General features: G+C 29.8%; 5 protein-coding genes across 7 annotated transcripts in view; 1 reads left to right on the top strand and 4 right to left on the bottom strand.

The window, feature by feature from the left end:
- Positions 1-23,752: 23,752 nt before the first annotated feature.
- On the top strand, positions 23,753-29,709 carry LOC111293068 (uncharacterized). The gene is made up of 6 exons (XM_089766930.1): positions 23,753-23,834; positions 23,976-24,122; positions 24,669-24,745; positions 27,001-27,131; positions 28,934-29,051; positions 29,187-29,709. Exons 1-6 carry the CDS (start codon positions 23,768-23,770, stop codon positions 29,436-29,438), a joined length of 792 nt encoding a protein of 263 aa, XP_089623056.1. The 5' UTR covers positions 23,753-23,767; the 3' UTR covers positions 29,439-29,709.
- Positions 29,710-30,967: 1,258 nt separating this feature from the next.
- LOC111292462 (uncharacterized) lies at positions 30,968-36,248 on the bottom strand. Of its 2 annotated transcripts, none has more exons than XM_022884864.2 (9): positions 36,108-36,232; positions 34,828-34,947; positions 34,473-34,561; positions 34,249-34,387; positions 32,406-32,480; positions 32,158-32,279; positions 31,983-32,058; positions 31,801-31,860; positions 30,968-31,348 (listed from the first exon to the last, which is right to left on the bottom strand). In XM_022884864.2, exons 2-9 carry the CDS (start codon positions 34,939-34,941, stop codon positions 31,220-31,222), a joined length of 804 nt encoding a protein of 267 aa, XP_022740599.1. In that variant the 5' UTR covers positions 34,942-34,947; positions 36,108-36,232; the 3' UTR covers positions 30,968-31,219. The 2 variants fall into 2 exon arrangements, 1 of the variants encoding a protein (XP_022740599.1); XR_016345826.1 differs by having other exon boundaries at positions 31,260-31,348; positions 31,801-31,894; positions 36,108-36,248.
- Positions 36,249-38,555: 2,307 nt separating this feature from the next.
- Positions 38,556-52,676, bottom strand: LOC111293008 (BTB/POZ domain and ankyrin repeat-containing protein NPR1-like). Its single transcript, XM_022885688.2, has 4 exons — positions 51,608-52,676; positions 39,612-40,362; positions 39,249-39,401; positions 38,556-38,982 (listed from the first exon to the last, which is right to left on the bottom strand). The coding sequence occupies exons 1-4, from the start codon at positions 52,169-52,171 to the stop codon at positions 38,687-38,689; spliced, it is 1,764 nt and encodes a 587-aa protein (XP_022741423.2). The 5' UTR covers positions 52,172-52,676; the 3' UTR covers positions 38,556-38,686.
- Positions 52,677-54,176: 1,500 nt separating this feature from the next.
- LOC111292764 (uncharacterized) lies at positions 54,177-54,981 on the bottom strand. The gene has a single exon (XM_022885320.2). It carries the CDS (start codon positions 54,917-54,919, stop codon positions 54,308-54,310), a length of 612 nt encoding a protein of 203 aa, XP_022741055.1. The 5' UTR covers positions 54,920-54,981; the 3' UTR covers positions 54,177-54,307.
- Positions 54,982-63,136: 8,155 nt separating this feature from the next.
- Positions 63,137-72,089, bottom strand: part of LOC111291646 (DExH-box ATP-dependent RNA helicase DExH6-like) — a 12,847-nt gene continuing 3,894 nt past the window's right edge. For both annotated transcript variants that reach the window (XM_022883464.2, XM_022883465.2), the window contains 9 exons: positions 69,764-69,854; positions 69,576-69,634; positions 68,995-69,126; positions 67,284-67,336; positions 66,875-66,908; positions 66,653-66,742; positions 65,575-66,576; positions 64,122-65,249; positions 63,137-63,969 (listed from right to left, as the gene is read on the bottom strand). In XM_022883464.2, coding sequence (XP_022739199.1) covers positions 63,493-63,969; positions 64,122-65,249; positions 65,575-66,576; positions 66,653-66,742; positions 66,875-66,908; positions 67,284-67,336; positions 68,995-69,126; positions 69,576-69,634; positions 69,764-69,854 — 3,066 coding nt within the window. In that variant the 3' untranslated portion in view covers positions 63,137-63,492. The remainder of the gene's footprint in view (positions 63,970-64,121; positions 65,250-65,574; positions 66,577-66,652; positions 66,743-66,874; positions 66,909-67,283; positions 67,337-68,994; positions 69,127-69,575; positions 69,635-69,763; positions 69,855-72,089) is intronic.

The following is a 72,089-nucleotide window of genomic DNA, read 5'->3' as shown; positions in this document are numbered from 1 at the left end:
TTTCTTCTAATCTTAGGAACATGAAAAACATTAAGTAAAGTTAGTTTTTGTCTTGAGGTGAATTTCAATTCAATTGTTCCTTTCCCAATCACTTTGGCAAGAACATGATTTCCCATAAAGATATTTTTGGTTTGTTGCATTCTTTATAAGTCTTAAAGTGCTCTTTGTTGTTGCAGACATGAATTGTTGCACTAGATTCTAGCCACCAATTAGATGATTTATTTGCAGTAGCCATATGAACTTTGATGATCATTCCAGTTTGCATGTCAGTCATCATTGCAACAAGTTCATTAATTTCTTGCTCAACTAGATTTTCCTTGTTTTCAAAACTAGAACTAATCTTAATTTTAGCACTTTTAAATCTGCAATCTTTAATCAAATGTCCTTTCATTCCATAATACATTACAAGAAAATGATCATTTAATGATAGTTTTTTAGTGGCATTTTACTAATAAACATCACAAACTTGCATGTTTTTATAAAGTTAGTGGCGTTTTTTATACAAATACCACTAAATTCTTATATAGCGGCATTTGTAATTAAAAACTTCATTAAAAGTATATTTTAGCGGTGTTTGTATTTAAAAATGCCACTAAAAACATAATTTTGCAATGTTTGTTATCTTAAACGCTGCAATAAAATTATCAAAATTTATTAAATATAATATATATATTTTTAAAAAAATATTTTAGTGGCATTTTCATAAAAAAAAATGCATCTGATGTCTTATTTTATACATTTTGTGGCATTTTTAAGATAAACGCCACTAAATAAATTTTTTATTCTTGTATAGTGGCGTTTTACTTTAAAACACCACAAATGGCAACAATGATAATATCCTAAATTTCAATCCTAGATCCCATTTCTGTTAGTTCAACTTTTCCTTCCTTTTGCTTCTTTCTTCCATTTTTGCTCATTTTGGTCATTTTTTTCTTCCATCTTTGCACATTTCTTTGCAAATTTTTCGGTCAAGTTTCCTCTCCTTTTCTTTTGTTTCTGCAAAGGTAAGTAAGCTTTTCTGCATTTCTACCGAATCCTTAAAGTTCCCAGTCATTCAAGCTCATTTGTTGCTGTGATTAAGTTAGCTTTTATTTCTTCCCAGCTGGTCTAGTAAGCTTTTATTTCTTCCTAAAGTTTTTTTGAACCCTATTTCTTTACACTTTCCTTTTTTGTTAGCCCACTGTTGGTGAAGCTTTTAAAACTCAAAATTTCAAGAAGCAAGGTCTTAGTTGAAGCTTCTAGTTGTTTAAATTTTGTTGGTACAGGTAAACAGGTTTTACTTTGTCTGTAGCTCTGCTTTTGTGTTTTTAAATTTGTTAGCTCGTCAATTTTGTAAGAGACTTCAACAACCTATACGATTTTTCATTTACATTACCATTTTGCCTTTGTTTTTTATTCTTTCATTATTTTCAACTGGATTTGGATGAATATCCTCCATCTTGGCTCTTGGGTTTGGATTTGGATTCTTTCATTATTTTCTACTGGATTTCATTTACATTACGATTTTTTCAAGGCATGAATGAATTATTATGAACAATTTAACATGATCTAAGAATTTCTTGCACATGACCAAAGACATGTCCAAAATTTGGGGTTGATCTTTTTATAATCCATGGTTCTGTTTTTAGACATTTTGCTCTCTCTTTGTCTCCTACTTTAATTGTTTTATTTGATGATAAACTTGAAACTGCTCGATGGCCTGTGATTAATATCTATATTATAGTAGATAAAAAGGCATTTGACTGACATATAGAAGAGATAGATAACAACAAATTCCACTTAAAGAGTCATCTCACACTAAATTGTAATAAGTAATAGTAAATTTAATTTTTAAATGAGGGGTTCCTGGAAAGTTGGATTTTACTGCCATGAGAAGTTCCTGGAAAGTTAGGTTTTACTCCCACATGAAAACATGATCTAAGAAAAAATGGAAGCCGATATTTCTTTTGCAAATATTGGTATATTGTTTAGAAACAAGAATAATCTGTGGTAGACGTGGTTGTATAAATTAATTTTAAAGTGTCGGATTGATTCTGTGTTTTTAGTCAAGTTTTTCTTTTTACATTTAGTTTTACATGTTTTTTTTATTTGTTTAAACTTTTTCCAATAAAGCTTGCCATGTTTGTCCATGCATGTTGAGAATATTTTACTTTCATTTCCACACAGTATGAAAGAAAGAATCAAAGAATCCCTTTCTTTATTTTTTATGAATTTTAAAAGACCCCAGACAAGAATCAATTCCAAAACGTTGGATTACTCGTCAGGATCAAACTGAAAATAAAAATAAAACATCCTTCTTACAAAATCTAATGGATAATATCTTTAATTATTCTCAATTGCAATGATATTTGAACATATAATCAATGTATCTAAAAAAAATTATTTTTAATTCCAAATTACAATGTCAATCATTCAATTGAATCCCAAGATCACAAAATTTGATTCAAATTCAAACACATATTGAATCTGACATAAGAATTGACCTAGCAATTAGTAATTTTTTTTACTTGTCAAGGTAAAAAAAAAATTAACTAGATAAATGATTAATATGGATTCATATGTTTAGATTCACATTTTAATATTTTAATATTTTAAATTTTTTAAACTGACATTTCTTTTAAAAATAATAATTTTAAGAGTGAAGTGCAATTATCGAATATTTGCATGCATAAAAAAGACTAGTTGATTATTTCTTTGCTTTTAGGCATTGAGCTACAAACCCTGCATGCATGATGCATGTGAGAAATTCTCGGGATTGAATCCCTGTACACAAGCTTTGCATTATTGTAGTAGAAAAAATAATTGCATCAAATCAAAAGCAAAGTCCAACGTGTCCATCACTTGATTATTTCATACCAAACAAGGCTTTAGAATTTGGTAAAAAATGATTATTAATACATGGCATTCCTTTGTGTGCCTGTATATCTTCTTAGAATAATAAAAATCGTTAATTCAAGGAAAAACATTTAATTTTTTATATTTTTAATAAAAGATGATTAAAGATATTTTTAAATTTTATTTGAGTTTAATTCATTTTATAGATAATTTTAAAAATACATTTTATCACATCAATTCGATACTTTCAAAATTTTACATTTCGTCCTATAACTCGACCATCCCACAAGCACAGGTTCTATAGTTGCAAAATGAAAATAAAATTTTTCATAAACTATAATTGAGGGAAAAAAAACAATACTAACTATGTTTTTTGTTTTTTTTGTCAGTTTTCAGTTTGAGATTTGGGTTAGCTCGTGATTTATAGTAGCAAATTTTACTGGAGCAAAAATATTACTTGGTAATTATTATTACTTATATGGTTATATTTCTATATTTTGTTTAAGCAAGCTTTATAGATGGATTTAATAATATACAATATATTGCTAAAATAATGATTTGAGTTCAATTGATGTGTAATCAGAATTGTGATGTTTTGAATCTATTTTGATCCTTTAAATTTTTTATACATGTAATTGAATTGTGATACTTTAAATTTAATTTCTATATATGCATGTAATTTTACATATGTTAATTATATATAATTATAACATCAATAGTCTAATTAAGTATGTTAGAGTTCATTTTCATATAATTAATGACATGTCCTTGGTCTTATAATATAGCAAGTACTAAATGGATAAGAGTTGGATGCAAAAGTCAAGATTAAGTCAAGAGTACAGAAATAGAGTAAAACATTTTCTTAATTTTGCATTTGAGAATGCAAGTGAAGATAGTATGATATTATGTCCATGTTTGAGATATGCTAATATCGATTGGCAAATGCGTGAAGTTGTTTTAGAACATTTAGTTTGTTTTGACTTTCTCTTGGGATATGTTAATTGGTATTTTCATGGAAAATCTGTATCATCAAGGTCATGGGCTAGAGTTCCTTTAATTTCAAGGGTTCCCTAAGAGCAACATGATCTTATTAGACAAGATGACATGGAAGGCATGCTACGAGATGCTTTCAACAGTCATAACCAATTTCATATTTCGTCTCCCGAAAATGATGGATTTAATGAGTCAAATGTTGAAATGAATATTTTGGTGAACATGGGATAGGTGTAGGTGACCAACAACCTAGTAGAGAAGCATAAAAGTTTTATAAGTTGCTTGAGGATATAAATGAAGAATTTTATGAGGGATCTAAGTATTCGAGGTTATCTTTTTATATGCGTCTATGTCACTCAAAATGCTTACGTGGATGGATGAAAATCTTTTTAACTTTATTATTAGAGTTTATAAAAGAAATGTTTTTTTTTGCAAAAATTCTTAAATCTTGTAAAGATTCAAAGAAGATGATCAATGAGTTAGATATTGGATATGAAAAAATTCATAGTTATCCAAATGATTGCATGTTGTATTAGGGTGATAGAAAAAATCAACAATCTTATCGTGTGTGGTAATTCTCATTGGTTGGACACAAATCTTGAAGAACACTTGAATGAGGATGATGATAAAATCCATGTTAAAAAGAAGCATGTAAAGGTTTTATGAAATTTTCGATTAATACCGAGACTTCAGTGACTCTTCATGTGTTCCAAAACTGCAGATTCTATGAGATGACATCATGATAAACAGACGGATGATGGATGCATGAAAATCATTTTATTCTAGGTTTCTAAACTTTGCTTCTAATCCTCAAAATATTATGCTTCGATAGCATCCAACGGATTCAATCTATTTAAAGTGATGAGTACTTCTTATAGTACTTGGCAATTATATTGGTTCCGTACAATTTGCCACCATGGATTGTCATGAAACAATAATCATTTATCTTATCTATGATAATTCAAAGGAAGAGGTTTGAAAAATGAGATAGATATCTACTTGCAACCTTTGATTGAAGAGTTAATGCAATTATAGGAAAGAGTTGAGACTTATGATGTTTCAAAGAAAAAGAATTTCAATATACGTGCTACCTTATTATGGACTATTAATGATTTTCTTGCTTATGAAAATTTATCTAGTTGGAGCACCAAAGATCATTATGCTTGTCCATGTTGTGCTATGCAAACATGTTCAAAGCAGTTACATAATGCTAGGAAGTTTAGTAATATGGCACATCATCGATGGTTAAATGATAATCATCGATTTAGATTTCAAAAATATATTTTTAATGTAATTGAATAGCTGAGAAGAGTGCCTTTACCAATTATTAGGTTTGATATCTTATCAAAGTTAAAAAATATCAATTCCACTTATAAAAAAATGACTCAATCAAGAAAAAAAGTGAAAGATATCTTTGAAAGTGTCTGACTTTCTATTCCCGAAGTTAGTGATGCTGATACATAAGTTGTTAATATTGATATTCAAAGTGATTAAGAGGAAAATGAAGAAGATAACCCCAATCAGTCTAAGTTATGGAAAAAAAGAAGTATATTTTTTGAGTTGCCTTATTGGGAATATAATTTATTACATCATAACCTTGATGTGATGCACATAAAGAAAAATATTCATGAAAATTTTATCGAGACAATTCTCAATTTGAATAAAGATCAAACGATGACTTAAAGAGTTGACTTGACCTAGTTGAAATAAGGATTCACCTTGGCCTTCATCTGAAGTTGCTTCCTAACAGAAAATCTTGATTGCCTCTTGCTTGTTTTGGGATATTCTAAAGGTGAGAAAGATTTGTTTTGCAAGGTGTTGAAAAATGTGAAAGTCTCATATGACTATGTGTCAAATATATTAAGATGTGTGAATTTGAAAAAGCAAAAACTTTCTTCATTGAAGTTACATGATTACCACATCATGATGCAAGATTTACTGTCATTTGCTTTAGGTTCATCAATTTCAAAAGAAGTCACTTCAATTGTAATTGAATTGAGTAACATATTTAAAGTTCTCTATAGGAAAGTTATGAATGTGAAAAAGCTTGAAAACTTCAAGATTGAGCTGCTATTATTTTATGCCATTTAGAGAAGATTTTTACTCTAAACGTCTTCACTATTATGATACATTTGGTTATCTACCTTCCACATGAAGCAAAAATTGGTGGACCGATTTATTATTGATGAATGTATCTTATCGAAAGGTATTATTTGTTAATAAATTTTTAGTGTTAATTATACCATTCTAATTAAAAATGTATATGACAAATGTTTTATGCCTTAGGTTATTAGGGAGGTTAAAGTCTTATTGTCATAACAAACGCTATCCAGAAGGTTCTATTGCTAAAGGATATTTAGTAGAGGAGTGTATGACATTTTATTCTAGATATTTGAAAGATGTTGAAATGAGATTTAATAAACCATCAAGAAATCTTGGTATGCAGCATACTGACTTTGCTTGCAGTTATCTTTTTGAAAGTTTTAGACAACCAATAGGCAAAGCCAAAGTGGTGGAGTTAAATGATAAATTTTAGGCACAAGCACATCAATATGTTCTTTTTCATCATGACTCAATTGAATCATTTCGCACATAAGTTATTCGTACTAGGAAATCATTTATTCTATTAAGCATAATTTATAAACTTTTTCTTTTTATTGTTAATAATTTATTTTGATGCATGTAGTGAAACAATTTGAGAGCTCATACACACTATCGATGATCAAACCCTTGAGAGTTTAATAAGTTTTTCACCCAATATTTTCTTGAATGTTTAGGACAAACTGTAAGTAATGCCTTACTTCTCATTTTGAGAATTGTACATAAAATGCTTAGGGTATAAATAAAATTAATAACATATATCTTATTCCATCTTTATAGGTTTGGAGTGGAAGGCTTATTAGTGAAGAAGAGAAGTATATTTCAAAATGTCCGAACAAGATTGTGAAACAATATAAAGGTTTCATCATCAATGGATTTAGATTTCACACTAAATCTCATGAGAGATTTAGAAGAACACAAAATTCAAGAGTTGTTACTTCATCAACTATTAGCTATGCTAGTGCTAGAGACACAAACCCTTTAAAGGGAAATGTTGAGTAATATAGCATGATTAATGACATTATTGAGTTAGATTATTATGGCAAGTGGAAGGTTGTCTTATTTTGGTGTGATTGAGTTGATGTGAATAGAACAAAGGGTATTAAGAAATATTAGTTTGGATTTACAATCGTGAATTTTTTTTTTATTAATTCACACCGGACAATAATTCATCGATTAACCTTATGTGTTTTCCTCTCAAGTCAAGCAAGTTTTTTATTCTAAAGACTCCAAAGAATCAGGTTGGTTTATTGTTCTTCATAGCACACCTAGGGACTTATTTGATATAGGGTTAGATACCAAAGATGATGTTGAACATAAAATTGAATGTTTTCCTTTTCTTAAACAAAACTTGGATGGAAATATCTCCAGTACTTTTACTCAGTGGGTTCACAGAGACATTTATGAACCATAATGGATTATCTATATTTTTTAATTAGAATGTTCAAAACATAATTTAATAAATGTTTTTATGTAATTTATGTTGCATTCATTTTTTGTATATTTATTGTGTTGGGTATCGTATATTTTCTTTTAATTTAATTGAATCAATATGTTCTATATCTATCATTGGTTATGATATCTTAACTTTTGAATGTCTTTATATATGTTCTTTAGATAATTTCTTTATATATAGTTACTTATATTTACAATGTCTTAACTGTTCAACTTTTAACTAATTCTCTTTTATGATGCAGGTAAGTTACAATATTGAGGAATAGACTGAGAGGAGTACATATAAGAGATATTAGTTTAGAACCGTCTATCGCACCTATGGATCTTGGCCATGGATTGAATCTTTCAAAGGGAAATGTGCCTACTATCAATTCTAACTCAATCGCTTCTAACCCTTCAATTGATACCGGATCTGACAATACAGAAGGTCCAACTTTAGTTACTATATCGCCAATTGATTCTACTTCTAATTTGAATGCAAGAATTGTAAACCCTATTTTAAATTTCAATTATAATCATTAAAGTATTAATAATTTACTAATTGACTTTTTATTTTTTGCAGTTGATAACAATGGTTAACATAGGACCATAGGCTGAACAACTTTGAAAGAATTATGGACATTACCTCTAAACGAGTGTATTGTAGTGTCTATAAACTCTGATAGGCAACCAATTAGTGAAGAGTGTCAAATGTTAGCTAGATTTGTAGGAATGGTTGCTCATAATGGAATGAAATTGCCTATTCATTATGAAACAAGGCATAATGTTCCGATGAAAGTTAAAAATGATGCTTTAAACTTTATTGAGGTATTAGTATAATTAATTACATATCATAAATATTAATTATTTTAAAATTGGTTTATCGATTATAACTTTTTTTGCTTATATTTTTACATCAAGATTTTTACTTAAAATACCTACTTCATTTGTGATTAAGTCACTAGGAAAAAAAATAGAAAGACTATAACCATAATTTGAAAAAAAAAGTATTTCGATCGAAATATTGCTATAAAGGCCACGATCGAAAAGCTATTTCATAGTGTAATTAGGTGGCAATATGAACAGTTAGTTAAATTTTGGTTCTCAAAGAAATGAGAGGTATTAATTTATAAGTTTTAATATTATTTTTAATAATAAAGATGTTTTCTATTTTTAGTTGGTTTAATTTGTATTTTTGCTTATATGCTTATTTTTTATGACAGGAAAAAGAAAAAATTGGAATTGCTAGTAGAAAGCAACATAAATATAGCCACACAAGTGGATCAAAAAGCTTTACAAGAAAGCAAAAAGAAAAAGTATGTTAAGCATTAAATGAGAAACTTGCACTTTGTGTTTGTTTAGAAATTTTTTTTGAAATTTTAAGGAAAAAATGCAAAATTGCAGTTATTGTTATGTTTCAACAATTTATATAGCTTTAATATATGATATTAAATTTGTCCTGATGATTGAACTTGGTTTCCACAGTTGATATGTGTGAAAAGTTACGGTTTATTTTTGTTTAAGACTTTTTGTGCCGTTAAAAAGTAAAAATGCAAATTTGTAGTTATTATTCTGTTTTAGTAGTTTAGATAGTTTCAATACATGATATTAAATTTATCCAAATGATTAAACTTGGTTTCCACGATTGATATGTGTGAAAAAGTTTATGGTTTGTATCTATATAGGACTTTTTGTGCCATTAAAAAGAAAAAATGCAAGTTTGTAGTTGTTGTTCTATTTTAACAATTTAGATAGCTTCAATGCATGATATTAAACTTGTTTGAATAATTTAACTTTTTTTCCACGATTGATATGTGTGAAAAAGTTACAATTTATATCTATTTAAGATTTTTTATGCTGTTAAATAACAAAAATGCAAATTTGCAATCATTGTTCTGTTTTAACAGTTTAGATAGCTTAAATACATGATATTAAACTTGTTTGAATGATTGAACTTTGTTTCCATGGTTAATATATGATAAAAAGTTAGGGTTTATGTATGTTTAGGACTTTTTGTGTTGTTAAAAGGCAAAATTGTAAATTTGTAGTTATTATACTATTTTAACAATTTAGATAGCTTCAACACATGATATTAAATTTGTCTATATGATTGAACTTGGTTTTCATGGTTAATATGTGTGAAAAAGTTACGGTTTATATCTGTTTAAAACTTTTGTACAATTAAAAAGCAAAAATATAAGTTTGCAGTTATTGTTCTATTTTAATAGTATAGATAGCTTAAATACATGATATTAAACTTGTATAAATAATTGAACTTTGTTTTCACAGTTGATATGTGTGAAAAAGTTACAATTTATGTCTATGATTTTTTATGCTGTTAAAAGATAAAAATATAAATTTACAATTATTGTACTATTTTAATAGTTTAAATAGCTTCAATACATGATATTAATCTTGTCCAAATAATTGAACTTGGTTTTCACAGTTGATATGCATGAAAAAGTTATGGTTTATATTTGTTTAGGATTTTTTTATGCTGTTAAAACATAACAAATGTAAGTTTACAGTTATTGTTCTATTTTAACAATTTAGATAACCGCAATACATTATACTAAACTTGTTTGAATGATTGAACTTTATTTCCATAATTGATATGTGTGAAAAAAGTTATCATTTATGTTTGTTTATGACTTTTGTGTCATTAAAGGGCAAAAAGGTTTTGTTTTAGTTATATTTCAGTTTTAACAATTTATATAGCTTAAATACATTATACTAAAATTGTTCGAATGATTGAACTTGGTTTCCATGATTGATGTGTGAAAAAGTTATCGTTTATGTTTATTTAAGACCTTTTATGTTGTTAAAAGGCAAAAATGTAAATTTGCTGTTATTGTTTTATTTTAACAGTTTGGATAGTTTCAATACATGATATTAAACTTATCTGAATGATTGAACTTGATTTTCACGGTTGATATGTGTGAAAAAGTTACTATTTATATCTATTTAGGACTTTTTATGCTGTTAAAAGGTAAAAATGCAAATTTGCAATTATTGTTCCATCTTAATTGGTTGGATAGCTTCAATACATGATATTAAACTTGACCAAATGATTGATGTTCTTTTCCACAATTGATATGTGTGAAAAAGTTATTGTTTATGTTTGGTTAGGATATTTTATGCTATTAAAAGATAAAAATGTAAATTTTCGGTTATATTTCATTTTTAACAATTTAGATAGCTTAAATATATAATATAGCTTAAATATATGATATTAAACTTGTCCAAATAATTGAATTTGGTTTTCATGATTGAAATGTGTGAAAAAGTTACTGTTTTTATATGTTTAGCACTTTTTATGTCGTTAAAAGGTCAAAATGAAAATTTGCAATTATATTTATGTTTTAACAGTTTAGATAGCTTAAATACATGATATTAAATTTGTTCGAATGACTGAACTTAGCTTCCATGATTTGATATGTAAATAAGTTGCGATTTATGTCTGTTTAGGATTTTTTGTGCTGTTAAAAGGCAAACATACAAATTTGTAATTATTGTTCTATTTTATCAAATTAGATAACTCCAAAACATGATATTAAACTTGTAGAATGTTTGAACTTCATTATTGGCATGCTTGATAAGCATGAATACATTACGATTGATATGTGTTTAACACCAACAGTGTTTTTTATGTAGGAAATTGAGTTGGGTGAAAAAATTAGACGTGTGAAGCTTTTTCGATTAACCCACATGAAAAATGACAGATCTTACCTAAATGTTAAAACACAAGAAATTACAGTAATTTTTTAGATTCATTTTATACAAAAAGTAAAAATTTACTATTTCAAATATACTATGAATTAATTATTAAACTTGATAGCTTTATTTAATTAATTTATATGAGAAAGCAAAAAAGAAAATAATTGTTGAGATTGAAACAGCATTCAATTCTTCTATCAACATGCAAGAATTGAAAGATCGAATTTCCATAGAATTTGTTAGAAAAGAAAGACATGGAAGGGTTGGAGGCCTTGGATTGGGTCCAACACCATCTAGCTATTATGGGCATAGCTCTCAGCAATTTACATCCTCAACAAGTTAGCCTCGCAAGAAATCTCAATGTTGAGAAAGGGGTTACAAACTATGTAATAACGTGTCCAGCAAATGGAAGTTGAAAAAGTTGAAAAGCGTGCTAGAATGGATCAGGAGCGTAAGCAATTGCATAATCGATTCAACTCTTTTATAAATTTTGTGCAACAATAATTTCCAAGAACCAATCTAGGTGGTCCACCAACTCAGGTATCATATTTAGTATAATATTTAACTTTTTTTAATATTAGAAATAACTTATTATAAATGATAAAAAACTATTTTACTTTATTCAATAGGTTCTTGAGTAAGCTAGCAATCGTGGTGGAAAAAATCCTTTTATCAAATAGCAGTGCTCTAAATCTAAGTGCTCATTAATTTCATACAGTTTAAATTTTTAGTTAATGCATTAGTACAATTTGAATGTATAGTATTAAACTTTGTGTTTCATGCAAATTGAAACAAATTATGTATTTAAATATTTTAATATTTATAATATTTAGTTCATAAATTCATAAATTCATTTTTTTAATATAAAAATATTTATTTATTTTTTATTTAATTATAGTAGTAAATATTAAAAACAAGTAAAATTCCTAACTTAGCAGTGTTTTCATACACAAACGCCACTAAATTTAATAGTGTTTTTTAGTGGAAACATTGCTAAATGTTGAAATTTAGTAGCATTTATCTCAAAAACACTGCTAAATTTAGCAACATTTCTGCGCAAAAACACCACTAAATTTCAGCATTTAGTGGCATTTATTTAACGGTGTTTTTGCACACAAACGCCACTAAATTTAATGGCATTTACGCACAAAAACACCTTAAAATTAGTGATGTTTCTCCCTAAAATGCCACTATTTTTCCTAACATAGGTATAGCTGGCATTTTTAGTAGCATTTTTTACAAACGCCATAAATTGTATAGTAGCATTTATAAATGCCACTAAATATTAAAAAAAACATTACTAAAATCCTATTTCCCTATAGTGATAGAAACACATTTTATTCTTGTTAAATTTAGATTTTTTAATTCCATTCTTCTTAACTTTAAAATTGTTTTGAAATTTGCTAGAAGACTTGTGAGTTTTTCTAGAATTTTGTCCACTCACATAGTTCACATTGAACCTCCAAGAAAGAGTGCATTTTTTGTATGATTTTTCACTTCAATCTGTATGTGAGTCTGAAATTCTTCAATAGTAAAAGTATATGTTGAATGCAAACTTTTTTTCCTATATCCATTCCAAGAAGGAGGAAGTTTTAATGAAATAGCTCTAACTTGAAGTGAATCAAGAACTTTAATTTCTAGCTCACTTAACCTAGAAACCAAAATTTGTAACTCGTGCAGTTGGTCCATAATTGGTTTGTCATAAGTTATTGCAAATTCAAAGTATTTCAAGGCCAAAAACTTATCAATACCTTTCTTTTCGTTCATGTATTTGTGTTTAAAAGCAATCTATATCTCTTTTGTTTTTCATATTTCTATATAGATTATATAGACGATCAAATAATGAATTCAAAATATAACCGTAATAGACTAGTTCATCTTCTTCACATTTGCTTTTTGTTGCCTTAATAGCAATAGAATCTTCAGGAGTTGATTTTGGAATTGGTTTCAAATTTAGATCATGTACATAAAACATCTTTAATGCAGTCAATAGAAAAACCATTTTGTCTTTCCACCTAGTGTAGATTGATCAATTAAAACGATCAAGTTTGATTACATCTTGATTTTGAAAATGAACCTTCATGCTTGATTCCAAATCCATAGCAGCTTTGGGGACAACAGTAGATGTATCCATAATTGCCTTTAAATTATTGAAACATTTAAGAAAATAGAAATAATAAGTGTCATAATGTATAGATTCGTGGACCTACTACTAGACATGGGTTAAAGGAATCGCCACCAATCTTTTTTGTTTAGGTATAATTGGCTACTTGAAACAATTTTTGATATGCGAAACTAGATTTTAAGTTTGGGAGTACGGTTATATGTGAGGAAGATTATAGCACCCTCACAGTGACCACCCAAAGGATGGTACTAGTTTGATATCAAATTATCCAAGCCTTAAACATGTTTATATTTTACCAAAATATTTAATATTGAAAATTAATCCTAAAATTATCCCAACAGTTTGGTAACAATTTAAGATAATTCTCTCACCTCATGAGTATTCATGGAGACTAGTGTCCTATCCTGAAGAGGCTCCGTCATCGAATTTATTATAATATTTTATTAAAAAAACTAGTAAAGTCTCCCAATAGTTTGGTGGGACTTAGTTTGAAGCAGATCTCCAAATAGTTTGATGAGATTTTTATTCAAAAATATTTATAAAAATTTTATTCTTTTGAGAAAAATTCATTAAGTCTCCCAATAGTTTGGTAGGACTTAATTTAGAAAGCAATTCTCCAATCGTTGGAAGGATAAAAAAAATATTTTTATTATGTTTTATTATTATTAGTTTTTTCAAAATTGATTTATGAAATTTTTCAATAGTTTGGTGGATTCCATAAATTTACTTGAAAAAGATTTATTTTTATTTTTTTATTTTATTTTTTTAACTTATTTGAAAAGTTTTTTTTCTTTTTTAAATAAAAATAGAATTTTGGAAAATATTCAATAAAAATAATTAATAAAAATAAAAAAATTAAAATAAATTAAATTAAAAATATAAAATAAATAAAATCAAAAAATAAAAAGAAAATGGAAAAGGAAAAGGAAAACCTGCAAGTTGGGTTGGGTCAGTATGCGGTTTGACGTATGAGTCAACAAGTCAAAGCACCAATTTCAGTATACAGAAACTGCATTGTATTGGGTCCTTATAAAGGCCAAGCTCAATGTTTTAACCTCATAATTCCCTTGGTCATCTCTCTCTGCCTGAATTCTCTTTGCCCTCTCTCTAAAATTCCTAACACCCACCAAAACTAAAAATTCTTGCCAGTTTTTGGAATATCTCATTGAAAAATTCAACCTTGTAGGAAAATTCAACAAAAAAATTCATCTTAAACCTAGATTTTTCAGAAAAAACCCAAAATTCTCCCAGATTTCCCATATTGCTTCAAAAACCTCCCAGAAACTTAATTCTAACCCTAGAAACTTAAAATCGAATCTAGAACTTTAAATTAATCCCCAAAATCAAAATTCCTGAAACCTAAAACCAAAAGTCACAGCAACTAAAAATTTCAAAAATTTAAACATTAGGCCTTTTCACCTAATCCACCATTCCTCTTTAAAATCCATTTTCTCTATTTCTCTAATCTTTAGTTTAATTTATAGGCATCTTTAAGGCAATCTTTAAGAAACAAACAAAACCAATCCCAAGCTTGAATCATAGGATTGGATTCTGCCCAAACACACTTTAGGATTTTGATTCAATCCTAATTGAATTTATAGTTACCCTGACTTGATTTTGCATTAAAAACCTTTAACTATGATAGGATTTTGATCTACTAATTTAGTTTTCATTTCCATAATTCTCGTCAGAAATCAACAAAGAAAAGAAAGAAAAAAGAAACAATAATAATAATAGAAATAGTATAATATACTATACTAATAATAATATAACAAAATAATAGTAACAAAAATAATGGCAATAATAAAAATTGATTCAATAGACCCCGACATAGATGGGTGTCTACAGCTGCCCTTATTTGTATATCTCTATTAGATAGAGATGGTGCAAAGATGTAGACATCGACTCTGTTCCAATCCAAGAATCAAATCAGTAAGTAGAAATGATTGGGATGAAATCGAGAGTCCCAAAAATGATCTGACTGAGCCAAGATCAAGTGATCAAGATAGAACTATGAATTTGAAAAATGATTTGGACTGAGCCGAGATCGAATGATTGGAATGAAACCACGAGTCTGAAAGTGACCAAGACCCAGTTGAGTTCGAAGATGAATGACCAAGATGAAACTGTGAGTCAAGAAAATGTTTTGAACTAAGCCAAAATCAAATGACTAAGACAAAACCGCAAGTTTGAAAGTGACCAAGATTGAGTCAAGGTCGAAGATGAATGATTAAGATGAAATTACGAGTCAAGAAAATGATCTAGACTGAACCAAGATTAGATGACTAGGATAAACCACGAGTCTAAAAGAATAAAGTGATCAGGATTGAGTCAATATCAAAGATAAATCACTGAGACAAAATCACGAGTCAGAAAAATGATCTAGATTGAGTCGAGATCGGATGATCGAGATAAAATCGTGAGTCTAAAAGATAAGCAATCAGAACTGAGTTGAGGTCAAAGATGAATCACCAGGATGAAATTACGAGTCAAAAAAATGATCTAGATTGAGTCGAGATCAGATAACCAGAACAAAATCATAAGTCTAAAAAATGAAATGACTAAGACTGAGTTGAAGTTAAAATAAATGATCAGGATGAAATCGTAATTCAAAAAAATAATATGGACTAAGTTGAGATTAGATGACCAAGACGAAACCATCAATCGAAAAGAACAAAGTGACCAAGACTAAGTTGAGGTTGAAGATAAATGACTGAGATGAAATCATGAGTAAAAAAAATGATCTGAACTGAATCGATATCGAATGGGTGATAAATGATAATGCAACAATGTAAATGCATGTCCTATCTGGGATATAATATGTGTAATGCAAATATTACTAAATCAATGCCATGAAGTCTCAATTGTGGTAACAAGGTTCTCAAGATTCTACCATCTTATATATTTCTTTTTAGTTTTCAGCATCTCAAAACAAATTCTTTCAACCAATCCATACCATTCTTTTTGCCTGATCATAACTCATAGGTCATGTCAACCATTTTATTATTGAATTCATCACTGGGTCATCTTATTTGCCTCATGGTAAACCATATTTTCATGTTTCTTTCATTTATCTCGTCTTAGATTTCTTTCAAAAGAATGGAAAACATTTTATGAAAAATGTCATTCATTTATTTGCCATCATTCAAATTAGTGATAGATATGATGCATTTACTTGATTTGTTCAGGGAAAGTTCAATTGGTGAAGAATGGGTCTCTAGTATTAAAAAAATAAAAGGTATGGTCAAGAACAACTCAAAGGATACAAAGGCAAAATGCTACGATTATTCAAATAAGACATCAACACCCAAAATAACAATTGTTCAAACAATTTTGAACTCAAACTTAAAATCATCTTTCCAAAAACATATTCCATTAATATCTTTAATCTTTAAGCCAATCATCCTCATTTTGGGACCTTCACATGAAGTTTTTTTTTAAGTTTTCATTTTTACTTAAACTACCCTTTCGAATTTTTAGTTTAAGTCTTTTTTTTTTCTTTTTTTCTTTTTTTTTGTACATCTTTTGCTCGTCTTTTCTTCTCATTTCTTTTTCCTTTGATCTATTAGTGACAATTTGATCAAGGTTTCAAATTATCCAATACCAAATTTGCCTTAATTCAACTCATGATTCTTCAAATCGAGTATTCACATTTGATTAAAATAGACTTTTAAGGGATGAAATGTAGGCTAAATGAGGGGTTTTCAAGGAAATGGATAAAATAGGCCCAAATTGTATTTAGAGGATTATCAATCTAAGAATCATTTTCTCATGTGGAGCACACTAGCATTTTGCCCTATCAGTTTTTTCATTTTTTCTCTTTTTTTTTTGTTTTTTAAGAAACTTGAGCATAAAAAGGTTTTGTCTCTAAAATTACTAAGCGTAAACAAACTTCTTGACCTTTTCCCCCCATTGTTAAAGTGATCTTTAGTTAGGGTTTTTTGCAAGAAATTTTCAATAGGCTCAAATAGGGTAGCAAAGGATAATTTTACTCTTTTTTTTAAGAAGGATAAAAGAAAGATGGTCATTTCTCATTTCAAACATGAATACTCTTAATGAAGAATATTTATTGACCAATAGCAACTTTGTGAATGAACAATTGCACAGATTATATGTTGCATCACTCCTAAAATTTTTCACCAAATTTATCCTTTTTATTTAGGAATCCAAATGAACCAATAATCTCAAATTTATCTATCAAAACACCATGAATGGTGTTTTCAAAGTCGAATCTTGAATTATCATCATGAATGTCTAAACATTTATTATTCAAAATTAAATAATGGATATGGAAGAAGGTATAAGAAGGTAAAAATAAATAATAATGTTTCACAGAAAAGAGGAATGTCATGACAATGCATCAAATGTGTCATTTTATTAAAATAATGAAGAATAAGGTGAACTCCAAATATATAAAAGAAATCTCTATTCTCAAGAAATCTTAAAAGAATAAGCAATCCCAATCAACCTCTCCAAAATCATGCCCTTAGATGATTGGGTAATGGGCTACTACTGACATTAAATGCTATGTTTCCATTGGTGTCAAAGTTTATTAGCCTTCTTTAATCAACATTTGTACCATATGTTTTAAAGTGATATAATTTTTTATAGAATGGCCAGTTGCCCTATAATGATAGTCACAATGAGTAGTGGAATCATACAACTTGGGATAGGGAGGTTCAAATTGTTTTGTAGGAATAAGAGCAATCAAATGGTTTTTGTAAAGCTCTTAGTACAAATCTATGTAACTCATAGGAATAAGGTCAAATGTAGGTTTTTCTCAATTTTGTGATTCTTGTACACCACTTGTTAGGGTAGTTGGATAAACAAAGGGCCTAAATGTAGATGGACAAGAAAGTCATAGAGTTGATTGGTAAATTGCAATAGAAGCATGACTCACAACAAGATGATATATGGGATAAATCGATTGACGGTGGTTTATGACTTGCTGACTATCAAAACTCACAACTTGAGTCTCATTTTTCTTTTTTTTAGGTATCTTTTTGTAGCAAAAGACTATCTTTCTTCCAATTTATCGCTCTTGATTGCATTTGCAATGATCTCCCCTCAAATCATTATGTCAACAAAATTTTTAGTCACGTCCCCTATCATCTTTTTATAATATGGCAACTTTAAAGTGCTTACAAACAACACTATCATTTATTTCTCTGTTAGAGGAGATTGTACTTGAGCAGTGACATCATACCACCTTTAGGCATATTCCTTAAAAGATTTAGATGTTTTCTTTTCCATACTTTCTAATGAAAGGTGATTATGAGCCATATCTATGATGTGATGATATTGGTTGATGAATGACCATGTCAAATCTTTTTACAATTTAATGCAAGCCCTATCCAACTGAACATACCATCTTGCAGAAGACCTAGTTAAGCTATCTTGAAACACATGCATGAGTTACTTTTCGTTGCTAACGTGTGCTACTATTTTGTGATAATACATTATGATATGTGTAATAAGGCACTTAGTACTGTAGTACTTCTTAAATTTTAATGCTTTGAATTTTGAAGGAATAGTCACATCTAGCACCAAACAAAGGTTGATAGCATCCATGGATCCATAAAAATCAATGCCTTTTATAGCCTATAATCTTTCTTCAATCATACTCATAGCTTGATTGATTTTAGAATCTTCTAAGGGCGTAACCGTACACAACTTCACTTCTTCTTTTATCTTATCCATTTTGGGAATTTGGATAGGCTCATATGCCTTTTCAGTGAAAACATGATTGGTATAACTCTAAACATTCCTTTGATCGAGTACATAAGACATTCTATAATTTAAGAATATGGTCTGTTGTGGCTGAAAACTTGGAGTGATTTGGGTTTAATGTAGACCAAAACCCGATGGATATGGTGATTCAGTAACTTCATGCAAACTATTTTCTTCTACCTCTTTTCCTTTGTTTATCTTTTCCAGAATGTCCAAAATCTTGCTTAATTTTCCTTCAAGTATCTCATGGGCTTTTTTTATCCTTTTAAGATGATTTGTATTGTCCTGTTCTATTTTTTTAGCTCTAACCCGAGTATAATCCTAGTGTTAAGCTATCCTCAAACCCTAATTTTTCACAATATGCAAATTCAAAAGGATGTTTATGGAACTCTCAAATTATGCATGAGAATGAATGCAAAAACATAATGCATGAATGCTATAAGGAGAATTTACCACCTAACAATTGTTATAAAAGAAAATCTTTATTGAATTGAATGTCAAATTTAACCAAATCCAACATTACATCCATGAAAAGTCTAGAGCTACTGGGAAAAAAAATTCGTAACTCATTGATACTGGCTTTGCATTTTATTAAGAAAATCCATCAATTTTTGACCATGTGCTCTCACTGGTGATACCCTTGCTTTCCACTTTTCAATCACTTCTACCATGTCATTGGCTTTGTAAACAACCACAATGATTCAATACTGCAAAGACTTCAACTAGTTATGTTTTTGCACATATGCTTTTTTCATTTGCTGACATTCTTCAGTCATGGCCTTCATTTGTGCTTTAATTCCCACTACTACTTCATTTAGCATATGGATATGCTTTTGGGCTTCAAAGAGCATTGTATCCTTTTTTTGTAGTTTTGCTTGCAATTATCTATTTTCTTGCAAAAGTTGAGCCACTTTTTGGTTAATGGATGACCATGTTGTATTAAGGTCAATGCATAAACTCCTCTACCCATCATTTTCTTGTTTCAGTGTTTGGATTTCCTTTTTTAGCTGCTTGTTTGCAAGTTTTAACTTTTCATATTCCCTTTTTAGGCCAGTAGAGGACTTTGCTAGGCTTTTCATTGATGTAACTGAGATTTTTCTTATTAAAATTATTTTGTGGCAATTAGTCCTTATGATAAATGCATGCATGATAAAAGAAAAAGATTAGTAAAAATAATATACAAAGACCAACATATACAAAAAGAAAAGACAATACATAGTGTTACAATTAAACAAACATTTAATCATGTGTCTTATTTAAGATTTTCTAACACAGAGGAAGGCATGGCTCTATCTAGGTATGGACCTTTAGGGTTAACTATATGTGGCTTTGATTACTTCTAGAAGGTTCTCAAATTGTTCCTTACATCATTGTCTATCATAGATTAGTAAGGCACCATGATTCTCACCCATTATAGGCTTCAAGCGAAAAGGGTTCAATTTGAGTGGGAGTGTTTCGTAGGTCCATACTGAGACATGAAATCTCACGAAGGCATAGATACTTCACTCCCTTATAAAAGTAGAGCTCAGGTGGAGAGCTTTATGTTATGCATATGTAAATGAATGACAAATATATACAATAAATAAATAAATTACTAAGAAAATATATTGAAGTAAACAAAAAAAATAATCCTAAATTTATTAGGCAAGGCTTGGATAATAAGAAATCATTTACTAGGTTGACTCTCAACGTCCTTAGCAGAGTTGTTAAACTGTCATAACGTATAGATCCGTAGACCTACTACTAGACATGGGTTAGAGGAGTTACTACCAATCTTTTTTGTTTAGGTGTGATTGGCCACTTGAAACAAATTCTAATCTATGAAACCAGATTTTAGATTTGGAAATATGATTATGTGTAAGGAAGATTATAACATCCTTACAGCACCTATCCAAAAGATGGTATCAATTTGATGTCAAATTATCCAAGTATTAAACATGTTTATATTTTACCAAAATATTTAATATTGAAAATTAATCCTAAAATTATCTCAATAGTTTGGTAACAATTTAAGATAATTCTCTTACCTCAAAAGTATTCATGAGGACTAGTGTCCCATCTTGAAGAGGTTCCGTCATCGGATTTATTGTAATATTTTATTTAAAAAATTAGTAAAGTTTTCAAATAGTTTGGTTAGACTTATTTTAAAACAGATCTCCTAATAATTTAGTAAGATTTTTATTCAAAAATGTTTATAAAAATTTTATTCTTTTGAGAAAAATTTATTAAGTCTCCAAATAGTTTGGTAGAACTTAATTTAGAAAGCAATCCTTTAATCATTTGGAGGATAAAAAAATTATATTATTATATTTATTATTATTAATTTTTTTGAAAATTGATTTATGAAATTTTCCAATAGATTGGTGAATTCCATAAATTTACTTGAAAAATATTTACTTTTTATTTTTTATTTTATTTTTAAAATTTATTTGAAAAGATTTTTTTTTCTTTTTTGAATAAAAATAGAATTTTGGAAAATATTCAATAAAAATAAATAATTAATAAAAATTAAAAATAAATTAAATTAAAAATATAAAATAAATAAAATCACAAAATAAAAAGAAAATAAAAAAAAACCTGTGCTTCGGGTCGAAACAACATACGGGTTAATGTGCGGGTCAACGGGTCAGAGCACGGATCTGGGTATGCAGAAACAGCATTGTATTAGGTCCTTATAAAGGCCAAGTTCAACATTTTAACCTTAAAATTCCCCTGGTCTTTTCTCTTTGTACCTGAATTCTCCATGCCCTCTCTCTAAAAATCCCAATAACACCCATCAAAAACTAAAAATTCTTGTTGGTTTCTGAAAAATCTTATCAAAATCTCATTAAAAAATTTCACCTCGCTAGAAAATTCAACTGAAAATTTCATATATTCATCGAAAAATTCATCCTAAACCCAGATTTTTCAAAAAATACCTAGAATTCTCTCATATTTCCCAAATCGCTTCAAAAACCTCCTAGAAACTTAATCCTAACCTCGAAAACCTAAAATCGAACCCAGAACTTCAAATCAATCCTAGAATCCCAAAAATCAAAATTCTCAAAACCTAAAACCAAAAGTCCCAGAAACTGAAAATTCCAAAAATTTAAACACTAGGTACTTTCACTAAATCCATCGTTCCTCTCTAAAATCCACTTTGTTGTTTCTCTAATCTTTACTTCAATTTATAAGCATCCTTAGGGCAATTTTTAAGAAATAGACAGAACCAATCCTAGGCTTGAATCCTGGGATTGGATTCTATCCAAGCACACTTTTAGGTTTCTGATTTGATCCTAATTGAATTTACAGTTACCCTGACTTAATTTTGCATTAAAAACCTTTAACTATGATAGAATTATGATATAGCTGATTCAGTTTCCATTTCCACAATTCTCACAAGAAATTAAAAAAGAAAGGAATGAAGAAAATAATAATAATAATAATAATAATAATAATAATAATAATAATAATAATAATAATAATAATATAATATACTATATTAACAATAATATAATAAAATAATAGTAACAAAAATAATGACAATAATAAAAATTGCTTCAATAAAACCCAGACATAGATGGGTGTCTACAATAAGAAAAAAGAAATATGGCTTTGAAGTGTGAGAAATGCTATCATAAAGGCAATTATGCTCATAGAATACAATAAAGTCTTAAGAAACTCTCCAAATCAAAAGTAATAAAATTGGTCAAGCAGAAAGATCTATTTATAATAAATGAATAGTCATCAATTAAGCCAATTCAAAAAGTCATGATATTCTGTATAATCATGTTTTTATGTTTAAATAAACTTTATTTAAACAGTGATGTTTCCTGTTCATATATGTTTATTTGGACCATCATGTTTTTCTCTATTCAAACACGTTTATTTATAATAAAAATAAATTTTAATAATATTTTGAAATAAAAAATAAAAGATTTAAAAATTAAATCTTTTTACTAAATAAGCTCAAGTGCCATGTGTTCAAGTGCTTATCTTTGATTTTTAAAATTATTTGATCCATTAAGAAAATTCTTAGTAAGCCTAAATTACTTAGTCTACTCCAACACTTAGTTTAATTACTTAAATAATTACTTAAATAACATAAGTAATCTCTTTTAAACTACATATAAATTATCTTTCTACTAAATGTGGGATTCTCCACTTTCTAAACTACAAATATAAACAAGCAACATGTATATATTTTTTTAAAGAAGTAACTTGTAACTTTTAAAATAAAAACTTGTAAGAAATGAATATAAAATAGTAATGTCGACAATTCATTCAATTTAATTCTTGATACATAAAATAAAAATAAAAACTTAGTTTTTGATTATTCAAAATCAACAACTTATATTTTTACAAAGTATTGGAACATAAAAAAAAATCAAACTGAAATATAACTTTTTTTTTAGCAAACTAAAATAAAACTTTTAAATATATAGAAAGAACAATTATAATTGTTATTTATGTATGAAGAGTTTAAATGAATATACCAAAGGAGCAAATATTGACAGGAACAATTTTAGATTTGATTAATGGGTATTTTATACTACTGAATAGATATGTATATATGAATATAAACTCAAAAGATTTAAAATTAAATTACACTGAATATTAAGTACATTCATCCATAATTAATTAATATTTTCATTTAATAAAAAAGCATTAATTAAGAACACAATTAATTTAATTTACTATTTGCATAATTTAAAAAAATGATCAATTAAGAAAAAAATTAATTTAATAAATTATCAAAGGCATGTGCATGGTTCACTATTTGCAGTTTTGAAATTAGTCTAGATAGATTGATTAATAGTATTTAGTTGAATTTTATCAGAACAACTAAAAAAAATGGGAATAAGAGGAGAATGTGTGAAAGTTGGAACAGACAGGCCCCTTGGTAGCCAAAAAGTCTACGGTCTCTCAGACAAAAACATTTATTCTGTCTCTTTCTCTTTTGAATTTTGATCATGATTCACTGCTACATTCATAAATAGTTAAGGTATACGTTTTTCTTTTCTTTTTTTTTGGCTAATAAATTCTCTGTATTATTCTGAAGAACTAAAGAGGATGGCCAAGACCAACACTGGGAAAGGCGGTACCGGAGTTAGGCAGTACAACAAATCAGAACTTCCGCGGTTGAGATGGACTCCTCAGCTTCACCAACACTTTGTTCATGCTGTGGATCGCCTTGGTGGAAAAAACAGTCAGTTCTTTTCAAATATTAATGTTTTTTAACCTTTGCCTTCCCCTAACTAGCTAAGAAATTCTTACCAGAATTGAGTTTGCATAATAAGCTATTAGCACAGATCCTGTTCGAAAACAAGATTTTCGTTTGACTTTTAATAAAAAAAAGCAATATATATATATATATATATATATATATATATAATAATCATGTGCTGAACCTACAGTTTAACTGGATCATGAATCACGCTTAAGAAATGATATTTAATAAATCTAAAATTGGAATCGTAATGTTTATGACCTGTTTTGGATATAAAAAAATCATGTGCTCTATTAATAAAGTACTGAATTCTGAGTTTTAGGCACCTTGACAGTTTTAAATACCGAAAGAAAATTATGAAACTGGTGTGATTCTGCACTACTTTTTTGATGTTCTAAGTAAATTTGCAGCTTGATTCATAATTACTCTATGCCTTTACGTTACTAGTAGCAGAAGAAATTCTGAAACCTATAATTGCTACGTGTATAATTGATGGATGCAATCGATTGTTGGTTGAATTTGCAGAAGCAACACCGAAGCAAATATTGCAGATGATGAGTGTAAAAGGGCTCAGCATTTCTCATATCAAAAGCCATCTTCAGGTATACGATTTTTTTTAAAATTTTTATTAGTTCGAAAGTAAATTAACAATAATATTGGAAAAAAAAATCGTGATGAACCCAAAAGTAGTCCTCATCATTACAACAGAAAAAATCTAAAATCTACTGCAAATTTGCCTCTACAATCTAAAATCTGATCATAAAAGGTTTTACCCTGTACAATATTATGACCTATAAATTAAAAGTTTAGCCTAAGATAATTATTCTCCAAGTCTATAAATATATACATATGTGTATATACATATATATATATATATATATCCTATTTGAATTAATATTTTTGGAATTTAAAAAGCACATACATATACAAGAACCTATGAAACTACAAGGGTTTCTGAAAGTTTTTATTTCCCACGCATTTCTGCTATCTCATTTGCCTTTTCTCTCAATTTATATATCTATCATGTGGGCATCAGATTTGTTCCAAACAGCTACTAATCTGTATTGAAGGGGGAACATTAAATTCATTTGTTTGTCAATTGTTTTTTTGGTATTTGAAATTGTCTGACATTGAATTTTAATTATTAAAATTAATTCCAGAACTATACCAACAAATCATACCTTCGTTGTTGACAAAAAATGGGTTTTTATCTGTTTGTACATCTTTCTCAAAAAGTTATTTATATATTACAATTTTTAGAAATTATAAACTGTCAAATTGATTTCCTCATTGTTTTAAGTTATTCATATTTTTTTCCCTTTCCATTCCCCTTCCATTACAAACAGAAAATAAATCAACCTTTTTATTCTGTGTACGTCTTTCATCAGCACAAGTTTCGTAAAACAATAGGGCTAGTTTATGTGCACCTTCATACCAAAAAAACACTTCAGAGGTAACTGATATGTAGGGCTTTTCTTTTTATTTGTATAGAGAGTGAAGCAGAGAACTACATTCACTTATTATCAAGTCAATATGTTTGGATTCAATGCAAAGCTTTGGGCTCCTGTAAAGAAAATTAAATGTGATATACCTGAAATTAAAGCCATATATATGTTTTATAGTACTTGAACACAGTAAACCACACATAGGATTGGGTAATTAATTACCTTAGATCATGTTTGATATATAAGATGATAGATATGATAAAATAATAATCATTTTATATTATGTTTTATTTGTATCTAAAAAAATGGATAGGATAATAAGGAGAATTAATTATTCTCTTGATATAAAATGATTCAATCATTCTCAAATTAAAAGGATTATTTTTAATCTATGTGATTAAATTTGCATGTCTTATTATATTATTAAAAATTATATTAATAGTTTAAATTATATAAATTTTGAGAAAAAATAATTTTAACCAATAAATAAATTATTTTATCTTAATCTTTACACAAATTAAATATAAGATAAGATGATATTATTTAATCTAATTCTATTCTTAATATCATTTAATTCTATCTTATTATAATATTATATACCAAATACATCTTTAAACCCATGACCTTAATTTGATGATGGTCTCATAGAACTTGAAATGTTTCATGTGATGTTTAAATAAAGAATTTGGCATGCGTATGGAATTATGGATTAGGTATATATGCCATCTAATAAAGCAGGCTTCATCTTTAAAGTAAGTTAGATAGAGCGGGTGGGGGCTACTGCTTTAAAGTAGATATAATCAGCAGTCCCGCAAACTCTATAGATCCTAGAAATGGATTAATACCTAACCAGGTTTAATGTAACTTTCCAAGTTAATCTTAATCTTGTATTTTACATTATAAGGGGATTTGGGAGGTTGCAACCAAAAAAAAGAAAAAAAAAACACTGCTTATTACTTAAATCAACTTTTTTTATTAACAATCATATGATTTATTGGTAAAATGTTGAATTTTTTTCTTCAATAATCAAAGTTCAATTCTTGAAAACATCAAGTTATATTAAAAAAAAAAAAAGGAAAAACCTTTCTTGTAGTTGCAAGCTCATTCATGGTGAAACTTCTTGCTAACATACCTTGTTTTAATTTTCTGCATCAACTTATGTGATTTTTTTACACAATGTGTCTTTCTTCATTTTCAATATTCTCCATGCATATGTATCTGCTTAATTATAATTCTTTCATATTAATGTGCATTCTTAGGCCATAAAAAGTCCAAGGTCGTACGCACATCCCTAAATTAGTCTTTTATTTGAGTAATTAAGCTAATAGTCACAAATAGCATAGTGTGATTTGATGCATTTTATATTTTGACATTATATTCTTACCCTCATTCCATTTTGATTAATCCCATAGATGTACCGGAGCTGGAAAGATAGTAAGAACATGGACATGTTTGTACCGGTGAGGCACTTGCGTTTTAGAAGATCACCATGCCTTAAACACAATGCAGCCCTCTTTACGTCAAATCGCGCATTATCTAAGAGGTAGTACAAACCAACCAAAAAAATATAAATTTCTGTTCAAGTCTTTAATTATTGCCGAAAAAATTTGTTCTTGAACTAAGACTTTTAGAACCATTAATATTACAGCAAAATTTCACAATCAATTGACCCAGTCCTTGTGTCCAAGTAGCTCAAATTTATTAAAAAAAAAAATTTAGTAGATTTGATAATTGTTTTTATTTATTTTATATTAAAAATATATTAAATTATTAAATTATAATTTTTTCGATACTTCAAATATAAAATAAATTTTTTATTTTATTAAACTAATACACTATTTAATTAAATTTTTAATATTTTTATTTAAATTTTTTTTAAACTTTTACCGTGATTAATGTTGGTTGCAAACAAGTCATCTAGAAAGTCTAACTTTTCTGACCCCATTTCTGCCTCCACGGCAAGATTTTTCTTGTAGTGATTAATGGTATTTGCGAGCAAGTCATCCAGAAATTCTAACTTTTTTGACCCCTTTTTTCCTCCACAGTTTTTCAGCCACTGATGTGATTTTTAGAAAATAAGCGTGCATCCCTTATCCACATTAATTGTCATGAGTCACCACCACATTCCCACTGAACCGAAAGCCTTTTCCAATGTCCATGTCTCTTTAATTTAAAATTTAGCAGAAGACCTTTTATGTTCATGAAAGCATATTAAGTTTGTCTCCAACCACATGGTTTATGCATGCCCTGCCATCTTTGTTTCACTGTAGAAAATTATTTCTTGGCATGACAAGAATTCAATTTATCTAATTTTCATGTCTTGGTTGGATGTTTAAAGGAAAATTTGAAAGATAAAGAATACAAATTGGAGAAAATTATGATTTACATTCCGGAGAATCATAACTTGTTACGATGTCAAACATTTTTAATTAATGCATTAGTACATTTGAGCATTTGACTCTATAGGTTTTTAATTTTTAAAAAGAAAAAATTAAATGTGTTTGGTGGGACTTGTGAGACAAAAATAATCAAGCAAAATATGGATATAAATTTTCCAATCACATGTGAGAACTTCAGCTTTGTTAGATTGGAGATTGTCAAACCCAAAATTCAATTGACCCATATATATGGCCTACGGAAGTCCTACCGAAACGTGAAACATAGAATTTTACTCTACTAGTTAATATTAAATACCCTTAGACTTAGCTTTTTATTAAGTTGTTCCTACACAAAGTTCATTCTATGAAGTATGAACAATTACAAATTTCCAAAAGTTTGGTGACATTTCCCTCAATATTAAGAACCCTTAGACTTAGCTTTTGCCAAGTTGTTCCTACAAAAAGTTCAATGACCAATTCCAAATTTCCAAAAGTTTGGTGACATTTCCCTCTAGCTTGGCTAATTGGTCTTCTATTTGAACTGCCCTTATACCGATATTTTAATTTATAGTACCAAAAAAAAAAGGGTTTGGCGGTCTAAACTCTAGATTAGGTACATTGGAATCTTGAGAAAATTGGGATTGGGGAGCGTATTTAATAGTTAGTTAAATCCTTCCAAGGGCTCATTTATAACTGGTTTGACTTGTCCTTATGTTTGTAGAGAAAGTCCAAACTAGTGGCGAACTAGGGCTACCCACCTCTCCTGGTTGAGATGGTGGTTCATTGACAATTTTATTTGCCTTCATATCCATCATTCTCTTAATTTTTTTTATTCTTATTTTAAAAAATAGTCGCAGTCTAAGGATCATTCGCCTAATTTTGTATAACTATTAAGGCATTCAGAATACTGGTTGAAGGGGATTTGTATTGGTTAGAGGACTGTCATGAGATGTCCGATGCTTTGCAGGGTAGTAGAAAATGAACACAAAGAGTGGGAATGCGAAGGGGGAAATTTTTCAAAGGAAAGCAATCATAGCCTTTTACAAATGGAAGAAGCAGCTAATCTCTTTCAGCATCAGCAGCAGGTATCAATCACATAGTAATGTTGCAAAATTTTTTTTTCTTGTGGCATCAACATGCAAATTAATTAAGATAATCACCCATTACACTAAAAAAAAGCAAAAAATTGAAAGCTAAATGACTTATTTTACGTTTTACAGGACTTACAGCCTGCAAAAAGGTTGAAAGATGAAGGTATAATTGGAGGGTTAGCAGAAGTTTGTGAGCTCTCTCTATCTTTCAGTACTCCTTCCCCAGCTGTTACCATAAAAGAATCAGAAGATGAGAAAGGCTACTTTTACCCTCTAATAGATGATCTGATCAGCCACCCAACTTTCATAAGGACTTCAAAAATATCCAATAACAATTACATAAATTTGGACCTAACCATCTCAACCTCATTTCCCAATTGATCACACTTGGATTAATACTAAATTAATTTGTAGTAAAAAAATAGTTTTCTTCTTTTTTTTTAAGGAAACGACTTACTTGATACGATATGTATAAGCAGCTTTTTTTTTCTTTTCCTTAATGTAAAAGAACAGAAAATTTATAGTCTTAGATTAGATTATTCTATATATACACTAACTAAGATGGAGTTCAAAAACCCCACGAGTAGCCGATTGTAAAATTTTGTCCCATGTCTAACTATAAATAAAGATGGCCATATGTTTTATTTCTTTTTTAATTAATTATTTTTATTTTTTAATATATTTTAAAATGTATATGTCACTTTGCTAATTCTGTATGTGGAGTCTAAAAGTTTACTAGCATCCATTTCTTTTATGTTATTTGTCAGGAGAATCTATCACTTGCAATCCAGCCACAAGAAATAGTCCAAATAAAAATGTAAATTTTCTCTTTTTTTTTTTTACTAGTAATGGGGGCAAGATCAGAAAAATCCGATTAAGATATTCAGAAGGCAATGTTGGTGAACCAGCTCTTTCCATTATTTATTTTTTAATACAGCTATTATCACCACACCATTCATACGTATAAATTGCACCATCTATGATTGAATCTAAGGCCCATGATACAGGCCAACCTCACTCTTTTAAGCAGGGAGGTTAACCATGCCCAATGGAAATTGTTCTAATTTAACGATTGAAATTCATTACAGCATGTTCTATTTTGTCGCTCAACTACTACATTGAATTTTGTTTTTTTAATTTTAGCAAAAACACTGAACTTACAGAAATAAATTCTTAACTTTTAATTTATATTTAAATAAATTCTTAATTTTTATTTTGTATCCAAATCAATCATTAACCTTTAATTTATACTTAACTAAGATCTTAGTATAAATAAATATTTCATTTGAAATAAGAATTTATTTGGATATAAATCAAAAGATAAAGCTTTATTTAAGTATAGTTAAAGTATAAGAATTTATTTAAAAAAAATATTAAAATTTTAAATTATATATTCAATGTAATATTTAAATTTTAAAAATTTTTAATATGGTAACTAAATTATAAATACGTTAATTAATATGATATTTAAAAAATTAATTTTTCGTCACGTATCATCATTTGAAATTAATCATATTAAATGTTAGTATCAAATTAATTAATAAATTTATAATTACTAAATTAAAAATTTATAAAATTTAAGTACCTCATTCACATTTCGTTGTAGTTTAAAAATCATTTATGATACTTACCTTTAAAAAATTAAAATAGTTCAAGAAATTTTTTAATATTTTAGTCATTTTTTTTCTACGAAATTGAATTTATGTAAAGACTTTTTTAATAAAGAGATTACAATCCATGATAAGGAAAATGATTAAAAATATTAAAATTTGAATCATAATCATGATAAATATTGCTTTTTAAAAGTAGCTGTAACTTAATAAATCAATTAAAGTAAATTTCAGATTCTAATTATCTTTTTTTTTCCAAACGAAAATAAATCAATCTTTAAAAATAGCACCAACAATACGGAGAAAAACCAGCCTGTGGCACTTTTACCTTTTTCATCCAGATTTCGTACCCAAGATCATATACAGATTTAGTCAATCACGCTTCAGCATTACGTGATGATTTGTCAGATTGAATCAGATATAGGACGGCTCTGTGGTTTTCAACTATACCTTCTATACCATTTACACTTTAACAAACCAGAAGAGAGAATGCACAGTACAAGGCATTAATCCTAAAAAAGAGGATTTTCTTTACCACTTTCGATGTACCCTTCACTGCCTCTTTGCTAATGTCTTCCTTAATCCCCTGATAATCTTTCCAAACCACATCAAGTTCATAACTGATAGGACTAATGGCACAACAAATATTAACAATTGCCCGTAGTTGTGCATCTGCTTAACCTGTTTTGAGGAGAAAACAACGGTAGGCTGTTAACTTGATGACCCAGCGGATTGATTTTGTCCAATAAAATATAAATGAAACAATTGTAGGATGATATAATGACATTTAAATGCCAAATCCATGTCAACATTTTAAAAACAAAAATATAAACCATCATCTTTTAATTTGTATCAAATAAACTTTTATTTCAAAAGAAAGATTGATTTATTTTAAGAATTTATTTAAATACAAATTATAAATTAAAGGTTTATTTGGATACAATAAAAATACAAAAGCTTTTCTAAGTAAAGGAGTAAAGTTTGTGTGCTTTTTTGGTTTTTTAACCTTTACGGTTTTATATAAAAAATTTACGACTGTCTTGAAGTGAACGCTGTTACCGACAGAAGTAGCTAGCAAAGAATAAACAAACCTACAGCTGACATCAGGTAAAGTTTTTTGGGAATTTTTTTACCTGATCATAGTGCAAGTAGAGGTGGTAAAATAGATAAATAAACGGGAGTATTCTAGCAACCTGCCAGGAAATCATCAAATTTCAGTATATCTAACTGCAAGATAAATTAGTGGAAGGATATCAATGCAAGCATTAACAGTATAAAGCAAAAAGTTTGAAAGTAACAAACATATTTCACTCACCAGCCATGTGACAAATATTACAACCCCATTAATTAAGTAAGCTCTTGATCTCTTCATTCCAGCTGTGTCAAGATACCTATATAAAACCAGAATATCCTTAACATAGTCTAAAACTAACATGCATTTTACAATTGACACGAAGGAGGAATGAACTAGTATATAGATAAGTTTTTACCATCTCAAGTTAATCCCCGGGGTTGTAGTCTCAGAGATGAGTATCATGAAGGTGTAAAGCTGACCTTCCCCAGTCAACATAGCATATGCTACAGCTGCTGCTGACAGAAGATGATGAAGGACCTGAAATAGCAACATTTCAGGTTGATTTACATCAGGATCAGATTGAACATCAATCATCACCAACTAGGTTTCTATAGAAAGAAGAAAAAGTAGGGCAAAATTCTAATCAAATAATAAAATACTTACAAACTCCATTCCACCGAGAGAAGGGTAAAACCAAATGATCATCCCAAGGTCACTAAGAAAGTAACCAACAGATACCTATCAAAAAATTTGTTAAAAAATGGCGAGTAAGATTATTTTACTTAAAGGTCAGCTAGAGGTGATAATATGCATACCTAGGGAAATGTTAACACAAAATGAAAACTTTTAGCAAGATGAATTTACAGCAATATTACTCCCTCTTGTACATATAACATGGCTACAATTAGTTTCAGCTGCATTAATAATTGACTTGATGGACAGAATGTAATTAGTCTGGTTGGTAAATAACATTTTGCAGCTTCTCTGAGTGTATTTGTTATTCATTTAGTTATTCATTTGATAGTTCAGTACACTGCAATATAAAAAGGCTAAAAGACTATAAATCCCCGTACTTTCCCAAATATAGGCCCCTATCCTTATTTATTTCTCAGATAAGGGCTCAACTGAGTACAATAAACAATAAGTGCTATTCTAAGAAATTTGAGAAAGTAAAGGTGTTTTTAGTATTTTAACCCTATCAAAATGAAGGAAAGCAATACTTACTACAACCAAATACTAAAACAAGCCCATTTTAGATATTGCATCCTAGCAAAAATATATGGATAGAACTACCAGGCATAAAGTGTTAGCAAATGTCAATAGAGTAAGAGCTATCAGCTAAATTTAGTTATCCTAGTCACGAGAATCAAAATACTAGGCCAAAAGGCTTAATTAGGCAGATATGCTCCTTAGGTCTGACTGTTCCAACTAACCATGCTCCAAACAAAGACCTGGACTACTTTGCTCTTTAACAGTAATTGCAAGGTGGTTCAAGAAACTCCATAGCCAAACCACAATCCCTGCACCAGATGTCCATTGTTTGACAATGATAACAGATACAACCATGCCTCGTGGCCATGAAAGATTAGAAACACAGGCTAAGATTGTACATTCATAGTGTCGGAGGCATAGCTTTTAATTGCAAATTTGCAGTCATGGTGAAATATGTTTGCTGTAAGCTAATTACATGCGACATAGGTGAAATTTATTCTGAAGAGTAATCTTCACATCAGAAGTGAATTGAGCCAAGCCTAGCATATCCCTACAAAAATTGAAACCCAGCTTACTATAAAGTTTCAATGCTAGAGTTTGACCTTGAGTTTGAGAAATGCACACTTTAAGCTTAAAGTTCAGTTTGTTAAAAATTTGCAAGATGGTATTAACATCAATGCATATTTTTTTCGCCATGATTATGTTGCTTGTTTCACACATAAATAAGAATTTTGGCAAAGGAGATATTTTATATATTGCTGGGACCTAAGAAACCAAATTGCAGAGAGCCTTAACACATCAAAACGAAAGAATTGCACTATTGCAGGCATAATCAAGGATGGCATATTACATGGATAAACATATGATAGAACTCTTCATTGCTGTTCCTAGTAAATGGGAGATCAATTTCACCAGAAAAAATCAACAGCAATTGACAATTATTTGTCCTATCAATGGCAATGACCCCTACATTATTTGAATTTATGAAATAAAATCGTATTAGAAATATTTTCGTTCACAAGAAATTTAAACATTCAGGGAAGAAAACACTTAATTGCTACTTCTAAACGATACACTACACATGCTAAAAATAAACCATTCTGGAGGAATTTATGTTCCAAAGGGCATGACTAAAACAATTATCATGAAGACATGTTATTACAGGCAAGGCATATCAACTTCTTAATAATATCCAATATTCTAAACCAAGAATAAAAGACCAATTATAAATGATTAAATATTATCTCAATTGCCAAAGTTTTCCTCCAAGATGAAAAGAAAAAGCTATCCTCACCCCCAATGTGAATGTAGACAGTGCAGAACTGCGGAAAGTAATAAGGCTACCATGTTGGTGGTCAGAATATAGATTTGACCAAAACACAAAGTATAAGGACATAACTGTTATGAAAATGGCATGAAAAGTTGACATGGATCTGCATAAACCATCCAGACATTAATTCTGTTTCTATATAAATAAATAATAATAACACATTCAAGCTAACTAGAAATATCAGTCACCGGTTGCTCCATTCAGTGCGTTGGACTTTGGACAGGCTGGGATAGCTCTTAAAGTAAACATTGCTAAACAACTGGGTAACATCATAGACCTGGAAAATGATAATGGTCAAATTTTGGGGAAAAAAAAGAAGGGAAAGAAAGTAGAAGAGAAATAAAAAAAAAAAGGTTTAAACAGAGGAAATGAGAGAAATAACAGTAAAAACTAAAAAGAAACAAAAGCTCAATGAAAAAGAATCATCATTAAAGAAAAAGATAAAAAAAATTAGAATAATATAGTTGCCAATCATCATTCTAACTCAACTGAATTATTTTCAAACTAAATAATGAATCATAAAATTTTGATTAGAAAGCATACCATCTTGGAAGCACAAATGCCACAAATAACTGATGTGTATGGGATGAAGGAATCTGCCAGTAAATATTCCTTGACTAGCTGCTCAGCCTGATTTTGGTAAGATTTTATCTCCATAGTTTCCTGTTTAGAAACCAATATTAGAGCAAATTCCTCAAACAATCAGTCTTTGAAGATGAATTTTCTGTAACCTCTTCGATTCTGTTTTCTTCTCGTTCTTCATGATGAATAAGATTTAAAACCGTTTTAAGAAAAGAATGAACACCATAAAAAAATAAAAATAAAAAAAGGAAGAAATTCTATGCTCTGACTATACTTTTAATTTAAATCGACTATCAAAATATAGCATGCACCACTTTGCATTCTCATCTAAGCAAGGAAAACAGTATGAAACCACTTTGTTCGCTATATATGAAAGACAATAAGAGAACAATATTACTATTTTGAAGGACTTCATTTTTTTCATACCAATCATCTGAAAAGAGGAAAGTTGGGGGGCAAGAGGAGGATGGCTATGATGGGAAAATTGGAAAATGTACACACTAAGCACTCAAAAGAGAATTAGCAATTCAGTATCCAATTTATAATGGGCATATCCTCAAAGTCGTTTAGCAACATTTTTAATAAAAAGTTGGGGGGGGGATTAAACATTTTTAAACATTGCAGGAAAAGCATATCTAATGCAACAAGAAATTCCTTCAGAGTTCAGGGGGTATAAAACATGCCAAGGCATCAAATACAAATAACATGTACGATTAATTCATTTCAATACTTAATGCTCCATTCACGTCAATGGTGGTTCAGGATTCTTTCCCCTACAAAAAAAGTTCAGTTTCCATTGTTTCTTGGCAAAATGTTATTCGAGTTAAAAAAAAAATTCAAATGATGCAAAAGCACGATAAAAACAGCAAAAGAAAACCAAGCTTTTTCATTAATCTTTTTGTAGCTATTGATACAATTACTTCACATCGTCAAACTAATCACGATTTTTAATTTATTCTCCTTAATCTGTTGCATCAATTAGTCTTTTAAAATCCTAAAAAATGAAATTAAAAGTTAAAATACCACTGATTTATTAGAAAAAAAAAAGTATTCAACATAAACATCAATGCAAAAAAATCAAGAACGAACCATCAAATTAACAACTAAAAATAATATGGAAACCACAAAAAAAAAATCAATGATACAACTATCAAAACCAAAATGATTATGCAAGAAATGAAAAAACAAAATTAAAATTATTCGAAGAAAAAAGAAAATGAAGGAGAGGATAATAGGATTACCAGAATCGGATAAAAACAATAACCGTAAATTGGGGAAGAAATCAGGAAGGGCAAAAAGGAAGAGATGGATGATGTTGCATTCCTTAAATAATGTAGTTGTCTTTTTTTATGTTTTAATTTTTGGAAATAAATAGAAATATATAGGAATAAATAATAATACTTTGCACATTATTGTTATTATTATTATTATTATTATTATTATTATTATTATTGATGATTTTATGCGATTCCGATCATGTATGGCAATGGTTTCATTACTACGGAAAAAGAGAAGCAACGCCGAAAAGAAGGGAACCAATTAAGAACTCACGCAATCTAAACTAAAACTCAAAATGGATCTTTCAAAGAAAAGAAGAATGCTTTCTGATTAAGCCAAACGCCTCGCATCTATTCCATTCTCTACACAAATATTATATCCAAGGAAAGAAGATTCATTTTTAATATATCACCTTCTAAGAAGTTAATTCTAGTTATATTAGTAATTTTTATATAATATATAAGAGATAAATGTTAAATTTATTTTTCTATAGTTTGAGGATTCTATATTTACCATTTTAATTTTTTTTTATATAATTTTACCATCCAACTATTTTATGCAATTTAAAATATCTATTAATGAAAATATAAAATTTTATCTAAATTAAAGAATATTCTATTAAAAATTTTAATTATTTTTTTAATTTTTATTATATGAAAAATAAAAATTACTTTATTTAAAATTCTAAATAAAGGTAATATAAATAAAAATAATTAATTTTTTCCTAAAAATACCAACAATGCAATTTATTTTTTTATTTAAAAAATAATCTTATTCCTCCAAAATTTTTTAATAACAAATATGACAAATAAAAAATTAATTAACAATGTCACTTATTTAATATATAATAAATAAAGATAATATCAATAATTAAATAAAAATAAAATAATTAAATTATTTTTAAATGCCAACAATGTCACTAATTATATAAATGGTATTTTTAAATAAATTATTTATTGCAAAATTTTTGGGAGAATAAGATTATTTTTTAAATTAAAAAATGAATGCATTTACTGAAATATGTAAAGTAAGAAATTGATAAATTTATTTATAAAAAATAATTTTATTATAATTAAAAAGTACTAAAATAAAAAATGTTATGGAATTTAAGTTAAAGAAATTCGTGATCATTAGAAAATGAAAGAAAAAAGCACAAAATTTTTTTGAGTATTTTTATATTGTAATTTAAGTTTCTGAAAAATTCACTAGTTTAATATTCAATGACTCCAAATACTAATCACTAAAAAGGTTAAATTAATATACCCTTGATTTTTATTTTAATTTACAAAAAAGACAAAAATTATATAGAGTAAGGTCGAATACTAAATTTGAAGTAGCTACATAAATAAATAATAATAATGTCAAGTAAATGATAAAAATGTAAGAAGATTACAAGTTTATTTCAAAAATCAATTAGTATAATGATGTATGCATTTGATTAAAATTTAATTACTTAAAATTAATAAAATAACTAATAATCGAAATTGTTGATTGAAAATATAACTAATAGTAAAAAAATAATTTAAAAATAACATTTATTTTTTTCTAAATTTTTTATAAAATTTGATTTTGTGGGAAAATGAATGTGAAAAAATGGTTATAGGAAGAAAATATCTTTTAGTAAAAAAATTATTAAGTCGAACCTCCTTGATAATGAATGTTGTCAAATAATTTCACCATTTGATTCAGTTTTATAATATTGTGGATTTGTGGCATGTCGAATAACATAAATTTATAAAAACAAAAAAAAAAATTCAACATAAAGAAAGAAATGTTAAAAAGAAAAAAAAGTAAAAACACAAAAGTATTTTTAAGTATATAATAAAACCGATTGTAGCACTTTTAATGATAATCAAAATTAAATGATTAACAAAAATTATAATATTAATCTATGGATTGAGTTAGAACTTAGTTAATTAAAATTAATACCGAATAGAATTGTTAATCGATTGTAATATTATTTTTTATAAATATTAAATTCAAAATAATTCAAAACAAAAAATGACATTTTAGAAATATAATAAATAAATTTATTTATTTTCGTCCGTTCAAATGATTTTTCATGTCCGTACAAAACAGATACTTTATAAAAATAATAAACAAATATTTCTATGTTGGTTCAAAAGATTCCCACATTGATATGTTATTGTAATATTGCACTCGAATTTTATTACTTCTATTTAACAAAAAAATTCTTAAATTTTAGTGTCTTATACTCAAAACAGTTTTTTTTAACCCATACAAGATTTTTTTATTATATTTTTATAATTTTAAATAGTTTTTTAATTCATTCTAATTTTTTGTATTCTTTTCTTCATATATAATATAAAAATGAGTATGAATTAAAAAATAATGTTTCATTTCTATTTTATCTTTTTTTTATCATTGTAATAATATGGAAAAAGGGTTAATTTTACGTTAAAAGCTTCATTAAAAAATAGATCAGGATAAATTTCATCAAGCAGCACCAACCTTGCTGAAATGCCAGAACATGAATCTGTGAAGAACAGAATGAAAGAGTAAAATCTAATCGATACAGACATCACTTTCTTCTAGGCTTGTAAGGCGCACCACCCTGCTTTGCAGAAGATGAGGTTGATGAGGATGAGGGTGACAAAGCACAAAACCTATTATTATTGTTATTATTATTCTTTTGATCAGCTTTGTCCTTGTGAAATGCCTCCAGCAGCTCCTCTTTCAGTTCTGTGAATCGCCTTTTCTTCCTTATCTGCTCTTCTGAACTGCCTTCTTCAAATAAGGAAGCATCCGACATATCATCCACCAGAAACTTGTCTAGCACTTCTGAACAATGCGGAAAGTATCGCTTGCCAGTTTCCACTGCCATTTACAGTTTAAAATTAATATGACGTCGAATGGTAAAAATTGGTTTCTTTCGTTTTTTTGGTTTTTTAGTTAGGAGGCCGTAGCAGGAAAAGGATTACAACTGTTAGGATACCAACTTCAGTCTTGCTAGATGCCACCTTGAGAATGATAGCATAAATAATAATGAACTAAGTTTCGGATTCAAAATTAGTTTGTTTCAGTGGAAGAGAAACAAGATTAATTACTGCAAATTACAAAGTAGGTCATGTGGATGATGGTACCTGTTTTAATCAGGGTTTGCAATCTCAATTGAAGCCTTTTGGTCTGTATGGTAGGTGATTCATTCAAATCAACTTTCCTCGTGTTTGAATCTGCATCTGCAATTTCCATAGCCACCTTGGCTTCCGCAGGATACAACAACAGTGCGAATGAGACTGACAAAAGCAGGAAAATTTACTAGCAGTCACATTCAACAACTACAAGAAACAACAATCTTGGCTGAAAACACCAAGTACAAGTATCAACTTGTATAATTTTGCAGCCCACCTGGCCTGGGAGTTCTACTTCAGTTTCGGAGTTTCAGGGTCCTAGTTCTTCTAGTTGTGATGAAAATAATCCTCCATCAAAATTTTCAAAATTCTTACCTCGATTTTCATAGTAATCCAGTTTCATGTGTAAATCATCAGCTATCACTTGTGATGAAATTCCCAGATTCTCAGATTCTGAATTCCGCTCTCTCTCAAGGATACCAATGCATAAACGATCTTTATTGGATAGCTCCCCCTGCTTTTTGTTCTCATTATAATCCTTGAGCAGAGTTAGTCTCCTGCAAATAGAAGCGGCAGTTTGGTCATCAAATGTAGTTTCTGCCACACAGGCTCCCTTGTTCAGCAGTGCCACCAGCACTGATGGTTCCTTGCGTCTTGCAGCGACATGAAGAACTGTGTACCCTCGGGGGTTCCTGAGATTGAGATCAGCCAACCCAAGACTAAGCAACTCATTAACAATCTTCGGATCACAGTAGGCAGCAGCATAGTGGAGTGCATAAGCATCATCTAATGTGACATTGGATTCCTTCAGAAGAAGCTTGACCAATTCAACATCATCAGAATCCAGTGCCTTGAGGATTCTCCTGATTCTCTTTTCAAGGATTGGTGAGTCTAACTCCACTACACCAGGCTCAGCCTCTTGCTGAGGTTTGAGACGTAGTGACCTGATCATTCCATAAACTTCCTGAGGCAGTTCTTTCTCTAGACATACAACATCAAGATCCGATACTACCACTTTTTGGATGCAGTCAGATAGAAGCTGGTTAAGCTGATAATGAAACGCTGCCACAAGAATTGGGATTACGTCTTCCACAAGCGCCTTCTCAACAATATCCAGAAGATGGCGCTTCATTAATTACAGGAGGAAGTTGAGTCAGAAACATCTTCCAAAAAACTACATCATGGTCATTCAACTATAGTTGTGTATTTAAAATAATTATTTAACTACAATTTTTTTTCAATTTAATCATCAAAATTTGAGTAAATATTTTTTTATTATTCAACCATTAGTTTTTAACGGGTTGCTAATGTGTTATTACATTAGCAAATTTTTTTTTTCAAAATTTATAATGATGTACCGGTAATGCCAAGTGCTATATCATATGACATGACACTAACACGTGACACTTGACAGCTAACGTAAAATTATTATATTAGTATGTCATTAAAGACTAATAATTAAATGATCGAAAATCTAATAATTGATTAACAAAAGAAAAATCACATCTTCAAATTTTATGATTAAATCAAAAAATATAATAATTAAATGATCATTTTAAAAATACGATCATAATTATGAGACCAATAATATATTTTACTTAAAAAGAAACAAATACCAAGAGCCAAGTCTATCATTCATCAACATAAAATACCCAAAAAGGAGACAAATCATCGCTTGACTATTCTAAAAATGTATTAAAATGAGTAGAAAATTAAACGAAATTAGAAAGCACAGTTGTTACAAACACAGCAATGCTGGTCATTAGAATATGGTTATAAACAAATTTGTAATGCTAGCTTTGGCACATACCAAAAGATAGAAAAAGGAAATATCTGAAGCATTCATGCAATAGTTGAGTTTGATAACTGAATATAGCTAGCATCGTTACATAATAATCGATGCAGTACTATAAGTACCAAATTTGACACCTTAATTTGGACTAATTATTAAAGCTTACCTCACATTAGGACCTGAGACAATGTTAGGAACTAACCTTTTTAAATCAAAACTTTTTTTCTTTTTTAGCTTTTAATTTGTTAAGATGTGAAACGATGAAAATACCCTTGAATTGGACAAACCAACATGAAACTTAGAAAAATAAGATGAAGAAGCCTCAATCGACACGCACCAATGTTGATCCAGTTTGGCAAAGTCGCCATAGACACACTCTTGTGTCCATCAAGTGGGCAATTTGAGAGGAAATTCAAATTTTCCTCTGTTTTTATCCAGATTTTTGAAATTATGAGAATGCGATTTACTAAAACTTCATTTGAAATTCAATGAAGCTTTGGTTTAGTGTGTTTAGAGTATTTTTTTCAGCTCAATCTCAACGGACCACCGTTTGGCTAATATGTAAAATGGTGACATTGCTTCCTTTGGCCCGCACCGAAGCTTTAAATTTCACTGGAAGGGAAGGGGCTCCATGGGCTATTAACCCTCGAATTAGATAATTTTATCCTCGTTAAATTATATTTTTCTTACAATTATACCCTTAATTTTGTAAGTTTTGAACTGAACTATTCTTATTAAATTTGAAAATTATACATCAATTTTATAAGTGTTTGTATTCAATTATTTACAACAAAATATTATTATAAGAGAAGGGATAAGCTTACACAGAATAAATTTTTTTTAGATTTATACATTTTTCTGATTTTTAATTTTAATAGATCAAAGCGGTAAAAGAGATAAATAAAAATAAAAAAATAATTTAATTTCATCCCTTAAATCCATTAAAATCAAGGATTAAAAAAATGTGTAAAACAAAAAAAATTTTATATCATGTCAGTTGATCCCTTCTTTTATCATAAAAGTAATTTTAATTATTTATGAATAAAGTTATTATTATAAAAATAATTTTAATAATTTTTAATTATTAAAATTATGATTTGATATAAAAATAAATTTAATTATTTTAAATTATTTTTTTATATCATACATATTAACTAAATTTATTATATCCAAATTTTAATCTTATGTCGACAATGATAATTTTTTCTTTTCATTACATTTCATTTCGTCGTCACCGTTACTTTTAAATCTAAACACTTATTCCATCACTGATTTGAATCTTACCACTACAATATCTAATCTCATCGATATAGTAACTAATCTTACCTCTATCGTTATTTTTAATTTTATCAATACAAATCTCATCATTCATCTAAATAAATCTTAAGATAATTATCCATTAGATTAGGTTTGAATTGTCGATTAATAGAGTCCTTCTTCAATCAAAATCAACTTAGTTAAATAAATCTTGCCAAAGGTGAAGTGTCGATCAAGACTTCCTAATGTCGATCAAAACTTATACTAAAATTTCATATTTATTTGATTTTTATTAAAATTGTCAGATTATAATCATCCTTTTCATTATTATCAGTTTCAAATTCTAATAAATGTAAAGATTTTTCATCAAATCTGAGCCTTTCATTCACTTTGATTTTGATTGTCAAATTCATTTCACTTTGGTTATAAATAAAAAACTGTAGTTTATGTCAACTCATACAAGAACGTTTTTTTGAAAATCTCTCGATTTGTTCGTTATTCACTTTCGTCTCTTTTCTTAAGATACTCTCTTAAGAATTTTTAACCTAAGCCTATTGAAATTCTAATCTAAAGTGATTCGAATCCAACAGTCAACGACCCAAAAAGTACTATGGTATTCTAGGTCTAAAAGCAGTTTTGAGTCAAATGAACCGACAATTGAAATGATACTACGATATACAGGTCCAAAAGAACCTCGATCCAGAGGAAACTCTTCCAAATAGCTAATCCACCGAAACTTTGTTGAAGAGTCATAGTTCCATTGAAATTCTGTCCAAAGAATTTTAGTTTCACCGAAACTTTGTCCAACAATTAAGTTCTATCAAAACACCACCTAATCATCTTCATTAACTATCAAGATAAATTTAATTCTTTAAGCATAATTTAAGATATAGAGCCCATCACGAAATGTATGCCATGTAGATAATAAATATTTCTTTTTTCTAAACCATGAACAGCAGAACACCAAAAAGAAAGAAGGTCCCCTTATAAAATGCTTAAAGCCTAAAAAAAAAAAAGTAGACCCCTAAACAAGCACAATTTATTAACCACACTCAAAACTGTTGGGCTTGGTTTCTTCTATGTGGAGGTGACCTGAAATCAAAGCCCATACACCAAAGACTTTTTAGTGTTTTCATGCTTAGTTATAAAGTTTTAAACCCTTATATAATAACATTATATGGCTGAACAAGAGTCAAGAGGTATGGCAGCAAAATAGAAAAAGAGAAAAAAAGGTTTGTGTAGTTTTGATCAAGTAGCTTGATCAAAGCTCAATCCGTGGTATGATTAAGCTAAAATTTTATCAATGTGTTCATAATAACTCATCGTTTTTCAGTCTGAACGGTGAAGATAAGGTTTCGAGTTTTCTACCTACTAATTTCGTAGGTGTTTGTTAATCCCTAACTTTGGTGAGACTTCTCCAATTTTCCTTGGCAAGATTCTCTTGACCAAGATTGTTCAATCTTGAGATTTATAGTTGCATATCTCTAGTTCTAGCTAAAGAGAACTTTGTGTTCCCATTATTTTGATACTGGAAATTATTTGTTGCTTTTTGTCATTTTTACTTCTCGTTTTGAGGAAGTTTTCCACATAAAATTGCTTATATCCTTGTGCTTGTGGTTTTGTGATTTATTTGTTAGCTCTATTTGTTTGATTCCTGCTACAAAAGAAACATAATTTGATTTTTCATTGTATGACCTATTCAATTTAAATATTATTTGAGGTTATTTTATCCCATCAAAGTGGTGTCAAAGATTAGGTTATTTAATTTATGGCTTGTGTTAAATAATCGAAGCCAATACAAATAGAATGATTAGTTTAAATATTTCAAATTACTATGTGTGGAAAGGGAAGATGGAAGACTTGTTTATCTGAAGGATTATTATTTACTCGTGTTTGTCATTGAAAAGCCTGAAAATAAAACAAATGTAGAATAGAATTTATTTCATCGACAGGTATGTGGTTATATTAGACAATAGGTAGATAATAATATTTTGAACCATGTTAGTAGAGAGACACATGCACACATTTTGTGAAACAAGCTTGAGAAGTTGTATACTTGAAAAACTGAGAATAATAAAGTGTTTTTAATTATGCAATTGATGAGTTTGAAATATTAGGATATAATTCTTATGACAATCACTTGAATGCATATCAAGGCATTATTAATCAGTTGGCTAGCATGAATCTTAATTTTGAAGATGAAATATAAGGCTTATGGCTTCTTGGCACTTGTCAAACTCATAGGACACGTTTAGAACAACATTATCTAACTCAACCCCAAATGATGTCATCACTAGGAATTTGGCTAAGAGTGGTGTTTTGAATGAAGAGATAAAAAGAAAGTCACAACGTTCCTCTTCACAATTAGAGGTCTTAGTCACAAAAAATAAAGAGAGGAGTAAAAGCAAAGGTCCAAAAAACAAAAACAGAAACAAGAGTAAATCCAACAAATTTGCCAATATTGAATGTCATTATTGTGGTTTGAAGAGGCATATAAGAAAATATTGCTGAAAATTGAAAAAAAAAAAACAATAATAGTGACAAGAATAAAGAAAAAAAGAATGGCGACGGTAATGATGCCAATAATGTCACAAATAACTTTCTTTTTTTATATGATGATGAGGTTGTTAATCTTGTATGCCATGCGAATAGTTGAGTGATTGATAGTGGTGCCACAATTCATGCTATATCTCGAAAAGGCTACTTTGCATCTTACATACCTGGTGATTTTGAAAGTGTTAGAATAAGTAATGATGACTCAACTAAAGCCATTGGTATGGGAAATGTGTTCTTGGAGAACAATAATGACACTACGTTAGTCTTTAAAAATTTTAAACATATTCACGATATTCGCATGAATTTGATATCTATAGGGAAACTTGATAATGAAGGGTTTTGCAACACTTTTTATTATGGCCAGTTGAAGCTCACTAAAGGTTCTATGATTGTAACTAGGGGTACGAAGTGTTCCTCATTGTAGTTGATGCAGGCAAAGGTATCTAATTCCATTATCAATGTAGTAAATAATGATGATACAACTAAGTTTTGACACAAGTAACTTAGTCACATGAGCATGAAGGGTTTGAAGGATTTAGCCAAAAAAAACCTTCTTTTTAGAGTGAAAAATGTATCCTTAAAGAAGTGTGCTCATTGCTTGTTAGGGAAACAAACTAAAGTTGCATTCAAGACATCCCTTCCATCAAAAAACCTAGGTAATATATTCTAATGTTTGTGGTCCTATGAGAATAAAAACATTTGGTGGTTCTCTTTATTTTGTGACTTTTATAGATGATCATTCAAGAAAGATATGGGCTTATACATTGAAAACAAAATACCAAGTGTTAGATGTGTTTAAACAATTTCATGCCTTAGTTGAAAGGCAAACATGGTTGAAATTGAAATGCATAAGAATTGATAATGAGAATAAGTACATTGGACCTTTTAATGAGTCTTACAGACAATAAGGCATCAAACATCAAAGGTCACCTCCTAAAACTTCTCAATTGAATGGGTTAGCTAAGAGGATAAACATGAATATAGTAACAAAGTAAGATGTTTGCTTTCATAAGCACAGTTACTAAAATCCTTTTGAGGTAAAGCTTTTAGTACAGTTGTACATGTTTTGAATCTCTTATCATGTGTTTTTCTAGATTTTGATGTTCCATATAGAGTTTGGTTTGGCAAAGATGTGTCTTATGATCACTTGCATACCTTTGGATGCAAGGCTTTTATGCATATTCCCAAATATGAAATATACAAGCTTGATGTCAAGATTAGACAGTGTGTGTTCCTTAGTTATGGCCAGGATGAATTTGGCTACAAGTTTTATGATCTAATGCAGAAAAAAACTTGTGAAAAGCAATGATATTGTTTTGATTGAAGACCAAACCATACAAGATATTTAGAAGACTGACACATCAATTCCATGATGTAATGATGGTTTGATTGACTTAGATCTAGTTTCTCTGACACATGTGCCTACAGAGGTTAAAGATGTTCAGGATAACTAATATAATACAGGTGATGTTGATAACAATCCTACACAGGTTGAGGTAGGTAATGGTACTCATAAATAGTCATCAGTATAAGAGGTTCTACCAAAGGTTTTACCAAAAGTTTCACTTAAGAGATTTACTAGAGATCGACAATATTTCACACGACATTCTATTAATGAGTATGTACTACTAACTACCAGGAGAGAACCCAAATGTTATGCAGAGGCCATAAAAGATGAACACAAAAAATATTAGATTGATGCCATTCAGGATGAGATGAAATCTTGGCATGAGAATAATACTTTTGAACTGCTAAAGCTATCTAAGGAAAAAAGAGCTTTGAAGAACAAATGGTTATACAAAGTGAAATAAGAAGAATACACTTCACAACCATATTTTAAAGCTAGATTGGTTGTCAAGGGATTCAGTCAAAAGTAAGGTATTGACTTTGATTAATAGTAATAAAAAGAATGATTTTGGTTATATGGTTGAGTTTTTTTATTTATGGTATTTTAGATTAGGATATGCATATTATAAAAAAAATCTTAGAAATGACTAAGTCTAATTTGATTCTTTATGTGCAAATGTATAATGAAAAATGTCATACATGCATGTTTACCAAAAAACTAGAACTTCATTTTCTAAGGTAGAAAGGAGTACCAAGTTACTTGAATTAATTCACAGTAATATACGTGATTTACATAGTACTCCATCTATAGGAAAAAAAAATACTTCATCACTTTCATAGATGACTTCACCAATTTTTGCTATGTATACTTAATGCATACAAAAGATGAAGCATTAGAAAAATTAAAGATTTACAAAAATGAAGTTAAATTACATTATGATGCTAAGATTTAAGTCTTGAGAACTGATAGAGGAGGCGAATACTTTGATCCAAATTACTTTGAATCTATAAGAATAATCCATGAAGTAAAAGCACCATATAATCCACAATTAAATGGTGTGGCTAAAAGGAAACATAAGGTGCTAACCGAAATGGTTAATGCTATGTTGTCCTACTTTGGTTTATGATAAGATTTTTGGGATGAGGCATTGCTAAGTACATGTCGTATTCAAAATAGAGTTCCAAATAAAAGGAACAAGAATACCTCATATGAATTATGGAAGAAAAGGAAACCAAAACTAAACTATCCTAAAGTTTAGGGCTGTAGAGCATTAGTAAAAGTTATCAAACCTAAAAGAAAAAATTAAAAGAATAGGGAATTGAGTGCATATTCATAGGTTATGCACAAAATAGCAAGGCTTATAGGTTCATGGTAATAGAACCTAATGATTCAATATGGATAAATATAGTAATTGAATCAAGAGATAACATGTTTGATGAATTTAGGTTCAAGATAAAACTTAAACCTAATGACATTGCTCAAAGTAGTTCAAATGAACTAGTAAATTCTCCCATAATAGAAAAGCTTATACCTAGAACAAGTAAAAAAGTAAGGAAAGCTAAATCCTACAACTCGAATTTCTACATGTATCTAGATAAAAGAATAAGAGAACTTAATAATTTAAGGAACAAGGAACAAGAGAACTTAATATTGCTTCAATATAAAAATAGCTCCATGGACATTTGATGAGGCAATAAAGTTTCTAAATGTAGCCTTTTGGAAAGAGGCTACTAATGATGAAATTGATTCTATCATGGGTAACAATACTTGAATTCTAGTAGACTTACCTCTTGGTTGCAAACCAATTGATTGCAAGTTGATATTCAAAATGAAAATGAAAATGGATAGTACTATAGACAAGTTCAAAGCTAGGTTGGTTGCTAAAGGGTTTACACAAAAGCATGGCATATATTATTTTGATACCTATGCACTGGTAGCAAGAATAGCTATTAGAAAAATGCTTATTACATTGGTCTCAATCTACAAATTAGAAATTCACTAAATGAATATTAAAAAAACATTCTTAAATGGTGAATTGGATAAGGTACATGTGGAAAAACAGGAAAGGGTTTCTTGTTTTGGGACAAGAAAATAAAGTGCGTAAACCTATTAAGTCTTTATATGGATTTAAACAAAAACCTAAACAATGGCATCAAAAATTTGATGAAGTTGTTCTAGCTAATGACTTTAAGATCAATCAGTTAGACAAGTGTGTCTATAGTAAGTTTGAACATGGCAAAAGAGTCACCAGATTTAAGTCATTATGTTGATGACATCTTAATTTTTTATACAGATTTAGAATTAGTTGAAAGTACCAAAAGGTCTTTGTCCAATAATTTTGCATTGAAGGATATAGGCATTGGCTAATGTGATATTGGGTATAAAAATTTTTAGAAAAGATGATGGATTAATCATATCCTTATCAAATTACATTGAAAAAATTCGTAAAATATTCAATCATTATGATTGTGCAACAGTTACTATACCCTATAATTCCAATTTGGAGCTAATTCCAAATAAGAAAATGTCTATTGTACCATTAGAATATGCAAAAGTCATAGGTTGTTTGATGTATACTATGACATGCACTAGATTGGACATAGCTTTTGCCATTGGCAAAATTAGTAGGTGTACAAGTAACCTTAGTAACTTTCATTGGAATGATATTTCAAGGGTTTTGAAATATCTAAAAAAAAACCATAGATTATGGTATTGTCCATAATGGAGAACCTTCGATTCTAGAAGGATTCTCAAATGCAAGGTGGATTACAAATATGGAGGATCATTAATCTACATGTAAATGCATATTCATGTTTGGTGGGAGTGTGGTTTCTTTGGGATCAAAGAAACAAACTTGTATAATTGACTCTACTTTGGCTTCAAAGTTTGTAGCTTTTACTTTAGCTTGTAAAGAGGTAGAATAGTTAAGGAAATTATTATATGAAATTTCATTGTGGCCAAAATCAATATTTCCAATATCAATACATTGTGATAGTGAATCTATGTTGTCAAAGACATAGAGCCAAGTTTATAATGGGAAGTGAAGACACATAAGGTTGAGACATAGTTATGTCAAAGAACTAATCAAAAATGGGGTTATCACCATAAGTCAAATGTGAACTTGACGGATCCATTGACAAAAAGGCTATCAAAAGAGATGGTGTCTAAAACTTCTAAAGAGATGGGACTCAAGCCTATTAACTAATGTCACACATGATGGAACCTCAACTCAACACTTAACAATATATTAAGTCTTAAGTTTTAGTGAGTCTAGTTACATCATTTGAATGTGATTACGAGTACTTAATTTATCTTTTCCATCCCAAGGTTGATAAGCACTTTGTACCATATAACTAAAAGGAAGAGGTTGAGTTAATCTATTAATGGACTCATATCTTGTAAATAAAGAGATGGAATGCCTTATGTGGCGGCATTACTGATGGAGTTCACCTATATAAGTGGAAATAGTGCCATTTCTAAAAACTAAAGGCTTTGGTTTTGAAGTACTCATGAAAAGATACAAGACACATGGCCATAAACGTGTCAAGTATTACTACACTACTTTTGTAAAGGCACAAAGTTGTGTGTGATTTAATGCATGACTAATCATATAGAATCTTTGGTTCAAAGATATAGTTCTACCATAGAATTCTAATTAGACCAACATCACCATGTCACTAAAAAAAAGGTTTTAAATCAAGAATGATACCTATTCTTGTGCATAAGATTTCTAAAAATATTTTTCATTCTATTTTAAAAATGGTGGGGAATGTTAGAGTTATTTTTAAAATAAATGAAATATTATGTGAAAATATAACTTAATTAAGCTATTAAAGCTCAAAGAAGTTTCAAAGATCAAAAAGACTTGATAAAGAAGACTTACCTATAGAATAGTCAACTGCTACCCTGAGAGGAGTCGACTATCATATTAAAGTCATAAGGAGCAATCAATTCCTAACCTAAAAGCAGTTGACTACTATAGCTGAAAATCAAGTCAGTTGATTGCTTAACCTAGAGACAATTGACCACATGTGTTGAAAGTCTTCTATTTCAGGGAAAAACACAAAAGCAGTCGACTATTACAAGCTGGAATTGACTACTTTCATGAATGAAACACTTTGTAATTGCACAGAAGTCGACTGTCATAAAGAGGACTCGACTACTATCAAGTTAGTAGCATTATGAAATTCAGAGAAATCGACTGTCCTATGGTGGAGTCAACTGCTCTAAGAAAGATTATATTTTGAAAATTCAAGGAAGTCGACTACCCTATAAAGGAGATTGCCCTGATGTACGTAACAATCTAGAACTCCAAATTACAAAAGAGCAGTCGACTGCCCTAAAATGGAACCAACTATCTTAGTTCAAAAGTTATAATTTTCGAATGAAACATTAAGTTTATGTTCAATTGATTTAGGATCTTTCACTGGTAATTGTTCACTTATAATGATATGTTTGTAATTATACAAAGAGGTATCTTTTTTATCAATTAGCATAATTATTGATTAAAATAACACAATTAAAGCGATATGACCCTTGAATTAATTCTCTATAAATAAAACACATTGGATATAACTTCAAAATTCTTCTCTTTCTCTCTCAAACTACAAGAACGTCTTTTAGATTTTGTTTGGTGCAAAAAACTTAGCCTAAGGCTAGCATTTTCAGTTTTTTACAAACGTATTTAGTGGTTAGAAATTCACTAGTACAAAAACAATTTCTAACAAGGGCTTCATTGTATCTCATAGACTATTTGACAACCTTTATTGCATTTACTTGGTGGGATCAAATTAAGTCCAAAGGAAAGTGACTCCTAAAAAACACCTTGAAGCATTCTCAATTAGAGATTCAGTTCTCTTACTTCTCCAGCCTTGAAGTCCACCAGTGTTACATAACTCGCCAAGAAGACTCATCAACTATAGAACATACCAATCCAAGTGGTTTCCTAAACTAAATCTGATAATTTAAAATACAATATGAAAATGATAAAAAAAAATGAAATTCAAATTGTTTAAAATTTTAATAAAAATTATATGTAACTTTAACAAAAAATATATATTTCATATTTTTCATATTAATACGAATTATAATACTAAATTTTTATATAAAATATAATATACATATATAAATTATTAGTATTCTACGCAATATTCGCATAGTCAAATCTTTCCTTAACGGTTCTTTTGCTTCAACTAAAAAAACCAATGTTCTCCGTCAAAGAACTCCGTTGTCTATATATATGTTCGTATGCAGTCTTATGATGGAAAACAAAAGTCATTTCACGCATACGTATAACATGAATACTAAACCTAATCAGTAAATCAGGAGGTCAAAAAAACACGCCATATATTACTCCCAAGATTCAAGAATAAATAATATATTATTCTTATGGGTAAGAGAACAGCTTTCGGTACGCACCTGAACATTTGAAACCAGCTCTTTCATCTGGAAAGTGGCAGAAACATACATCAATTCCAAAGCATAATTAATCAGAGGGCCGCAGGCATCATGGGAACAAGTATCATCCACACATGTTGAAACTTCCCTCGGTGATGGCTTAACCTTGCCGGTATATAAATAGTTTAAGAAAACTTTGAAGGCTTCATACCCCACCCGACCATGAGGAAGTAACTCAGACATCAGATACTTTGGCTTGCCTTGCTCCTTCGTGGAACTATCATTTCTCCCTTTTGTAAAAAGTTCATGGAAGTACTGACTCCGAGCAGCCAATATGCACCTATTCACACCCACTGCAACATTGCCTTCCACAACAATCTCAGCATCATTGTAGAAATCATATTCTTCATCAACCAATAACTTTTCAAGGCTGTCACTGAGCCTGCTCAAGCTCAAAATTTCAGGGTCGGCCCCAGGGTCCGCACTTGTGGCTGCAGCTTCTGTGAGATGATTTCCAGACACATTTGATAAATAAGAGGTTGAGGCAAAGGTTAGAGAGGACGAAATTTCATTTCCGTAGTCCATGTTTTGTGAATCTAATAAAGTCTTCCTGGTTTAGCTTAATTTACAAGCATTTGATCCTTTAAGAACATCAAATTTTCAAGGAGTACTGGTGATAGAAACAGAGATTTTATGAATCACCCAGATTTGATAAAATACCATAGAATCTCCAAAACCCCATGAAATAACAGTGTAAAAAAAAAGAAAAAAATGCCCCTCCTCCAAATAAGCTAAACAAGGGAAATTCTCAATGAAACAAACCAAAAATAGAAGGAAAATATGCAAAAAGGTTACTTGAAGACAACAGGATATGACTTTACTTGAAAATCACTCAAGCAAAATAGCTGTAAATGGCTCTGCCGGAAAACCTGACAGACACTTATAAAACAAACCTCACAGTTGACTAAGAAATGGAAGTCTTTAAGGTGGGATACGGAAATGATGGAAAAGCAAATTCGGACAAAAATAAAAAGCAGAGACAACTAGAGGAAGGAAGATTGGCTGGTGGGCTCTGTAAGAATTTACCGACAGTGGTTTCTTGAGCTTGTGGGTAGTAATAATGAATCTCACTGTTAAAGCTTTATTTTTATTTCCTATTGTCCTTTAAGAATTAAGACACAATAAATGAGGGAAAAAAAAAAAAAAGGGCTTTGGCTACTTATATTAAAGTAGTAAATACTAAAGAAGAATAAAAATTGAAGCATATAAACTTGTTATAAAGTTTTCCACAAAGCAAAAAAAGCATATATTCTGTTCAATCCAAAAAAAAAAAAAAAAAAACGTTCATTACTATACTTCTAGAAGGGTTGTTTTGTTTCATGTGCAAAATTATCACCGTACTGTTTTCTTTTTAATTCTTTTTAGTATTTACTTTTTTTTTTCAAAGCTAGTTTTGGTTACTTTGATGATTTAATAAGTTAATGTCGCCATTAAAAATAGTAAGTCTACGAAGCATGATTAGTCAACATTTAAAGTGCACATAAAATATATATGTAAATAATTTGGTTTTTTAGTTATTTAATTATTTTATTTTTTTAATTTTTTATTATTCAACTTTAAAAAGTAACGTTTTAATCGTTATCGTTTGTAAATGTTATTATATTGATCCATCACCTTCAAAATCTTATCAGTATATATATATATACACATGCATATATTTTGACTAAATATTTAAGTAAAAAAAATTAAAATTATGTCTTTCATAGTTACGTGATAAATTTTTAAAAAAATTATCAAAAACTTAAATAATAAAAAAATATTTATTTTAAATTATATGTTAACAATAGATTATTTTCAATTGAACTAATAATTATGATTTTTATCAATCTAGAATATATCTTGATTATATCTTTTATATATTTTTTAAAAGGATTTTTTTTTCCTTTTTTTTGAAAGGATTAAATATTTATTTAACTAAGGTATTATGTTATTTTTTTTGTTAAATTAATACTTAAAGAATAAAAATTTACAATTAAATATTTGAATTGAACTAAATTATATATTTTTATTAGTGTATATATATTTTTTTAAAATTTTTATAAAATAAAAATAATTATTTTTTAAAATTTATTCAAATATATACAAAATTATATTCAAATAAAATCAAAAAATTAATAAACTATATTGGATAAATTAAATCAAATCCATGAAATTCAATACAAATCAAATTAATTATAAAAAATTCAATTCAAATTTTAAATTCAAAAAAAATTTTGATCTAGATTCTTGATATCCAATAATCATTTTAAACTCCAATTAATAAAAAATTGAGTCAAATCAAATTTTATAAGAAAATAAAAAATTTTTAATTTTTTTTATTGATAAGATTCAAAATTAAAATTTTATTTAAAAAAATTAAATTCTTTAATTACTCAAATCAACGAATAGTGATAATTTTAAAATTTTATAATATATATTAATAAAAATAATCGAATTGAAACGTTATCTCTCCTAATCCCATCGTCCTAACTAACACCGTCCTCAGAAAAAGAAAACAATTATTTTTTTGTCATTTCAAAATGAATGTACATTTTTAGAAAATATTTTTTATTCAACGCTTCCTTCATTGTAATTACCAACCAACTAATAAAATGATCATTTCTTACGGTCATAATTTCTAGTTTTTATGCATCTCGTTGGACACATGTCTACAATCCTATCTTATGCGCACGTGCCGCCACAAGAAGAAGCAATGAAGTCCACCACACTGGAAACCAACTCCTCCACCCCAAGATTAGGCGCCGTCGTATCAACCACCATCTTGGGCACATCGCCGACATCATACTCCGTGCATCCGCTATACCCTTTGACCAACTTCTCAAGCTCCTCCCAAGTGGTTGGCTTGTGCCAACTCTTTTCCCTTCCTTCAAGCCTCTCCCTCCACTTGGCCTGGTCCAACGCCTGACACTCCACAACCAGGAGTTGAGCTCCAGTCGAGGCAGCCAAGTCGAGCAAACGGTCAAGATGGGTTCTGCGAGAAAGAGGAGAGTCGATGATGACGCTGAGGCCAATCTGGAGCTGCGTTGAGGCGACTCGCCAGATAGCTTCGTAGGAGAGGTCGTTGAGGAGGTGGGAAGAAGAAGAAGAAGAAGACTGTTGGAGATGAAAAGTGGAGTCGCGGATGTCGTCTTTGTCGATGAGAGGGAATTTGAGGGTTGAAGCTAAGGCGTGGGCTAAAGTGGATTTGCCAGTTGCAGGATGCCCTTTCATTGCTATCATCAATGGCTTCCTAATTATTTCCTCTTCCGTCAGTTTTGCCATTGTTAATGCCATCTTCTTTTTCTATTTGCATGTCTGTATCTGTAACGAATAATAATTATATAATTAAAACCAAAGATAAGGTTTTTCATAGTGATTGGTCATTCCAAGCACGGATTTAAATCACGATTTTAACCGTGTTTTTTATTCCGTCACGTTTATTACTATTATAAAAATAACAGATAAAATAACGATAGTCACGTTTATCGTAGTCATAATATTTTTTAATTTTAAATAATTTATCATAAAATAAAATAAATAATAATTATAAACATATTTATTATATTTAAAATAATTTATAATATTGTAATTCTTTAATGTATATATTAAAATAAATATTTTAAATTTTTTAGTTTTAAATCATAAATCAATATATATATTTAAAATGTTGATCATTAATATATTCATGAATTTTGTCAATATAAATACTATAAATGCATATGACTGATGACAAATTATCATTATAAAATTAATATTATAAATTAATCTAATTAAAAAGAATAATAATGAATATTTAAATATTTTTAAGTACAATTATTAAGGTAAATGGATTAAAATCTAATTATATGAAATAGATACATAAAAAATCACTTGTATATATTATCTCTCATTTTCTTTCAATTTGTTCATTTAAAATCTTCAAAACATTCTCAAAATCTTATTTCCCACTATTATTTGCTTTTATTCTAAAATTTTTTGTCTAAAACTATTAGGTATGAAAAATTAATAAAAATATACTTAATAATATTAAAATTTTATTATAAAATTATTTTTTAGATAATTAAAAATTAAATTAATTATTTAACGAGTAACAACTTTATTAAATTTTTATCCAAATCATAAAAAAAAAATTCAAATACCAATTTTCCAAAAAGTAAAAGAAAGAGATTGCCAAATAAAAAATTAAAACCAATTTATATCGACATCAACCTTCCTCTTGTCTTTTCTTCTCTGTTCACTTTGCTTTTTATCCCAAAATAGAGTCATCAACGACCCTATCCAACCTCCATCTTGTCTTTCCTTCAAGCGATTTCAACTCTCACCCTTCCATTGGATTGATTTGGGAGTTGTTTGCAATTGCTTTATGGGATCATACAGTTCTTAAGTTGCTAAACTAAAGGATCCCATACCTCAATAAAATGGGTTTGGCAGTTTGAAGGTTGGTTCCCTTACTGGAGCTTTATCTTTACACTGTCTCTATTCTGATTATTTTGATTAAGGTTTAAATTTAACTAAATAGTTTAGACATGGGGCATGATTTTCTTACCGTTTTGGCATGTGTTTTCATTTTATTTGATGAAAAAAAACATAAATAGCGACTTTAACATCCCGTTGCAATCTTATTTTTTTGTTATGTCGTTATTTACAACCGTAAACAACCATTATAAGTGTGATTACCAATCACACCCCATCGCAGATGAGTAATGAAAATGGTAGGCGACGTTACCGCTAAATAACGGCTGTTATATCGCATTACGAGCACTATTTAAAACCTTAATTCTAAGTGTAGAAAAAAGCAAAAATAAAGAAAATGGATGAATACTCTACAAATTGTTTGGAGTGTAGAGTCAAATCTCACGTGTTATTTGATCAATTAAATGTCATAAGTCCTAGTCTTTTAATTGAGCCCTAGATATAAAAAGAAGTTAGGGCTATTTTTTTGTGAAATAGAGTGAATGGCATTGTAAATCGAGAAAAAAAAGCAAAAAATAAAAATAAAAAGAAAAGAGAAAGAAAAATTGATTGAACAAAAGTCGATTAATAGTTCAATTAAGCTAAAATTTTATCACCGGGCTCATGATTTAGTGTTTTACACTTTAAATGATGAAAATTAGATTTGAAGCTCTTTAGGAATAAATCAAAAGTGTATTTGTTGAGTCACTTATTTAGTGAAATTTCTTTAATTGTTTCTCTAGTTGTTGATTAGCTCTAATTTTAGTTAGAAAAAAACTTTATATATCCATTATTTTATAATGGAGATTTTTCTGGTGGTCTATAGTTTTTTTTCTCTACACTAAAGGACTTTTCACATAAATTAGTATGTTTTATTTTCGTGCTTTATTGATTATTGATTGTTATTTATTGCTATAAGTTTATTGCGATATATTACTTTTACATTATTGTGTTTGTGACTCCAAGCTTAACAAGTGGTATCAGAACGAGGGTTATTTTTGAGACGTCGATATAGAAGTAACCCATTATAGAAGTTAAATCATATTTGAGATCATGAAGAGAGATACAGATTTTATGATAAAATTGATAGCATCAAATTATTCAATTGATAGCCTATAATAGAGGATCATTTATACTATAAAGATTTGTATGAGATGATATTGGATGATTCAGCTAAACCAGTAATGCGAAAGATGAAAATTGAAAAAAACTAGGCAAAAAGATGTTGGCTACAATAAAAAAAAAATTGGTTGATATCAGCGTGTTCTATCATGTAGCGCATGAAACAAATGTCCACACTATTTGAAAAAAATTGACAGTATTATATGAAAGTAAAGGAGGCATGAATAAAGTTATACTTGTTAAAAAGTTTGTAACTTTACAATATAAAGATGGACAATCATTATAGAGCACTTAAGTGATTTTTAAGATTTATTTAATTAGATGACTACTATGAAGCTTAAGATTGATGATGAAATTAGGGTGTTATTTTTTTTTAGTTCATTGCTAGACAATTGAAATACTCTAGTTGTAACTATTCTTAATTCAGCTTTTGATTGTAAGGTGACATTAAAAATGGTAAAAGACAGTATGCTTAATGAAGAAGTAAGGTAAAAAGATTTAGATCCTAAGAATCAAGCTCTTGTATAAAGAATGAAGGTAAAAACATTAACAAAGGTCAGAACTTAAAAAGCTATAGTAAATCTAAACATAGATCCAAGTTCAGAGATAAAGTGAAGTACTTCTATTGTGGTAAACTAGGTCATATAAAACGTATTGTAAAATCTTGAAACAAGAGCAGAAAAATAAAAAAGATATAAGTTCAGATGATGGTAATGTTGTAGTAATGAATTCAGATAGTGATTCAGTTACTTTCATTTGTACACATGGTGATTGTAATCATGTTGATGATCCTGACATTAAGTGGATAGTTGACATAAAAATAACATATCATTATGTTCTTAAGAGGGAGTTGTTTATAACTTATAAAGCAAGAGACTTTGGTTACACAAAGATGAAAAGCAAGAGTGTCATAGATTGTTAAAATTGATGATATTATTACACAAACTAGTACAGGCTACATGTTAATGTTGAGGGATGTCAGACACATTTCGGATATAAAAATAAATTTTCTTGCTATTAATGTCCTTGATAAGGAGGGATATCAAGGTTGATAAAAGAATGGGCAGTAAAAGCTTATCAAAGGATCTATGGTAGTTGCAAGAGAAAAATTATGTTGCACAATGTATAAGACATGGATGCAATTGAATGACAACCAAATAAATGTCGTTAAGGATAATGCTTCAACAAATATATGGTACAAGAGGCTGGCATATGAGCGATAAAGGGTTATAGGTTTTTGCAAGGCAATCTCTCATTACTTTGACCAAAGGTATGTCTCTCAATTCATGTGATCATTATTTGTTTGGCAAGCATCTTAGAGTTTTTTTTCGTAAGCATTCTTAGATAAAAGAAAATATATTGAAATTGATTCATTTTGATTTATATGATCCCATTGAGATTGAATCATTGGGTGGTAGTAGGTATTTTGTTACTTTTATTAATAATATTTTATATAAAACTTGAGTGTATATGTTTAAAAAAAAGCTAGGTACTATAGTATTTTTAGAAATTTCATGCCATGACGAAAAGGATGACAAGATTACCTTTGAAGTATATTCGAACCAATTATGATGGAGAATACACATCCAAAGACTTTGAAGAATATTATTCAAAGTATTGGATCAAGCATGAAATGATAGAACCTGGAACACCTTAGCATAATGGTGTAGCTGAAAGGATGAATCGCACCATTATGGAAAAAGTTATATATATATTGAGGATGACAAAATTACCAAAGACATTTTAGGGTGACATAATCAACACAGCTTGTTATTTGCTTAATAGGTCACCATCAGTTTCTTGGGGCTTTGATATTTCAAAAAGAGTATGAAAAAGAAAAGATGCTTCATACTCTTACTTGAAAGTTTTTTAGTGTAAATCATTCATGCATGTGTTGAAAGAACAAAGGTCAAAGCTTGACAGTAAAACCACACAGTGTGTGTTTGCAGGATATGATGATGAAGAATTTGATTACAAAGTATAATATCCAGTGAAGATAAAGACAGTTAAAAGTAAAGATGTGATCTTTTATGAAAAAAAAAATCATAGTAGACCTTTAAAAAAATGAAAAGATTATACGAATTATTATTGAGTGTGATATTTCAATACCAATAGAGATTCTACTAGAAAGAAGCACAAATGGTGAAAATGAGTAGGAGACAAAACTTGAGGATACGAATAAGTTTGCCATAGTTAGTAATAAGCCATATGCAATCAATTTTGAGTAAGAGGAGTAATATTAGCTATCTGAGAGTATTGAGCAGGGTGAGCAATCTTCTTTACCAAAAAATGTTGAGTAAGGGGAGCTACCTTCAGCATCAGGTAGTATAGAGTCTCAGCGTAGGAGATTTACCAAAGAGCATCGACCATTCACCAAGTATTCAAGTTTAGATTTTATTTTAGTTACTAGTAAGGTGGAGTTAGAGAGCTTCCAAAATGTGCAAACTACTCCAAATAGAGAGCACTAGTTAAAAGTAAGAAAAGAAAAGATAGAGTTATTGCAAAAAAAAAATGATAGATATGATCTTGTTAAACTTTCAAAATAGAAGAGGCCATTGAACAATAAATGTGTATTCAAGTTGAAAAAAGATAGTGACAAACTAGTGAGGTACAAAGCTCAATTGACGATGAAAAGTTTTTTTCAGAAACCTAACATCGATTTGATAAGATCTTCTTTCCAGTTGAAAAGATGAATTCCATTCAAGCGGCATTAGGATTAGCAACTAGTTAGAATCTTGAGTTTAAGTAACTTGATATCAAGATTGCATTCTTGCATGGTGACTTGCAGAAGGACATTTATTTATATCAGTTTAAGGGTTTTGAAATAAAAGAAAAAGAGCACTTAGTTTGTAAACTGAAAAAAAGCTTGTATTACTTAAAACAAGCTCTACGACAATAATACAAAAAATTTGATTATTTTACGGTGAGCCACAGCTATAAAAGAATGGTAGCAGATTCTTATGTGTATGTCAAAAAATTTTCTAATGATATCTTATGGTTTGCACAAGACTTGACATTGCTCGTACAGTTAATGGAATGTGCAGATTTATTTCTATTACAAGAAAAGTTCACTAGAAAGCAGTAAAATAGATTTTTAAATATTTAAAAGGTACCTTAAAAACATACTTGAGTTATGAAGTTTTACAGCCAGTTCTAGAAGGGTTTGCTGATGCTGATATAGCAGGTGATCTTGATGGTAAAAAATCTACTTTTGGATATTTATTCACTTTTGCAGGAGGAGCTTTATCTTGGCAGTCTAAGTTATGAAGTGTATTGCATTGTCAACTATAGAGGTGCGTATATTATAACAATCGAAATAGGTAAAGAAATGCTTTAAATGAAATATTTTTTTATCAAATTAATGTTAAATCAAAAAGAGTATGTGGTGTTTTGTGTTAACCAAAGTGCTTTAGATTTGAGTAAGAATGTCATGTATCATGTTAGAACGAAGCACATTGATGTTAGATATCACTGGTTACATTCGATGATTGAAGAACAACAGATGTAGTTAAAAAAGTCCATAATAATGAGAATACAGTAGATATGTTGACTAAGACACTTCTAAGAGAAAAGTTTGAGCTTTGTAATAACTTAACCAGAATGGGTTCTTTGGCCAAGATAAGTTCCAAATGAAACTATTGTAGTGATGAATCTCCTCCTAATGAGGCTAGAGGGAGAGATTGTTAGGAGTATGGGTTCTAACTCCATGTGTTATCTGACTAATTAAAGGCCATAGGCCTTAGTCTTTTAATTAAGCCCTAGATATTGAAAGAAATAAAGGTTATTTTTTGTGAAATAAAGTGAGTGACGCTACAAACCGAGAAAAAAAAAAGGAAAAGAAAAGCCAAAAAAAATAAAAAAAATGAAAAAATGAGAGTTAGTTGAATGAAAGTTAATCCATAGTTCGATTGAGTTAAGATTTTGTTAGTATATTCATGATTCAATGTTATACATTCTGAGCGGTGAATATCGGGTTTGAAGCTCTTTAGGAACAAATTCATGGTAAATTTGTTGAGTTACCTATTTGATAAAATTTTTCCAATTATTTCTTTAGTTATTAATTAGCTCTAATTTTAACTAGAAGAAAACTTTATATATTTATTATTTGATAGTAAAGATTTTTTTGATGGTATGTGATTTTTTTTTTCCTTTTACACTAGAGGGTTTTTATGTAAATCTTGGTGTGCTTTATTTTTTTCCTATGTTGTTGATTATTGTTGTCTGTTGTTGTGGGTTTATTGTAAAGGTGATAATGGTTCAGTTTGAATCAAATTCAGTTTAATTTTTTTGAATATTACATAATATTATATAAATTTAAAATCTAATCCAAATTCAAACCGAATCGAATTTTATTGGTTCAGTTCAGTTTGTTTATCGGTTTTTAATTTTTAATTTTTTTTAATTATTATATATTATTTTGATATAAAATTTTAAAATATTTAAGTAGATTTTGATATAAAATTATTAATTTTATTTTATAAAAATTTAAAATAATATAAAAACTAAGAAAATATATAATTCAATTTGATTTTTTTTTTTTCAATTTTTCATCTCTCAATCTGAAATATGATCTGAATCTAATATATACATTTAATATCTAAACTTAATAAGAAAAAAATCGATTCGAACCGAATTAAATACTACAACTTCAAATCAATTTTTAAAATTTTTTATTTTTTTATCTTTAATTTATTATAATATATTATTTTTATATTATTATGTTTGTCTTTCAAACTCAACAAAAATTTACATTCTCAATATTCCAATGTCAAAAGCTATTAGACTTTATCTAATGGATAAGTTGTTCATTCAAACTTGTCAGTTTTGTCTTTATTTGAATTTTTTTTTTTTTGAATTTCAATCTTTATAATTAATGTCTGACTGTTAGAATTAAACAAATAAATTGACTATTGGTAGATGCTTTTATTTTTTGTATTTTATTATATTTATTCTCTTTTTATTTTTATTAGAAATAATGGTTAAAATATTAAAAAAACTTGAATTTTTTCAAATAAATTTTCTATTTTTATTATACCTAAGTTTTTATTTTTTATTTGTTATTTAAAATAAAAGATTGATTTATGTTAAAGATTATTTAAGTACAAATTAAAATATATAAAATTATTTAAATAAATTTAAACATTTTTTGTTATTTTAATCAAAAATTGCATTTGCCAAAATGAGCTTGATTTTGTTAAGTTATAATCAGTAGATGATACTCTTTTTGTGTGTAAATATACACCCCCCCCCCTTTTTTTTGGCTATTTGAGGGATTAAAATCAAATTTCACTATTATAGATCAATATTGAACTTTTTCATTTTACTTTAATTTTATTGAATTTTATCATTGCACTTGTACATTTAATCTTGTTAATTTTTAAAAATAAAATAACAAAATTGATTAAAATCCATCATTTTCATTACCATAGTATTTCATGAAATATTTTATTTTATTATTTTATTTAAAAATAAATAAAATTAAAATATAACAAAAAATTATTATTCATATTAACAAAAGAGAAAATATACTTAAACTAACATAATTCTTACACTTTTATTTTTAATTTTTGAATCATCCTTAACTCATTTAAATCAGAATAATATTTTCAATTTAATGATTTTAATCCGAAGATTCAAAAAAAAAAAAAAAGTAAAAATTGCACTAAAATAAGTGATCCCTCCTCTTAACAAAATATTCCGTAAAATATTTTACTACATGCCTGTTGGCAGTTAGTTTGGCACTTTTGTGCTTATTAGTTTACTTGGATTACAATTCTAAAAGAAAAGGAAAGAAAACTACTCTATTATTCATGAAGCCAAGAAAATTTTCAAATGTTTCAAAGAGGAAACTAGTGGATTTTCTTTCCACCATTTACAACTTCCTTGAAAACTCTTTTTTTTTTAATCAGGAGCAACATTAATAATGCATTGACCCGATAAAAGAAAGATTAATTTCAATTAATTTAAATTTAGCAGGAATAGTTACTTGGAACAAGATATTAATTAAGCAGAAAACTTGTCTCACATAAAACGGCTAACTGGACACATTGGTTAGTAGTAATATAATATTCTCTAGTTCATGCAACTATTGATGCCTTATGCTTTAGTGCCCGTGCAGGCTGTGACATGAGCATGTGGTTCGCAAAACGATTCTCAACCAAGGTCACTGGGTAGCTTGTATGGAATGCAAAACCTTCAAAGCACCATCTATCTCCTATTCTGATGAGCCCTTTAGGGCCATCAACTTCACCCTATTTAACCTTCTTGTTTAGGACATATGCATTTTACCACCATCACTGTCTACCGTCTTTGGACTTGGACCTTTTCACACGTTGACGCTTACATGATTCTCCCCTAGGACCCTGTAATTTAGACGCACCTGAACCAGAAGCAACTGATATAGGGCCTTCTGATGAAACCTGATCTAGGCTCCTCCCAACTGACATTACTGTTGATTGTTGGTTGCAACTTGAGGGCTCAATTCCATTTGTTATAGCCTCAACTGCAGGGACCTTGGCTTTCCGGTAAGTTGAAGCATCGAATGGGCTTTGGTTCACAAGTGATAAAAGAAATCTACTCGGAATGGGACCCATACCTTTCCTCCCTGGCACGGGTTTGTTGATATCAGTAGCACGCACTCTCATAGTCAGTGAATCCACAGATTCCAATTGCGTTGAGATGCCAGATAACCCATCATACGATAGAACGCAGGCTATTGCATATATGGAAGCCCCAAGAACAGGAGGAGGAACTTGGCGTGGATGCATTACCTGGAAAAAGTCGACCAAAACATAAGAACAAGCAAAAATAACAGGTTTCAGGGCTGAACAAGCTAAATGTGTTTTAATATTAATCAAAAGAATGTGAAGGTGGGCAAGGTGCATTTTAGCTCTTATATGCGTAAATGGATAGAAGTGCCTACTTTGAATAAGATTGCTGCAGATAATCGTTCTCTCAAGCAGTAGATTTGAGCAACATCAAGTGCTGTTGATCTGAATGAAAGCCACCGATCAACAACTACTATAACAGAATTATCAGGAGAGGACATGACCTTTTCTTCATTTCCACCGGACTTACTAACCATCAACATTTCATCTCCATCATAATCACACACATCAGCATCATCACTTCCATCATCATCATCATCATCATCACCACCACCACCACCACCATCGTCATCATTGTCATTGTCATCAGAGACTTTTGCAGGAGCCACTGCAATCTCTGTTGCAAGAAGTAACAATGGAAGTGGCCCAATGACAGTACAGTTCCTTATGAACATACCCCCATCCCCACGGGTTATTTCATCATATATAATCAACGGGCAATCATCAGATTGCTTAAGCAATAACTTAGAATTAATTGACTGAGAATGTAAACGCACTTTACTGCCACCAGCAGCCTCTACAAAAAATCGTTTACCTTGTCTTGCAGGGAGCATCCTCCCCACCATTGGATATAAACCAGCCACAAGGACTGCATGGACTATTCCAGGGTGATTTGAATTCAGACTACAACTTGATACATCATCCGGAATAAACCCATAACGTATTAGTTCAGCCTGAAGCTGCTTACGCATGCCAAACAGCATATTCATGGTGCTTGATGAGACAAAGTATTGTGAACAAAAACGTCCTTCTAGACCCCTTTGTTTTGCATTCTTCCAACACTCAAAAGCAGCTATGACTGCCAGCTGATCACTTTGTCCACCATACAATGATGCAAGCTCATGCCTAGCAGCAGCAGCCTTCTGTTTTTCATTTGGCCGCATGGGAAGGACAAACGGATCCCTGAAGTCTGAGGCACATGCTAGGGTCAAAGCCGGATCAAGGCAGTTCATCAATATTGCAAAGAAAAGCATCTTGCTTGTCAATGGATGAACAGGAAGATAACCAAGCTTCTCTCCAAGTTCTGTCAGTTCCTCATCATGTGAGAAAGCCCCAATATCTTGAAGAACACTAACTGCATTACGTACACTTTCAGAAACAGGAGGGTCCAATGTCTTTTGCAAGAATTCCTCTACTTTGCAATTTGGGTCAAGTAATTTCACCTACCAATGGGAACAAAATCATGCAACAAACTCTTACATTTCAATTATTTCTTTATTTCAAAGAAAGCAACAGGTAAACCTATTTCTCTTCCTCTGCCCCCCCCCCCCCCCCCACCCCAAACCCTGCTTTTTTGTTTAAAATAAGTAAAAACACACTCACGAGAAAGAAAAGAGGCACAGCCCAGTACATTGGCAGTTTAAGTAAACAAATGTAAAAGGAAGGAAACCAATCAGGTTTATGATAGGAAAACTTTTTTACCATAAATCCCCCATCTTCAATGAGAGAGAAAGAGAGACCTAACAATCACAAAGGGAAAAATATTACCTGTAAACAAAGCTCCTCAATTGGCATTCTCTTAATTTCTGGAACTTGAAAATCCGGCATAGAAGCTGCTCTAAGTTTTGAATAAAGATGATAACAAATTCCAGGCTGACATCTGCCTGCTCGACCCTCTCGCTGCTTGGCATTTGCTTTGGAAACCCATGCAGACTGAAGGGTTGATACATTATTATAAGGATCATAGCTTTTCTCTTTCATTCGACCACTGTCTATAACATAGACAACATCATCAATTGTAATGGAACTTTCAGCAATATTGGTTGAAAGGACAATTTTACGGCAGCCCAGAGGTGGACGTTTAAAGACCTTCTTTTGCTCTGCTGATGGAACCATTGAATGCAGAGGTATTATAACAAATCTAGAAGAATCTTTGAAAAAGTGGTTGGCAAGTAATTTCTCTTTCGTTCTATTTATGTCCTCCCACCCAGGAAGGAAAACAAGGATAGCTCCTTCATTTGAATCAATACATATCTTCATTAATAACTGCCCAATAAGAACAACATCAATAATTTCTGGATCAACAGCCGCTATATACTTATGCAGTAACTGTTGTCCCCCAAAATCATAACAGAGACTTTGCATATGTTTTTTTATTATTTCAGCAGCTTCCTGCTGGTTTCCCTGCTCAGCCCACTCCAAAGCCCTATTCCCATCCTTGGAGATTAGATGGCAGTTCACACCAAATGAGAGGAGCATGCAAACATCATCCACTCTACCCTTTCCAGCAAACACCATTAATGGCGTTAGTCCAGTCAAAGAATGCTGGTAATTATGAACCTTTGACCCTCCTTCAACAGAAACCATATCTAGAAGGGGATCAAACTCATCACTTGACCAAGCCAAATCAATAGCTTCATCTAATGCAACCTTATCTTCTTCTGTTAATTCTGGGTCTTCATCTGGGACACTTGCATTAGCTGAAATAAGATGATTATTGTCTGCAGATTTCAAGATAGAAAGCACATCCTCCAAATAGAAAGCTTTTACCTGAATTAAGAATATCAGAAAATTATGATGTGATTCAAACTAAATAAATAACAGGCAATCGGCGATAGAATTTTACAGGATATGTAAACCCAGGAACACGGATAATTGGGCAACCACCAAAATACTGTGAAAACCGCTCGGCATCAAGAGTAGCACTCATTAATACCTATTGAATTATAAACAAAAGAGGAAAAAACAATTAATTTGCCATCAAAATTTTAAATGATGAACATGTATATTTATTAATGTCTAGAAAATCAGAGCAATATAGCCTGGATACACAAGGGCTAGAACTAACCAGTCGTAGATGAGGATATGAAGGAAGTATATCCCTGCAAATTAACAAAGTCAGAGAAACATTAAAATGTCAAACATGCAATTTAACTACTATTTCATCTTTTAAGACACCATGCCCTTAGGGAAAAAATTAATTAACATAATAATAGGATATATTGCTAAGAATGCAGCTACATTTTTCATAGCCGTTGTGGCTGAATACAAGCAGCTAAGTGACTAGTGGTTGGCCCAGAAAAAGTATGTATACAACTGCCATGCCATACTTATTACACCAAATTGCTTTTAACAAAATGGCACGAATCATAGATCCTAAACAATCTTCAACCTTAAATTTAGACTCATATCATAAGAATATTGCTGTTAGTTAAAGCAAGCAAACAAGGTGAAATTTTGAATCACAGAACATGTACCTGATAATTGCCAACATGAAATCACAGTAGCAGTCCCTTTCATGAATTTCATCCTAGATAATTCAGAAAATTAATAACTACAACTGCAAGCCATCATAACCAAAAGAGGGTGCATGCACATATGAGAACCATAATATATATATATATATATGCCTTTGAAAATTAAATAAATATGGTTGATCAGAAACACTAGAGTTCCAAAGGAAAATAATGAACACTAGACTGAATTATTCAAGATCCCCATTACCCTGTCTACGCCAAAAAAAAGTATTCCATGATTTTTGGACTGAACTAGTCCTAGAAAGGAACTAATTGCCAAGTCCAACACATCTTTCTTGCTTGGAAGGGCCACTATATGTCAATCATCCACCCTATTATTAAAATTTCCAGGTATTGCTGTCTTAGTAATCAATTTTCAAACAGCTCATCCTAGCTTGACAGATGTGGAAACAGAGAACATTTTCCAGTCCTCAAACTCCTGCAGAAACACTAATATGTTTTTTTCTTTTGGGCACCCCTGGGGGAAGAAAAATATTAGGTTGAGAGTTGACACCCAAAAGAAAAAAGGAAAAATAGCAAGAACAGCCAACATGGTGCCTATCATGATCCCTAAAATTCCAAGCAGAGGGATAGGATACAATTTTTAAACAAAGAGTACACGTGGCCAGCAAAGACCCAAAAGCTTTAAATATGAATTTAATATCAAGGAGGGAACAAAAGGAGAAAACTACAGCAAAGTTCTGCATTGGACCAAAGCCAACAGCTGAGAGGAGCTAGTGAAGGCCCTAAAAGTTTGGACAGGAAAGAACAGTAGTGCTTAGAGGGAGATCAAAACTTCAGTTGAGTGGAGGTACTCGGTGGACGTTAAAGAACATTTGTTTTAGGTTTATGGAACTATATTTCTTGTAGTATCTCTAAATGAAAATTTTTGTCCATATAGAAAGACTTAAATTTGAAACATGCCTCTCTTTCTCTCTCTTTTGCTTGTCTTTCTTCAGATTTTCATGTACATGCACTTGAACCACGCACTTCAAATGGAAAAACCAGTAAAAGCCCATTCCATTCATTTTTGCATAGCCTTTTACACAATAACCACTTAGCTTTTCCAGATAAACCCCTGTACCATTAAATACCCCAGAAGGCCCACAATTATATTTCCTTCTAATATAGAGTGGGAAATAAAAGTCAAATATTTGTGAAATTATTAGCATTTTTACAATAAACCCAAGAATTTTCCAGGATTTTAGCAAGGGCAGTTGGTCCCTCAAACCTACATCCCTATCCTAATATAAGTCTGTCCCTACCAAAGGATGCTGGCAATACAAGTGGGGCAGTTGATCCCACTACCCACGTCCCTATCCCAATATAGGTCTATCACTAGTGAAGGGTGCTGGCAATACAAATTTAAAACAGTTGATTCTTATTTGAAAAGAGGAAATGAAACGCTAATAATGTAGAATTTGGCCAGTCTCTTTGCCACATAAATAATGAACAGCTACAAGACCCGAGCGTGTTAAGAATAGGTTCAAAAAGACACCTGAGTTTATGTTGAAATATATTCTTCTCCCCAGCTTATATTAAAAGATTACCCAAAATTTTGCTCAAATTTTCCAATTTAAGAAAGGGAAGAAAGTTTAATCAACAGAAATAATCAGATCTAAGAAATGAAATTTAAGAAAATTTACAAGCAAAACAAGAAGAAATTAAATACCATAATAATGTGAGTCATGTCAGAAATGTCTTCTCTCTTCGACCTACTGTTCGAAACCAGCACCCTCAATAACACCCCATTTGTGCAGAAGACAATTGATGAGTGCCGACCACCTCTACTTTCCAAGCGAATCTTCATAAAAATTCGTAACTTTTAGGAACATGTTATAAACTTTAACTTTTGTCCCATACAAAGCCATGAAAATTCTGAAGACTCATTCTCACAGTAGCTAAATGCAACATTTAGAAACTGTAAAAGATATTTCAGAACAACACAGGCAACAATAAACTGATGGATAAATTTAAAAAAAAAAAAAAGGAAAAAAGCAAGGAGCCACACCGACAAATATATAGTAGCAGGAAATTCACTACCATATAATTTTCCCTAACTACTTAAAGAACTGCCAAAGTTTGAACAAATGGTTCAATGCTTTCGGCTAAGAGTACCTCTGAACCTGTTACCCATTCTTATATGGTTAAAAAGCAGTGACAAGCAAGCAGAAATTTCTCATAAAATGCCATAATTTTAACAAGCATGACTCATAATATGCTTGCATATTTAAAAAGGTTTAGTAACAATACCTTGTATCCAACATCATCTCCAACATTTTCTCCTCTTTCATAAGAGATTCTCTCAGACACTAGACAAAGAAAAGAGCAACAATATAAAGGTTTGCACACCATAAAAGCAGAAGATTAAATGAAGCAAAAGTAAATCAGGAAAAAAAAAATGTAGAACAAGGAATACAACAGGCCTAAGTTATTCACACCTGAAGTAGCTGATATACGCCGAGGCTGAGTGCACAGAATTTTACAGGCCTCACCTTTTCCCCACATATGGTCCAAAAGAAATTGTGGAACCTGGACCATATGTAATGGCAATATAAGTCACAAACCCAAAAACAAAAGAATCCTGACATTATTACTTCATGGAGCAGTGGACCATGTTGCTTAGGCTTGGATTAACGTGCCAGATGCTGGTATATATCTAGATGTTTGACTCATAAATAGCCTTGAACTGAAGACATGAAGATACAGCACAAAAGGATCCAAAAGAAGGACGCAAGTGTAGGGACTCATTTTACATTTACTTAATTTAGTTATAAGGAACTTTTTATTTGTTTATAAGAGTTAAATCTTAATTTAGGTGATGACTGTAAGATGAAGGATGTATTTGTCTCTTTTTATTCATAAGGTTAATGTCAAGTGGGCTAAATTTGAAGGGGAAGTCCGGGATTTCATGGTTGTACATTTGGAAACAAATTGAAAATGGCAAGCCTTGCTATAGGGAATTGGGCCATTTTTATTTGTATAGAGCCCAAAATGTTTAAAGATTAAACCAAAGATGTTTACCCAGTTTATTCAGAGGCACACCTAGAAAAGAAAAGGAAAAACGTTGAAGACTCAACCTGAAGGAAAAGGGCACCAAAAGGCCAGCAACTATTAAACCTTTGCGGGTTTAAGGCCCAAAACCAACTGATGCAGGACAAGTAACTCCAAAACTCAATTTTCAGAAAATCTCAATAATTCAATAATCAAAGTCTCCTAAAACTAATACAACTTAGGTATTTATAAGTAAACTTAAACCCTAATAAAATATAAAATACCATTTATAACCCTAAAGCCTTAACTTGTAGAAGTACAGTAAAATACAAATAAATATAAAATAATATAAATAACCTAAAATAGCTTAGATAAACATAGAGAGTACCATCAAATTCATAAAATATAAAATAGGGTCCTACATAACTTAATATATCTCTGTTCTACATCAACAACCCATGTTGAAAACCCCTTATTTTCTTTTCTCCTCTTCCATTATAGCACATCAAAATGGTTGTTTCCTTCCATATCTATTCAGCCAAGTTCATCCTTCTTTCCTCTCTATTTAACTTGCTCAATCTTTTTCTTTATCTCTTTGATTTCTAGGTTCTCTCTCTGTAACCTCCTGGTAACACTGACTAGAGATCTCTTGCTGGAATGGGGTTTTAGTTGTCTGATGAAAATGATTTTGCAGTGTCAAATACAAATCTCAGATGGTGTCTAGAATTATCTTGTGCGGACACCAATACTTCTCAGTTTTGGACTTGTCCAAGCAAAATAAGCAGGGTAATAATTTAATATAAATGTCCTAAGACTTGTTTCCTCATTAGACAAAAACTAAAAAAAGCAACCTGAGGTAGTTGCAACATTGGTGAAAAAAAAAAAGGTAGTAGCAAAGTAATTGTAATTTCAAGATAGAAAGCAAGGTATGGAAGAGTAGGCCTAATGCTATGAGTTTGCAAGCTTATAGGGGCACACTGAGAGAAAACCAAGAATAAGCCAGTAGGAAAAACTTCATGCACAAGTCACAGGTCTGATCACCAACTGAGAACCTTAGTAGGAAAACCAGAATCATCCAAGTAAGCTTAGAAAAGGCTAGCTTCATGAAAAGATCCCTAGAATTTGGCTTCCAAGTTTCTATCTTTCTAAATTCTTTATTAGTTCACCTCACAGTCATGGGTAGAAAATATGGCATTCTCACACGGTCTCTTATTGCCACTGTAATGTAGCATTTTGAAGCAGGTTCCAAAGGGCCCTCCAAAGGCTAAAGTCTTTACTAATAGTTCTGATGCATTTCATTGAGATACTGAAATGAGCTTTCAACCTGTCCTAGTAGAAGTCAATCCAAGAGATGCTAAAACATTTAGCTTTTATCTCTATAGTAGTAAAGTAAGTAAATTTTAGGCAATAAAAACCAATGATGTAATTCTGGGCCCTATGTTTTAACTTCTAATGCCAGCTTTGATCCTTCTTTAGTGCCCTTATTACCAAGCAAGGGGACCCCTTCCAAAGATGAGAAAAGAGAGGCTGTACTACTCTACCCACACCTATCAGTTTAGTTCTTCATCTTCTTCGTTTATCATCAACTCCTCTCTGCTTAAAATACAATGTTGAGAGTTTCATCATGTTTTCTTTTACCCAAAGCTAACATGAGAGTTTCATCTAGTTGGTTGGTAATGGGAACCATTAAAAAGGACTAATTTACTTGTTTATATGCAACTAATATAGTAGAAGGAGATAACTGCAGCTAGCAAAAAACAATTATAACAAATG

Source organism: Durio zibethinus, chromosome 10, assembly GCF_047325235.1.
Source record: "Durio zibethinus cultivar Kanyao isolate XHJ-2024 chromosome 10, ASM4732523v1, whole genome shotgun sequence".
NCBI lineage: Eukaryota > Viridiplantae > Streptophyta > Magnoliopsida > Malvales > Malvaceae > Durio > Durio zibethinus.
The sequence above is the reverse complement of the archived record's forward strand: the minus strand, read 5'-3'. Positions and strand labels throughout refer to the sequence as shown.

Excerpts from the sequence above, each read along its gene's own strand:
- LOC111293068 (XM_089766930.1), top strand. The coding sequence starts at position 23,768 with ATGGGAATAAGAGGAGAATGTGTGAAAGTTGGAACAGACAGGCCCCTT. Across the intron at positions 23,835-23,975 it reads TGGTAGCCAAAAAGTCTACG|AACTAAAGAGGATGGCCAAG; the intron begins GTCTCTCAGACA and ends ATTATTCTGAAG. Across the intron at positions 24,746-27,000 it reads ATATCAAAAGCCATCTTCAG|ATGTACCGGAGCTGGAAAGA; the intron begins GTATACGATTTT and ends TTAATCCCATAG.
- LOC111292462 (XM_022884864.2), bottom strand. The coding sequence starts at position 34,941 with ATGGAGATAAAATCTTACCAAAATCAGGCTGAGCAGCTAGTCAAGGAA. Across the intron at positions 32,280-32,405 it reads CTCTCGGTGGAATGGAGTTT|GTCCTTCATCATCTTCTGTC; the intron begins GTAAGTATTTTA and ends TTGCTATTTCAG. Across the intron at positions 31,349-31,800 it reads TCTACTTGCACTATGATCAG|GTTAAGCAGATGCACAACTA; the intron begins GTAAAAAAATTC and ends TCCTCAAAACAG.
- LOC111293008 (XM_022885688.2), bottom strand. The coding sequence starts at position 52,171 with ATGGACTACGGAAATGAAATTTCGTCCTCTCTAACCTTTGCCTCAACC. Across the intron at positions 40,363-51,607 it reads AGCTGGTTTCAAATGTTCAG|CGCCATCTTCTGGATATTGT; the intron begins GTGCGTACCGAA and ends TAATTAATGAAG. Across the intron at positions 39,402-39,611 it reads GGATTACTATGAAAATCGAG|TCTCATTCGCACTGTTGTTG; the intron begins GTAAGAATTTTG and ends TGCTTTTGTCAG.
- LOC111292764 (XM_022885320.2), bottom strand. The coding sequence starts at position 54,919 with ATGGCATTAACAATGGCAAAACTGACGGAAGAGGAAATAATTAGGAAG.